General features: G+C 36.7%; 1 protein-coding gene across 1 annotated transcript; it reads left to right on the forward strand.

The window, feature by feature from the left end:
- Positions 1-9126: 9126 nt before the first annotated feature.
- On the forward strand, positions 9127-56677 carry CAND1 (cullin associated and neddylation dissociated 1). The gene is made up of 15 exons (XM_019640534.1): positions 9127-9569; positions 18631-18774; positions 29820-29974; positions 31717-31840; positions 33414-33670; positions 33757-33862; positions 36789-36934; positions 41863-42155; positions 44194-44335; positions 44669-46162; positions 46957-47052; positions 49446-49615; positions 49697-49861; positions 51407-51514; positions 52267-56677. The coding sequence occupies exons 1-15, from the start codon at positions 9502-9504 to the stop codon at positions 52489-52491; spliced, it is 3693 nt and encodes a 1230-aa protein (XP_019496079.1). The 5' UTR covers positions 9127-9501; the 3' UTR covers positions 52492-56677.
- The last annotated feature ends 15412 nt before the right edge of the window (positions 56678-72089 follow it).

Here is a 72089-nt window from a genome sequence, read left to right on the forward strand (position 1 = left end):
ATTGAATTTTTAAGAACCAAGAAAGGAAATGTGTGATCAGGAAGAGAATAGGTTTACTGAAAAAACCACGCCAGATAAACCTCATATTTTTTGATAGGATTATAATATATATCTTGATTTTAGAAACTCCTTTGACATTTTTCATAATATCTTCTGTAGAAGATTTAGGAGGTATGATGCTGGAAATTAAGAAGCATCATCAGTGCAGTTATGTGGATTTGTAATTAGACTACTTAATTAATGATATTCTCCAAAGGGCTGATTAATGAGTTAATGCTAAGTCATGAAGAATTCTCCAGGGGTATGTTACTGTCTTATTCTCTATTTTGTACAAATGATTTCATTAACGATATTGCTGACATGACGCCTAATTTTGCAGAAACTCAGTAGCGGTAAGGGGTAGCTACCATTTCTCATAGCAAAATCAAGATTGAAAAATATCTTCAGAAATGGAAGCAAAAGTCTACAATTAGATCCCAATTAAAACAAAGCAAAACATGACCAACAAAGCCAAAACCAAACCAAACAAAATTGTGGTTTTCAATGCCAGTTGCACATTAAAATTACCTGAGGAGATTTTCATTTGATTGGTCTGGGGTGCAGGCTAAAATCAGTATTTTTTAGAGGCATTCCAGGTGATTCTAAATTAAGCCAGAGCTGAGGATCCCTTGCAATACACTAACTACGAATGCAGCAGAGGGGGTGGTTTAAGTGGAATAACCAGGCCCAGTCCATGTATGGAAATGTTTAGGGGATTCCGTGGACCATAAGATCAAAAAAGCAACAGTGAGATGCGACAACTGAAAAAGCTAAAATGACCTTACATTGTGAATATTGAATAGAGAATTAGAAAATGGTAAAAGTAACTCCTGTTTGTCAGGCAATTGCTCTTGCATCAGAAACAGTAACAAAGATTTTTTTCTGCATTATATAGTTTAATCCTCACATTAACTCTATGAAGTAGACATTCTCATCCCCAATTTGTAGTGGAGAAGACTGAGGCTCAGTGAGGTTAACGAATTTGCCTAAATCACCCAGCTAGTATATTGTGTGGTTAGGGTTTACTGAATTGCTGTATATGAACTGAAGAGGGCTTAGAGAGGCTAATTGTACTCTGAATTTACTAGAAAGGAAAAATCTAAGTGATATTTTAATGAAGAATTGGTGTTGAAGTGACTATAGATAATGAAAGACATACAAAATTCAAATATTTCCCCAAGATTTCTAGTCTAGGAGACTGGCATATTTGTGAGACCTATGGAAAGAAATGTGATAGGGGACAGGGTTAGTTTTTTTGGAGAAAAAAAATAAATTTTGGTTTTTAATAATAGGAAGTAATATTTCTAAAGAACTTACCTAGTACTAAGCACTTTATATTCATCTCATTTAAACCTCATACCACCATAGGTATTATTAGTATTATTCTCATTTTAGAGAAGTTGCCCAAGATTACAGAATAAGTGGTATGGCCGGGATTTGAATTTAGGTCTCTGTGAGGTAGAGTGTGCATTCTGAATCACCTAGCTACACAATATCACATACTGAATTTAAGATGACCGTGCAATATCTAACCAGAAACATGCCAGCATAGATGGAAATATGAGAGAGTACAGCACAGACAAAATGATTGTATTATATGTTAAAGTAATTCATAGTTTATAAATATACCTACTAAGTAATTTTTTTTTAAAGATTTTATTGGGGAATTGGAACAGCATTGGGGAATCGGGGAAGGGGAACAGACAAGTTGCTGTACTTTCGTTCTTCAGTCTAGTTGTGGAGGACATCGCTTCACTGGCCCATGTTGGTGTTATCATTGTGCTCTTCCCGGGTGAGGCAGTTGCTCGCCGGCCATTAGATGACCACTTACGGAAGCTCATAGCAGCTCAGGAAAGCTCACACCCGCTGCTGGCCAGCCCCACTGCAGCCTACGCCATCGCAGGTGACTCATGGCAGCCCAGCTCCAGGTTGAGCTGTTGTTCACCATCTTAGCTGTAGAGGGCACAACATCACTGGCCCTCATGCGGGATCTGAACTGGGGTCCTGCTGCTCAGAGCTGGTGTCCCAAGCCAACTCCTAACCAACGCACCACTCGGCTGGCCCCACCTACTAAGTAATTTTAAATTGACACATAAACGTGTATGTGTCATAAACACAGCATCACTAGTTTCTAAAAATTGTTATCCAGACCATAGATGTATGTAGGAAATATACACTCTCTTTAATACAATTACTGGTTCTTCTGTTGTGGTAAATATCTCTTGCTCTCCAGTGGTGATAATAATGTTATTCTTCTTATGTCTTAGATCAAATACTCTCTAATGGAGAAAATCTATGAAAGAAAACTAAAGTTACTTTGACTCTTGTATCCTCAATAAGTTTGTTTGTTTTTAACTAACTTGGCTTCCAATTTTATCATTATTTTGGCCTCTTTATTGACATGGAATTGACATCTGATAAATAGCACATTTAAAGTGCACACATTGATAAGTTGTGACACATGTATGCACCTGTAAAATTATTACCACAATTAAAATAACAAACAATTCCATCAGTTCCCAAACTGCCCTGGAGACCCTCTCTCCACCCTCATCCCTAGACAGCCACTGACGTGCTGTGTTTCCCTACAGATTCGCTTACAATTTCTAAAATCAAATGCCAATAGACTCATAGATTTTATACTCTTTCTTTTCTCTGACTTCTTTCACTCGGAATGATGATTTTGAGATTTGTCATGCTGGGGTGTGTATCAATGCTCTTCTCTTCTCTATCGCTAAGAGGTATTCCATCGTAGGGATAGATTACAATTTGTCTGTTCACCTGTGGGTGGACATTTGGGATGTTTCCAGTTTGACACTGCTACAAATAAATATGACATGAACATTCATGTTCTCTGTCTTAGTATAGACATATGCTTTCATTTCTTTTGGGTAGATATCTAGTAAGGGAATGGCTGGGCTGTATGGCAGATGTATGTTCAGCTTTTGAAGAAGCAGCCACACTGCTTTCACCAGCAGTGTATGAGGGGTTCAGTTGTTCCATAGCCTCACCAACACTTACTATGATCAGCCTTTTTAATTTTAACTATTCTAATAAATATGTAGTAGTGTCTCATCATAGCTTCAGTTTGCCTTTCCCTGATACTAATGACATGGAGCCTCTTTTCATGTTTTTATTTGCCATCCTGTAGCCTCTTTCATGAAGTGTTTTGTCAAATATTTTGCTCATTTTAAAATAGGAATTTCTGTCTTATTATTATTGAGTTGTATGAATTCTGAATGCGAGTCCTTTGTCTAATATATGTTCAGCAAATATTTCCTCCTGTGTTAAGCCTTGGTTGTACTGGTAAAAGTAATAGTTTGCCCCAATCCATAAACATTTTCTTTCAAACCAATTCTTGATTGTGACATATCTTAAGTATTAATAACTACATCTACTATAACAAAGCTCTCTCACACTTGTTAGGAATTGATGCAAAATTTTATTGTCTTCCCCATAAAAGACAAAGAGAGTTTGCTTGAATTTTTTTTTTACTTAGATCATATAGAAAAGATTGTGTTTTCCAAAATGATATAACTACAGTAAAACCCATATTTCATATAATCAGCAATTTTTTTCTAGAATGTGATATTTTTACCATTGCACCTATTACTATAAATAATAATGATGGGCTGATTTCATTGTATAGATATCTATTGATGAAAGAATCTCAGCACCATTTCATTAAATTTATTTTCATTAAAATGACTATCTTTCCCTGCCTTATTTTACTGTAGTCCCCAACACTGTGGGCTCATTTCTCTTTAAATACTCTTTCACACCTTTTTTTCAAAAATAAAGATACCTTTTTAAGCAATGGGACAAAACATTATGAGCACATCTATATTTAAAGCAAAATGCAGCATTTGCTGAATTCTAGCACTTTCTTCTGCATCCTTGTGCCAAAACTGATAACCAGGTTTACATTTATAAAGTTATATTTTTAGTTGCCTTAAAATTCTGGACAGTGCTCTTATAAGTTTTTATCAGAAAATGCTATGATTTTTAAATGCCAGGTGATGGTTAATATTATCATAAAAGTCAAAAGTAACAACGAAATGGGAACTATTCCAAAGGAAACACCTTTGTGACATAAATAATCTTTGTAATTTTTCTCTCATATGTTGCAAATATATTTCTAACTCTAAAAGAATAATCCCTTCATAGAATTACCATAAAGTTTGATTTAGAGTGCCACTAAAAATTAACAAAGAGCTTCTAGCAGTTGTTTAGAAGAGAGTAGATCATAGGAAAAACTGTAGCTGTTGGGTTGTTTCCAATCAATTGGAAATAAATCTTTTTAGGATTAGTCTTCTGTAACATTTGCTTCTTTTTGCATCTCAGTTGAATTCAGTATTGACAAATGATCTGTAACAGGAAGCATTTTGTGCAAAGCTGTCTACATGGAAACACAAATACGAACTGCCTTTTTCCTCCTCTATTAACATATCAGCTTTGACATTCAACAAAGAATTATAGTTCAGAAATTAATAGCTGGTTGAATAAATATAGCTCTATTTTCTTAATTTCCTTTAACTCAGTTTATAACAAATGTATGAATTAAGCACAGTCCACATTTACTTGGCGGAGACTGTTTTAAAATGAATGTCAAATAAACGTATTTTCTACCAAGACTCTCTTTCTTCTCATCACCCATTTGGCATTTAATTCAGAAAAAAAAATTAGCAATGGAACAATGATTTCCAAATTATGTTTCATGGTACTCTCATCCCTCGAGATGGTAATAGGTAGAACTTTAAAAAAAATTCTATGCATAAATGTGTCAAATAGTGGCATACATATACATTAGTCAGCTTGAGCTGCCATAACAAAATACCATAGACTGGGGTGGCTTATTTATCACAGTTCTGGAGGCTTTCGGTCTGAGATTAGGGTGCCAGGATGATTAGGTTCTGGTGAGAGCTCTCTTCCTAGCCTGCAGATGGCTGCTTTCTTTCTGTGTCCTCACATGGGAGGGAAATAAAGGGCGGCAGGGAGACAGAGAGGGAGAGACAGAGGGAGAAGGAGAGAGAGAGAGGTAGTGCTCTGGTGTTTCTTCTTATAAGGGCACTAATGCCATCGTGAGGGCCCCACCCTCATGACCTTATCTAAACCTAAATCTCCCAAAGGCCCTATTTCCAAAACCATCACATTGGAGGTTAGGCCTTCAACATATGAATTTGTCACCATTAGGGGAAGGGGAGAGAAAGGAAATATTATACAATTCAGTCCATAAGGATTCTATATATTCCTCTTAGGGGTTCATAATATATTAACATATGAGATGTTCTGAGATGTTCTTCAGTTAACAAAACTGTTTTCTAAACTTTTTTTTTTTTTAACTACAACTCTACCCTCCGTCACTCTCCCCATAAGAGTATCTGCTTCTATTACAATGTACGGAACTGGTGTTTGGGACTAGTACACAGTCTGGCAAATGCTACAGTGGAGACTCCTTGTAATTATAGGGGAGAAGGATTGAAACTGATATAAAACCCTCAAGCATATTTTGGGAAAATCACCTGAACTCAGTAACATTCCTCTCAAATCACTGGGAAATTGTATGTTAACCTGTTTAGGCTTCAACAGCCCAAACAGTAATATGACAAAGAAAATGTCATTCTTTGTCACATCGCTCCAGATAATTCATTCCGCTCTATAAGAGTCATTGTCATTCTCAACTTGCCCTTCTTTATTGCTCTCCCACATTCTTAGAGGTCTCTTTCCTCACATCCCTTCCACATAAAACGAGACATTTCCTATTGTCTTAGAAGTCCCCGACTTGAAAATATTTGGCATAAGATATCCCATTTTTAAAGAAAACTACCAAAGGGGGCCAGTCACACCTTCTAGAAATCACTGTTACCATAATTCTACCAACACCCTCCAGTTTATATAAGATGACAATCATGGGAAGAGACGATTCTAAGAAAAGTGTGGTACTTATTAGTTAGCAGACAGTGCTGGGTTTGAAGTCTTTCCTCCCCTTCCCATTCTAAAACAAACAAACAAACAAACAAACAAGCAAGCAAACAAACAAAAACCCCACTCTTCAGAGAAAATGAGAATCCCTAGGGAGCTCTGAAGTCTGTCCAAGATGTTATTAAGGGTGAAGGAAATTATTTGACAGAGTGTGTTTGAAAGCAGTGATTGAAAAAGCAAAGCAATAAAGAAACATTTCACACTGGCACTCCCAATATTCAGATTATGTGTCCCTTGCTTGGCCACCTACGGATCTGTGCCCATTGGAGGAGGGAAGGAGAGAAATGGAGAGAAGTGGCAGGATAGAGAGAGGAATTGCAGTGTGGCAGCCTGTGCTTCCTCCATGTAGTATGGCGAGGATGCACGCGTTTCCAGCTGGCCAAGTACACATCTTCCTCTGAAGTCAGTTGGGCTTGAGCCTTGCCTCATCTATGAGAACTATCTGCCACTTGGAGGGTTAAGGGTACTCAGACGTGCCAGATCATGGAAGTGTGCACATGGAAGACCCCTGAAAGATACCTGAAAGAAGTCATGACCTTGATCCGCAACAAAAACAACTGATGGGCGCAATTCCTATATTAGAATAGTAGGAGGAAGGTGAAAAAGAAAGGGATAGGGACAGATGAAGGAGGCCACTGATTGCCAAAACATTTGGATTTTATTCGGTAAGAGAGTCACTGAACATTTTAAATTGGTGAGTTGCACTATAAAAACAATGTTTCGGAAAGCTCTAAACTGGCTATGTATAATGCAGATAGGGACAAGCAAAAGACCAAGGAAATAATAATAATAGCCAACTTTCATTAGATGCTTTCTATGACCTTTGTAAGTATGCAAGAAATATTAGTTATAAACATTATTATTATGCTCCAGGCAATGTTCTGAGTACTTAGTAATGAGATATCTGTTATGGGCTGAATTGTGTCGTCCCCCTCCACCCCTGAATTCATTTGTTGAAGTCTTTACTTCCAATATGACAGTATTTGGAGATAGGGCCTTTAAAGAGGTAATTGAGGTTAAATGAAGACACGACTAAGGTTAAATGAGGTTGAAAGGGTGGGGCCCTAATCCAATAGGTCTGGTGTTCCTTATAAGAAGAGAAAGGGATACCATGGGTACAGGCATACAGCAAAAAGGCTATGTGAGGACACAGCGAGGAGGTGTTTGTCTGTAAGCTAAGTGCTTAGCAGAAACCAACCTTGCTGTCTGTCTTCTTGATTTTAGACTTCCAGTCCCTAGAACTATGAAAAAATAAATTTCTGTTGTTTAAGCCACCTAGTCCGTGGTATTTTGTTATGGCAGTCCAGTCAGACTAACTCATATGGCTCTTAAAACAGCCTCATGGGGTAATACTCTGACGATCATCTGTTACCCAAGAAGAAAACCATGCTCAGAGAGCTAAATGTGAATTGCCTGCGGCAGCTAATAAGTGCCAGTAAACAGGACTGACACCCAAGTTGTCTGACTACAAATACTATAGTTCAGTTGTAAACTGATAAATGAAGGGATTTACACACACTCTGGATTTAGGCTAAAAGGGTTATCACCAGATGACCCTTGGGGTCCACAAAAGATAAATGACTGTATTATGTATGTGTGTAGTTTATATTTACTGTGGAAAGTTTGTTCAGAGCAGAAGGGAATTAATTGTGGCTGAAGCTCTGGGGAACCTAATGATGGCTGATGGGTAAAATGAGAGAAGATCTGTACTACTGCGGAGAAAAAAAGTTCTAAAATAAAAGGACACATGGGGGTAAACTAGAGTAATGAGGGGAAGCTGAGGTGTAGATTAAGAGACCAGATCAAGTTTCATCTGTTTTGACTATTATTGCCTATAACAGCACCTGGCTTTTAGAAGACAGTAACATTTGGTGGATATAGGAAAGAACAGCAGAGAAAGTCAGATTTAATACTTAGAAGAAAAGGAGTATTTATAGTTGTGGGTTTTTTTCTTTTTCTTTTTTAACAGGAGCAGTAACAGACTGAGACCGAATTTTCCTTTTCTCTTGACTGGGCTTTCTCTTTTTTCTTTTAGAAAGTCCTGTAGCTAGCGCCAGTTAAGCAGATACAAAAAACATGGACACCAAAACAAATGACTTGTTATCTATGATTGCTGAGCGTGTATGTCTCTGGGCACGATAAAATTCACAGCCGCAGGGTTATTAAATCCATAAAAGCTGACTACAGAGGGTAGTCACTTAGCTATTCTGAATTAAATAAGTAGGTCCCGAATACAATCATCCGTCGCTGGCCCATTAATCTTATGATGGCCCTTCTTGCTCTTTAGGTAGCTGGCTCCTCAATGCCGGGAAAGAGCGTGCCCCCCAGCAGAGGCTCAGCTGCCTTTAGAGGAGGCTACCATCAAGTTCAAGGGTTAGTGCTAGGAAATCGCCGCAAGGCCTCTCCCAAGCACACCGACTGATCTGCAACGCGCCTGCACAAACCGTAGCAGCCTAGCTCCGCAGAAATCCCTTCGCAGCAAAATCAGAGAAAACCCAAATACGGGTCCGAAACCGAGTGCGCGCGATAATCTAAAGATTTTCTCCACCACAGCAGCCTCGTCGGACAGCAAATCCCAGCATTCACTCCTTCCATGGGAGCCAATAAAGAAGCCTCAAGCCCCTTCAGCCAATCACATCCTGATTTAGTGTACCCACCCCCCTCAACTGAATTCTGGGATTTGTGGTTTTCACGTGGCAACACTCTATCATCGTGGTTAAGGCAATGTAGGCCACGCTTTCGATTCCAAACGAAAGCTCCTTTTAGTAATTCTGCTGGTCCCCAGGCTAACCCTTTAATTAGCATTACTTCCAAGCTTTATAGTCTTTAAAACCGTAAGCTTTTTTCTTATTGTCATACAGAAAAAGAAATGAAGCTATCTTCAGATTACTGCACACTTGTCCCGCTCGCCCCCCATCCTTTAACCGTCGCTTTTAAGTCTCGCGAGAACAGCCCCATTTGGTCGTTGTCATGCCTCCTGAAAGGCGGTCCATGCGAAGACGGACACAAGCCTCAGCCAACAGGATTGTTCTTTAACTAGTGTCTCTCCAGCGTGCGTGAGGAGACCTCCGTGAACCCTAACCTCAGCTTCCGTAGCGTCCCGCGTCTACCGCCTCCGCCCCCGGAGCGAAGGAGGCGGGTTTTGGCCTCTTGCCCTAGGGAGCGAGTGCAGAGGGAGTGGGAGCGAGACGGGCCCGAGTGGAAGTGTCTGGCTCCCGGGAGAGGCCGTGCTGTACTCCTTGCTTCCCATGAGCTCGTTCTGCAGCGAGCAGCGCCGTCGTTAGGTCGGCCCCGTAGCCTCTGCTTCCCCCGGGATAGGCCCACGCCTCGCCGGGGAGGGAGCAGCCTGTCGAGGCGCCTCCCTAGTCTGCGTCGGTGTCGCGCTGCGACCCTGGAAGCGGGAGCCGCCGCGAGCGAGAGGAGGAGCGGCCGCGGGCCCCAGCATCAACAGCACCAGCGGGCGGGATCGAGGCCGTCAACATGGCGAGCGCCTCATACCACATTTCCAATCTGCTGGAAAAAATGACATCCAGCGACAAGGACTTCAGGTGAGAGCGAAATCTGACCCGAAACCCACCTCGGGGTCCCCCATCCGCGGCCCTGGCCCTCATAAAGGCCTTGCCCCACCCCTTTGGCCTTAGCCGGTTCCTCCGCTTTCCCGAGGTCCCCAGCCCACCACTGTGTTCTCACACCCAGGCAGGCCCCTCTCCTTCTAACCCCCTCCCCCCATTCTTTTCTCTAGGCCGTTGCCCGCCGCCGGTCCTCGGCCCCTTCTGCGTCCGCAATCGTCCCCACCGCATTCCCTGTCCCCTCCTCAGACCTGATTTCCATATTATCAGGTGGCGAAAAGGGGCGAAATCACCCACCATTGTGGGGAAGGGAGTTGCTCTAGGCTTGCAGATCGGGAAGCCGGGCCTATTTGCCGGCCTGCCGCAGGCGCTAGGCCGCCCCGCACGCTGGAGCCCGAGCAGCTGCCCACTCGGACCCAGCTGCCGCCTCCTTTCCCTCAGATGTAAGTGGGCCTAGGTGCAATCAGCTTGAACGACTTGCTTTTTTGAGCTCTTCGCGGATTAGGTTATAAACTTTTTCTTTGGATTTTTTCATTCGTGAAGGTGGGAAGAAGGGGGAGGGCAGCCAGGATAGAGGAAACTTGACTCGTAGGGTTTTCCCGCCAGCATCTCTGTCATTTACCCTTGTCAGGTAAAACCCAAGCAGGAACTCGGGGTTTCAGTCTTATTTTTTTATATCCAGAATTTACTGCCAAGAAAGGTGAATTGCTGAACCTTAAAACAGAAAAGTAAACCAAGCAAAGGGGTCATATTGGAAGAAAGAGTTTTGTAATATGGGGATGGTGAATATGATAGCAGTTGTGTTGCAGGAGACTTGTACTGTAGGTTCCAAACCTTGGTAACGTGCATATGGAAGATTTATGTTTTCACGGATTATCTTGGTTTCTCACTCTTTTTTTTTTGCACTATAGTAATTGTTACATTCCTTCTTTTCCCCTATCCCACCCACCAAAGAAAAAGCTGCTAAATAAAAAAGAGCTCTTTATTTCTTTAATGCTCATTTTGTTCTCTAAGGCTTAGTGGTTGTATTTTGTGTGCATTTGAAAGGAAAGAACATAGAGTCTTCAATTTAAATTGTGGCTGCAGGACTTACTTATTTATATATTGTATGAACAGTACGTTTTAACATCTGAAAACATGCCCAAAGCTTATCTACCAAGAAGTTTTCCGATTTGTGAAATGAAAACCATAAAAAATGTAAAGATCATGTTCCTAATTAAATTGATGTGCTGGCATATTAAAATGGCCAATGAAATACAGTTTTGGTTCTGTGACTTCAAAAGCCAGGAATGATTTTTTAAAAGTTTTGCTAAAAAGGGAACTTTTTAGTATTGCAATTGATAATTTTAAAAGCCCATTTGCTAATACTAAAGATTTTAGTGTTGTGGCTTTTTGGAGGAGACACGTTTGTTTTGGGTATTTTGATATTTTAGATTTATGTAGTTTAGGGCCAAAATCAAGATTTTTGAAAGTTTTTTTTGGTTGTGTTTTTAAAGAGTTAGAATGCTTTCCCAATTGGAGCTTTGCTTCCTGCGGTGCAAGCAACTGAAATTTAAATAAACATTTGAATGGCACATATATATATATATATATATATATATATATATATATATATATATATAACTTTCAGCTATGTAGAGTGTGTAGTATAATTTTTTTTTTTTTACCCTTCCCATTTCTCTCAATTTAGCTTATTTTGTCACAGTACTAAATTTCATTTTGATTATATTCAGTTTCAATCTGAAGAGAGCATTTTCCCTGTAATAGTACAATTTTATTAAACTAATCAGACTTGTGTATGGGAAGGGTAATATGATTAAAGAAATCAAATCGTGATAATTTTCATATGTGATTATTGACTGAAGCTTTCTTAAATTTCTTGTAAAGGAAAAATATACACGTGCTTGCATTTTTAATTATTAGAAAGAAATAATGTTCTGATGTTCAGCTATAGTCAGTGTTGACCTTGATAAGGGTTATCTTATCAGTTTGGGCTGGAATAAATCAAAACATTATGTGGAGTAGTTATTCTCCTAACTGTAATATTGAAATATTTCTAATGGTGAGTAGTATAGAAGATATATTTAGGTAGAAGATATATTTAGAAACAGTGACTTCTAGTAATTTGGCATCATTAAGTGTTTTTATTAACTGTTTTAAAGACTTGTGATATGCTCAAGCCATCCAGTTAATAGACAAACCTTTGGAACTAAAATATTATGTGTATTACATTTAAGAGGTCAATTTAAAAAGTGAGCATTTGAAGTCAAGTAGTTTGAAGATTTTTCTGTACACTTTCAGTACAGGCATTTATTTGAATACATGTGTTTTATTTTAAAATGCTTTCTGATTTCTCACTAGAAATTTTTTTACTTGTTTATTGTGTAAATAATATATAATTGGTGTAATTGTATGTAAATTGGTATAAATCAGTTTGTCTCCATGTTTTAAAATACCTAGTGCCAGAAGGATGTGGACAAGGCTGATGAACATAGAATATCTACCATGTGCAGACCACTGTACCTTGTGCTAAGGGGAGAAGAAAACAATACATCTAAGAGGAAGAAACAAATTTTATTCTTCTCAGAGAATGGTAGCCTCCAAAGAGAAAACCTACTGGTCACAAGATATGGGCTCTAGTCATGTAGGATTCTTTGTTATAAACTATCTGTGAGATCTTGGGCAGGCTACTTAATTTGGGATTAAATTTTCACTTGAGAGACTTGTACATGGGTGATTACAAAAGGTCCCTTATAGGCCTGGAATTGCAGGTGTCTGGATAACCACATCGTCCATTAATGCAAAGAAGGCAAAGAAATGCGTGCAGGCTTCAAAATTTTGAAATGTCAGCATTTTTAAAGAATCCTTTTGTAGGTATTATATCATAGGCTCAAGTTATTGAAGGAAAAAAAAACTAATGCCCTTTTTTATTTTGTGTTTAATATTCTATATCTTTTAAAGTGGGCTATATATTAAGGTTTAGTGCCAGTAGGTAGATGATTCCGTAGATACCAGAATGAAAACTTGAATGTACATGAACCATGTGAGTGCTCCATTTATGAATATTAATATTGAATATTCGTGGATTGAGGTAACAGAGTTTTGCTTTCATTTTTGTATACTTCATCAACTGAATTAAAGTTTTCCAAACAATCAAGAGCTAAAGAAAAAATTTACCGCTCTTTTATCTCTCTGTACATAATAGTTAATATTAATGCCCAGTATGGACTTTATATACTTGATGCTATTTATGCTTACAATTCTATTAAAGTGGACACTAACAGTCTCTGTTATAGCTGAGGAAACTGAAATGGTGATGTTAAATACTTGCCCAAGATGAGTTAGATAGTAGTAGATGTGGGCTTTCCAGATAGCCCAGAACATGAACTGTTAACTACCATATATGCTACTTCTCCAGGGTTTTGACTAGGGGACATGAAGAGTAAGACCTTAAAGTTCAGTTCCTTCTAAGTTAGGCTGATGAAATACCTTGTGCTAACAGACGCTTTTAATAATTCCCTAAGAGGGACTTCAGAAAATTGATTTAGTGCTTCCCCTCAGTAATACCTACATGCTTGTTGGATGGTTAAGACACTGTTGTAAAAAGATAAATAACCCAGGGCAATATGGGGTTTTCAGGCTTAAGCGGCAGAAAAGATGAAAGCAAGAAGATTCATGTTTGTGGAGTGATCTGAGGTCTTTAAATTCTAGGTAGAGAAAATGAATGAAAGCATACTATACAGAATTCTGTTAGGGGTGAGGGAGTAGATAATCTTGCCTGGAGCTGGGGGCAAGTATTGGTCAGGAAACTCTTTGAGGGTAGGGATCTTGGCTTACTAAACTGAATCCTCCAGTCTGTTTAGTGTTGCCCATGTGGGTTCTCAATAGATGCTTGTTTTAGTTGAATTGGATTTTAGTTCCAGAGTAAAGAAAAAAAAAAGCATGTAAGGATTTTGGGAAGTTTCCTCAAGAAGCCGGTGTAAAATCTACCAGTCTATTTTTTTTAAATACCATTTGGTACAACCTTAAAATAATTCATTGCATTGTAGAATTTCCTAACTTGATAATGGTTTATGTTACCAAACTTATTTGTATGTTTTGGATATTGGAAGTTATTTTTTCTTGGAAGCTGTTTAAAATGCTAATAAAAATCTCAGCCCTATTAAGTGGAATTCATGGGCTTTCAGAGCTGGAAGGGACCTTAGAGAGCCTGTAACATAGCTGACAATACTGTTGGGGTATTTACAATAATGTAACAGGAAATACTAAGTGAATTTTTTGGACTGCTTGTGCTTCATGAAAAGTAGGTTTAGTCCAAAGAAACAGGTTTGTAAAGATGAAGAAGGTGATTTGGGGGCACTTTTAGGTACTTTGCAGGTTGATGGCAGTAAGTTACTTGATTTCACTTATGTGATTTTTCTTGATACAGGTATACTGGTAACAGTGATTATCAGCAATGATTACGGCTCCCCACTGAAAAAGAGGAAAAAGGGACCTAATTGAGGAAACTGGGGAGAAGAAAGATGACTAGAAATTAGTTTTTGTTTATATGAACAGTATGAAGACTGTCCTAAGTTAATTCATAACTCTCAGGGAATAAAAGAGAAAAAGTGAGATAGCAATTGGTGCGTGTACAAGATCTTTGGCAGATAATTGGTTCACTGGATGATGCACTTGGCCCATATTTAGATTTCTGTTGGAAACAAGGGTAAAATTATGTTTATATATGAGGGGAGGGTTGTGGTGAGAGCTACTCATTTTGTAGTACAAGGTATCTATTTCTACCATATATGCTTCTCTACATTGGATTTATTAAAGATGAATAAGTTTTCCCCTCATGGAACTTCCACACCAGTAGGTTTAAGCCAGGCGTGTAAGTTCCAGACTATAACTACCTTGTTCATAATGTGTTTGCAGAACCTGGCACAGTTCCTGATCATGGTACCCCCCAAATATTTGTTGAATAAATGAATGAGATGGTACTGCCTCTAAGTTATATCCACCTGGGACTCTCACAGGAGTCCGAAAGTTAGTTTCTTACTTCCCCCCTACCACCTTAAGCCTCTTTTATTCTTATTTTGTCTTGTTACATTACCATCCACCAAATATCCCAATTGGAAAACCTGATGTTCCTCTTCTACCTTTCTTCTCTCCTTTGGCCCTCTGATGAGTATTTCTCAAATTAGTCTCCCTGTCTTGGGCCTCTTTTTTTATCTAATCTGTTGATAGCTTTTCCATTAGAGTTTTCTGCCTACATAGCACAGCTGATCATTGTCTTCCCTACATGATAAACTCTAAACTTCTTAGCTGTTGCCCACCTAAGCTTACTGAAACTACCCTTTCCCAAATCCCTAAAAGTCTCGGTGTAACTAATTTAGTGGATATTTTCTTTACTCATCTATTTGATATGTAAGCACTATTTACCACTTTTTCCTTTAGAGGTATCCATGACACAGCTTGGGTTTATTACCATTATAGTGAGGGAGAACACACGCTCTGGGATGTCTCAGTAAGAGGACCAGGATCTGTTTATTTGGATAATTTTGAGAAAGGTCAAAGGAAGTGGAGATTGGAAGTTGTCTGAAGGGGTGGGGGTGGGGGGCGCAATTCTATCATTTGACATCTTACTGTTACATGTAGCGCAGACTAAAGCAAAGGAAAAGCTGTAATTAGTGAAGAAGTGGCTTTTGCTCAGGGAGGATATTTTGTGTTGCTAAGTGAACTTGTCTGAAATGGATGTTCTGTAAGGTTATGTCTAGGAAACAATATGCTTTAGCTGTAAACATCAGATCTGTTTGGAATAACATTGAGGTTTAGGTATGAGCCTCAGATCAGTTCCTGGACTATAGAGGCTGCTGTTTGTTTCTTTCTCAGGCCTCGCTTTTAGGCCAAGGGCAGATGAAGTTGGGCTTCAGGACATTAATTCATGATGTTCACATCTTCACTATTGCTGATACTTTGTTGAGTAAGATCAGAGGAGTGGCCATTCAGTGTAATCTGTAGTCAAAGCAGGCTTATTATTATTAATCTTTTCTCCTTCTGTTGTAAGATGAGTGGTTGAACCATCTGATGTCACAGTGACTGTCAAAGAACATTAAGACTGGACAGGATATGTACTTGACTGTAACACCCAAGTTTTATGGTTTTCTTCCTCCTTTGTCCATTTCCTAACTTATTTCTTACCACCCCCATTTCCATTTCAAAGACCTGTCTTAACTATATATAACTCATGCGACTTACCACCCCCATATCCATTTCAAAGACCTGTCTTAACTATATATAACTCATGCCGAACAAATCTTATCTAATACATGTATTTTTTCCTGGAAGACACATCACAGCCTTCTTGTACATAAGAACACGAGACAGCACTTTAGCATTGCACTTCGGAGTCATTCTAAACAACAAAATTAGCAAAAAAAAAAAGCACAATCACGCAAAAAAAAAACGGCACTAGGTAGACTGAGGATACAGTAGTCCCCCTTTATCTACAGTTTTGCTTTTTGTGGTGTCAGTTATCCACAGTCCACTGTGGTCCAAAAATATTAAGTGGAAAATTCCAGAAATAATCAGTTTTAAATTGAGTACTGTTTTGAGTAGTTTGATGAACTCTCAGGCCATCCCGCTCTGTCCCATCTGGTACGTGAATCATCTCTGTCCAGTGAATCTACACTGCTTATGCTACCTGCCTGTGGCCCTCTTGGTTTCAGATCAACTTTCCACACGGAACTACTCTTTAGTCCTTCACTCTGAGGTCCTATGCCCCTCACCACCACCACACACACAAAGACAAAAAATTAAAAATTCCAGTGGGCCGGCTGAGTGGCTCAGTTGGTTAAGAGCTCGCTCAAGAGTTTGAGCTCTGAGCAACAGCGGTTCGAGTCCAGCCCAAGCTGAGCAGCCGCTGAGCTGCCAACAGGTAGCAGGATGGCTCAGCTAAAAAATAAAAAAAAATAAAAATTCCAAACCAGCTTTCCTCATGCGAACCCCTATTAATCCTTTGGGACCCAAACTAACCATCAGTTCTTTGGGTGATCATTGCCAAATGCCCCTGAGTATTGTTTTAAAATTTTTGTAAGATTGAAATTTGTCCATTTACTTGTCTGTCTGCCATAATGAAAAAGTTAAGAGGAAAGACTGAGTCTGTATTTATCATCTCAGCCCTTAAACAATAAATGCTTAAGAGATGCTACCAATTGGCTTTTGAATCTTCCATGGATAGCTTTCAAACTGGTCAATTTCCTTGTAAAATTTATAGTGCAATTTTTATTTCAAGTTAACAGAAGGAAGAAATCATTCTTGGAATTTTCTGGTTTTCAGGGTCATTAAAAATTAACTTAATTATAACCTCATACTATATCAACCCCATTTTTCTAAATTTAAAAAATATCTATTGCTAATTTTGCTGGTGCTCATTTTAACTTCAAAAAAGTGTTTAATTATTAATTACAGGTTTTTGAAAACCGATAGACTTTTTTATTAGACTATAACTGAGGTCAGGAGTCAAAGTGTATTTATCTTATCTGTCCTTTGCTCATAGGCATATGAGCATAATCGGCAGTGAGTACATAAAGGAAACTGTACTAGTAGAATCCCTTCAGAACCATAAAACAATTTTTTACATTGGGATTGTCTGGTTTTTTTTACTGATACTGATGCTCACTAAGCTTCTCTTTAACCAGATGATTAGATTTCAAGGATTCTTAAAGGTGCCAACTTCAGTGGTTATTTAATGGATTTTATCTAAGTAAAATGGGTATGATACTTTAATGTTTTATGTGTAGAAGTGCCTGCATTCAGTTTTTTGGGTTTTTGGTTGTTTTTTTTTTAATTCCCAGAATATTAATGGGGTTTTAATTTACTTCCATTATATAAAATGGGGAGGGGCCTACCAATTAGGAGAACTATGTCCATTTTTAAAAAGTGCATGCTTAATTTACCTTGGATTATCTCAGTATAAACATAAGCTCTTCTTTATAAGCAGTTTACAAAATTCGGTAAGAACTGTGCTTGCATGTAGTTTAAAACTTTTATCAAATCAGCATTAAATAAACATACTAATTACTGGAATTATCCCTGAAATTCCCTTATAAGTAATGAATTGCTAAATTAATAAGTTGTTTTGCCAATCCATACCACATAGTTTATTGCCTACATTGTGAGACTATCTGCTATAGCTGTTTATCATTTCAGCTCTAAGAGTCATGTTTTTTAATAGATTTAAACATGATTTCTGACATTTCTGTGTGTCACAAAATATTAAGTTTTTACTCTTTACTGGATCTGGTTCAAATAAAAGAAAAAGGCATTAAACAGTTGATACTTCAGTTAGATTATTTTGATGGGTGGAAGGGAGCCAGGAGTTACGGGGAAAATTCACTTGACCTTTAAACAGATTTGGGGTCTTTATTTCAATGTGATTATCTAATCTGAGAAATTTTAAAACATTGAATTGTCTGGTGAAATATAACAAAATCTGAGAGTCTATTTACCTTATTTTTGTCTTCAACTCTTTCATTTAAAACTGAGATTAGACACTCTGGGTTTTTTGTTGGGCTGTTGAGTAGTAAACCTTCCTTTGGCAGTGGTTCTTAAGGGGCGGGGGCTGTATGTCAGGTAGAACAACTTTCTAGAATCACCTCATCATTTTGACAAGACACCAGGTGGGAGTTGGGATGGAGGTGAGAATTTGTATTTTGGAAATTTCCCAATAATTTGATATGTGACCTCAATTTAACATATGCATTATTACTTAGGAAGGTATTCATAGTGTTTGTAGTTAAAGTCTTCCTAGGTAAAATTCAAATCACATGCAAAGAAAAAGTTAAGAGGAGCTTTTCTTCCCCTAAAAGTATTTAATTAATTAGCAATTAATTAGAAAGTGCAGTCAGTAAATTTGAACTCAAAATTAATCTGGGGAAAGTAATTTTTTAAAAAAGTATATCAATTGATAGATATGAATGATAGCATTGGATTTGAAAATCGTCTAATTGATACTTAAAAAATTTTAATTATCAACAAATTTTAATTTTTTAACTAGGTTTATGGCTACAAATGACTTGATGACAGAACTGCAGAAAGATTCCATCAAGTTGGATGATGATAGTGAAAGGAAAGTAGTGAAAATGATTTTGAAGTTACTGGAAGATAAAAATGGAGAGGTACAAAATTTAGCTGTCAAATGGTAAGTTACCCCTTCAACCCCCATTAAAATACTGTAATTGGTAAATTGTCTTAGTTTGTACTGTGTCTTTCTGGAGTAGGTAACTGGTGAATGTTTAGTGTTTGTACTTGGTATATATGATACATTTCCTTATAGTTTCTATACTAACTAAATGCAGCCTTTCGTGGTGTTTTACTTAAGAAGTACATGTAGGAAACTCCAAAAGGAATGGTTCTTGCACTTATTTGACCTGATTTTTTAGCTGGATTAAAAGGCCTATCTCTATATTGCAGTGTGGGGGAAATTTAAGAACCAGTGATCAAAGGAAGTAAAAAAGAAAAGATTTAAAGAACAATAGCACTTAAAACCATAGTTAAAACAAATCAACACTGATGATAAAATAGTTACAAAGACTCTTCTAAAAATTGTGGGAATTCTGATTGTCTCTGTATGTACAGTGCAGTAGGAGCATCATGTTAGGCATGTTGCTAACACGAAAATTTGAAAACTCATTCTTAGTAATAGGGTACAAAATTTTAGTTCTCAATAAATTCTATTAATGCATCTATTTAATTTATACATACCAAATATTAGAAACCCATAACAAGTTACGTAGTAAGTTATTAGTATAACCTTTAGTTTCATATAAAAATTAAATTATGGAATTTTATGCCATTTTTGTATGTCATGTAATATTTGATATTGATTTAAATAAATCATTGTCTTATTGCTCCTTTATTGTGTTTTCTTATAAAGGTTTTAAATTTGCTTTAGGCTAATCTCTTAGATACTTGCATAAAAGCAGGCAAAAACGTGAGAAATCATTGGTCAGCACAGAATTTCTAGACATGCAGTACAACTTTCTTGAATATGGTTCTTTAACTTGAGACTTTTGCAAGTTTAAAATAAAATAGGTCTTCAAAAATGATAATTTGCAGAATAATGCAGATGAGTCTATAATTTTACTTTGATCATTATTTTCATCTTTTAATTCTCTTGCCACATGCTTAATAAAGAGTTAAGTTTTGTTCAAAATAATATGCTGAAAATCTACGAGCCTTTAAAAATAATAATAAAAGGTAGTCTGTCCCAGAGGTATGTAGGTCTTAATCACTTTAGTATGAATCTTCATTCATAGGAATCTGAGCTTTGGATCTTTTGATGATGATCTTTTATACTTAAAATTAACAGGTTGGGGGGAGAAATGACACATTCAAGAAAATAAGAGAAGTATTAAGATATAAGCAAAAGTAAATTAGGAGATAAAACCTAAGATCTGATTCTTGAAGGAGGGAAAATCCCAATAGATAAATTACTAAGTAGCCTTATGAAGAAATTGGGAAAATTTTCGAAGAGTTATCCAAAAGAAACTCAGGCCCCTAAATTTTCACACAACTCTTTGAAACCTCAAAGAATAGATAATTCCATTACACACAGTTCTAGTACTATTTCAGAACATAAAGTATGAAAACCTTCCAGTCTTTTATTTAATTCAAATACTGATAACAAATCCTGACTAAAGATACCACTAAAAAAGAAAACTAGAGACCATTTTCACTTGTGTTCAAAATAAAATTCAACAGTATATTAAATGTAATGTATAATGTACTATGATCAAGTGAGGTTCCTCTCTAAAATATAAGGATAGTTAATATGTGCTTTATTAATATATTTATTTCATCATGTTCATAGATCAGAAGAAGAAAAAACTATCTGGTTAGTTATCATGGCACTGATAAGATTCAATATTCTTAATTTAAAACAAAAAAAACACGCCAAGATTTAGGCTACTTCAGATAATTAGAGGAGTGAAGTACCTTCCAAAAACCAGCATCAGACTTAATGTATCATTTGGGGAAGAACAGGTCAGGGATGTTGTATCTCACCAGAAACAATTCATCCCATTTCCAGTATAACATTCAATAACATGGAATTGATAGTACCTTTCCATAGAACATTAAAAGTTCACAGACACACACATTCATACCTCAACCTAAAAGCCAATAAATTACCAGATCCCTTCACACTAAAGGCTGAAACTAGGCAAAGGTGTGTCTCTATCTCTGTTACATTTCTTTGGTATTAGGCACTATAAGACAAGGGGGGGGGGAATTAAACACATAAGAATTGAAAAGGAAAGTGGGAAGAATCAAATCAAGAAAAAAAAATTAATGTAAACAATAAGAATTCAGTGAAGTAAGAAGATGTAAAGTTAATGAACAAAAATCAGAAGTTTTCATATAAGCAAATAACCAGTTGGAAGATACCGTGGAAGCAAATGTCCGTTTATTACAGCAAGGGAAAAGCAAAATGCCTAGGAATAAATGTAACAAATGTTACAGTGGTGACCCAGAGTAAGGGTATTGTATGGTATAAAGGAAGGTTACAGTTTTATCTTTCTCAAAACTTACAAGAAGGAAAACTTAAATACTCCTAACGGATAAAAAAAAAATGTACTTGGAACAAATGGAAGGACATCCCATGTCCTTAGATTAGGATAACTCAACAAAGTTGTCAGTGTTATCCAGGCTAATTTAATACTAACTTAATTGTAAAAATTCCCCCCACACGCTAGACAAGTTGATTCTAAAGTATATTTTGGTGGGAAGGAGAAAGGGGGAAGGGTGTTTGCTCAAGATAACTCTTCGTTCAAGAAAACTGAAAAACTGTAACAGTTGCTGGAGTTGGAATTGCTTACTAGATAGGAAAACATACTGTTATGTTTCTCTAATCAAAGCAGTGAGATAAGCAGTAACAGACCAATGGAGTAAAATAGAATGGAAAGTGGCAAAATAGAATGAAGGTGGCATTACTGGTGAAAAGTTGTACCTTTTTTTCAAAAGACTGAATAACCACTTGAAAAAGATAAAATTGTATTCTTACCTTGTATACAGCTTCCCTACTTAAAGATTACTACTGTTTTGTTCACCTTAGTTTTGCCTATTGTAGAGCTTCATATAAATGGAATCATACAGCATGTGCTCTTTTGTGTCTGGCTTATTTCACTCATAACACCTTTATGATTTATCCACGTTGGGTGTATTAGTATTTCATGACTTTATTACCTATTAGTCCATTGATACCACAGTCTGTTGACACATTTGGTTTCTTTCTAGCGTTTGGTATTGTGAATAAAGATAAAATGAACATTCTCTTTCAAGTCCTTTTAGTACATGTGTCTATTTCTTATAGATAAATACCTAAACATGAAATTTCTTTTGTTTATTTAGATTTCTTTAAGACCTGCCAAATTGTTCCCCAAAGTATTTGTACCATTTTACATGAAAGTACCAGTTGCTCCACATTCTCACCACCACTTGGTTGTGTCACTCTTTAATTTTAGCCAGTCCCGTAGGTGTGTAGGTATAGTTTTAATTTACATTTCCCTGACGACTAATGATGTCCGATGCTACTTTGTGTGTTTATTGGCCCTTCGTTTATTTTTCTGTAGACTTTTCCCCATTTTTAAAATTGAGGTTGTCTTTATCAAATTGTAAGAGTTCTTCATATATTCTGGATACAGATCCTTTGACACATGTTTTGTCAATACTTTCTACCAGTTTGATGAGTTTTAAGTTTTAAATTTTAGTTTTAAATTTTGTTTAGTTTAATTTAAAAATTAATTTCAACTTTGCTTTTATGGTTATTACTCTCTGTGTCCAAAGAAATCTTTGTTTACTTTAAGTTACAAATATTTCTCTTGTGTTTTCTTTTAAAAGCCTTACAGTTTTCAGCTTTTACTTTTAGTTCTGTGACCTATCTTGAATTAAGTTTTGTGACGTAGGAAATGAGGTCATTTTTTTTCCTGCATAGATTTCCATTTGTTGAAGAACCATTTATTGAAATACCTTTCTTTCCCCACTGAATTGCGTTGGCATCGTTGTCAGAAATCAATTAACCATAAAGATGTGGGTCTATTTCTAGACTCTCTTCTGCTCAGTTGATCTGTCTATTCTGATGCCAGTACAACACTTTCATTAACGTAGTAGCGCAGGCTTTTTCACCCTCGGCATTGTTGACTTTTGAGCCAGATAATTGTGAGGAGTTAACCTTATGTATTCTGTGTACTTTAGGATGTTTAGCAGCATCTTGGCCTTTACTCACTATTTGCCAATAGCATTCATTGTTCTCTCAGTAATTAGTGACCACCAAAAATGTCTCCATTGCCAGATGTCTGCTAGAGAGTAAAAATCGCCCTTGGTTGAGAAATGCAGAAGTAGATCTATAGCAGTTTGAAGCAAGGTGGTATAAGTTTCCTAGCTTCATTCTTTCTCTCCCAAGAGTACTTTGATTTTTTAGGTTTGTATTTCTATCTAAATTTTTGAATCAGTTTGTCAATATCTATTTTTAAAAATAAGCTTGCTCAAATTTTGATTGGGATTGTGTTGAAGCTATAGAAATTGTTGAAGGGAATCAACATCTTAACAGTACTGAATCTTTTAACCATGAACCACAGTATTTCATACTTTCCTGTTGAGTCCTCAGGATTTTCTACCTAAATAATTGTCACCAGTGAATATCTCCCCTTTTAATCCCAACTTTGGTTTTGTTTTCTGTTTCTTTTTTACTCCCTCAATTCCTCTAATTAGGGATTTACCAACTTTACTAATATTAAAGAACTGATTGTAGTGTTTGATAATTTTTTCTATTGTTTGTTGCCTATTTCATCGATTTCTTCTCTTTATTAGTACTTTCCTTCTACTCTCTTTCTAATTCATAAACATTTAAAGGCATATATTTTCCTCTTAAGTACTTGAACTACATACTACAAATTTTGGTATTTTTATTATCACTCAATTTGAAATATTTTTACTCTCCACTGATTTTTCTTTGATCCATTCGTTATTTAGAAGCAATTTTCAAATGTTTGAACGTTACCTAGATGTAATGTTCTATGTTTACTGGTTTCTCATTTAATTCCATTATGGTGAGAGAACCATCCATACTATTCAAGCTTTCAGGGTGGTTTTGTTTGTTTTGTCTATTCACTGAGATTTACTTTATGGTTCAGCATATGGTAGGTCTTGGTGAATGTTTCATATACAATTAAAAGAAAGTATATTCTGCAGTAGTTGGGTACAGTGTTTTATAAATGTAATTAGGGCAGGGTAGTTGATAGTGTTGTTCACATTTATATCCTTAAGCGATTTTTTTCTTTTCTTTATATTAAATACTGAAAGAGGGATGTTAAAATTTCCAACTATGATTGTCAATTTATCTTTCTTTAATACTGTCAGTTTTGTTTCATGTACTTTAAAGCTGTATGACTGTATGCACATTTATATACACATTTATAATTGTCTTCCTGATGTTTGATCTTTTTGTGAGTATAAAATGTTTCTCTTCAAAAGATACACCTTATCTTGAAATATATTTTCTCTTATGTTAATACAGCCACTGCAACTTTTTTAAGACTAGTGTTTGTATACTAGTCTTTCTGTTACTTCATTTTAATCTGTTTTTATTTTCAAATTATGTATCTTGTAGACAGCAGATAGTCCATTGACGTTTAGTGTAAATATTGACATGGTTGGATATAAATGTGCCATTTTGCTTCTTGTTTCCTTTTTGTTGTTCTTATGGAAGGGGAAGGAGGAGGGGGTGGTGGTGGTGTGTGTGTGTGTGTTCTTGCCTTCTTTTGGGTTAATGAAGTATTTTACAGCAACAATTCTCAAAGTTTGATTTGGGAGTTCCCTGGGACATCTCATGACCTTGAAAGAACAAAACCTGTTACATGAATAATACTAAGATGTTACTTTTCTTTTGACTCTCCTATTCTCATAAGTGCACAGAATAGTTTTCCAGGGTCCACATGATATGTGATATTATAACAGATTTAATGCAAAAGCAGATAGGAGATTTCAGTTGTTTTCTTTTAAGATCAAACATTAATTTGCAAAAACTGTACAATTTTCTCACTTTTTTTTTTGGATAATATAATTATTTTTCTTAAAAATGATATGTTAACATGCAATGGGTTTATTGTTACTTTTAATGGTAAATATTGACAGATACAATTCATGTAAAGAAAAGTTCTTTGGAGTCTTCATTGATTTTGGAAGTGTTAAAAGGGTTTCTGAAACCAAAAAGTTGGGAATCACTGTTTTACAATATTTATCTTTGATTTGCTCTGTTGACTTTTTTAGATAAATATCTTTGCTTTTTTTTTTTTCACTCTAGGGAAAAATTGTATTTTAAATTTATCACAATCTATTAAAAGTTAATATTGTACCACATGATATAAATTACAAAAACCTTGCAGTAACATTTTTTCATTTACCTTCTCCTTTGTGCTACTATTTTATATTTTTGTGTGTGTGTGTGTTTATGTCCATAGGGCAAAAATATATAATTTTTAAAATATAGCCTTTTATGTATATACACATTTACCATTTCAGGTGATTTTTATTGTTTCCTGCAAATCTGAGTTACCATCTGGCTTTATTTTCCTTTACCCTAGAGAACTTTTGGCAATTCTTGTAATATAGGTCTAGTGGTATTATATTCTCAGCTTTTATCTGAAATTGTCTTAATTAATCTTCATTTGAAAGGGTGATTTCACTGGATATGTAAATCTAGGTAGACAGTTTTTCTCTGGTTTTAATTCTTTCACTATCTGGCATTCAAATTGTTTTCTAAAACAATAGTTTTAGAGGTTTTACAGTTGTTAGCTACAAGAGGGTTAGTCCAACAAAACTATTTTATCATTAATGGAAGCTAGAACTCTTTAAATTTGTTTTTGCAATTCTTTTTATTGTCACTCCCAATTTTTATTCTTTCTTATTAGATTCCCTACATATATACCATGTCTCTGTTGTCACTGCCATCATTTTGGATTGGGCTGTTCTTGGATTTCTCCAACCTCTCTGTTTATTTTTCTTCCTTTCTCTTCTTAATTCCCCAATTTATTTCCCTAATATAATACTTCTCTAGTAAAGCAATCAGTCAGCATTTATTTATTGAACATATACAGAGGGTGCCAAACAAATGTATACACATTTTAAGAAAGGAATAAACTATTAAAATTGTAATACTCAATATATACCAATAACAAAAGGTGAATACAAGTCATGTTTGACTTCTGCAATTACAAGAGGTGCTCAAAGTGGTTACCATCAGCATCCACACACATCTGATTAAGGCGAACTACTGCTTGAACAACGTTGACCAAAGTGTCCACTTGTATACATTTTTTTGGCACCCTGGTATATGTGAAACATTGATCTGAATATTTATCAAATTAAACTATTTTCATTCTGTTACGCTTGAGAAAGTACATTGGCTTTTAATTTTACCACATTTAAATTCAGTGGCCTAACTTAAAAGGTTCTCCATAATGCCCCAGGGGCCTAAGTTTCCTGTTGTGTTTTTCATCTGCCTTTTGTATCAAACAGTTCTTTTCACTCCTCATTTTTTTTTTCAGTATGCATTCCACTCATTCTAGTGTCTGATTTTTTTTTTTAATTTGAAATGCTTTTCTGTTTTTACTATATCCCATCAAAACCCAGTAACTAAAAATCTCTTAGGTGCAATCTCCTGTAAATACTAACATTGAGTTTAAAAGTTTTTTTTTTAATTGTGCAGAGTAGTGAATATCTTCAATTAATTTCTAAAGTAGTTAATGTGAATTCATTACCTCACCAACCAGATGGTAATTTTTTGGAGATAGGGGCCATACTTTTTTTCTTCACTACATTCTTGAATAAAATGGCTTCTCATTGAATATTCATACACAAGCATTACTTACTCTGCAAAATTCTTTGGGAAGAGCACAAAAGGATTTTTCTCTCTCCTCGGCCAGTGGACCTACATGCAAACCTATAATAACGGTATAAAAATCCTAATATTAAAGGCAAATTATATACAAGGTCCTTTGAGAGCACAAAGTAGTATTGCCTTATGTTTCATGATACTATGATGGAAATCAATGGGGAAAAAATTGGAAACCAACAGCAAGAAGTTTATCCATCAAGAATCTCTTGAGTTCTGGTCAAGATGGCAGAGTAGGTAAACACTGCTCTGGTCTCCTTCCACAACCGCATCAAAATTATATCTAAACTGCAGAACCATCATTGAGAATCTCCTAAAGTCTAGCTGAACATAACTAAGGATATACAGAAGAAGCCACGTGGAGACTCATAGAATGGATGGAGACGCAGAGCTGGGCTGGTTGCACTCATGTGTGGTTAAAAATCAGAAGAGATATTTCGGACTGGGGGGGTTCCTCCTTGAGGAGTGAGGAGTCAAGATTCACATCAGGCTCCCCAGCCCAGGGTTCCAGTGCCAGGAAGAAAAATCCCCATAACTTTTGGTTGCGAAAACCAGCAGAGATTGTGGCTGAGTGAGACAGAGGGCTGCTGGACTCCCAGGCATTCCTTTTAAAGAGCTCACACGGAGACTTACTTGCTGACATACTCACTTGCTCTGAGCTCCAGCTCTGGGAGAGCAACTCAGAAGGTGCCAGGGATATACGGGGAGAAAATAAATTGTCTGGTTTTAGAACAAGGGATGGAGGGGCAGTTTTCTCCCAGACAGAAGTACTGGCAGAAGCCATTGTTCCTTCGTTGAACCCTCCGTCCTCCACCCAGTCTGCAGATGGAGGCAGGCGCCCTGTCTGAGTCTCCATCAACCTGGGTCACACCATTTGCCCCACCCTGGTGGTTCCCTGAGACCTCACCCCACCCAACTTGTGGGCTCACCCAAGCCACTTTCAGTGGCTTTTCCATACAATCGGTCTATCTTGGCTCATGCTGCAGACTTTCCTAAATCTCTCAAAGGTTCACAAATCCCAAACAAGCAGCATCTGGCCTTAACATGTACCATACCTCTTGCTAAGCAGCCCTAAGCCCAGCACTAGCAGCAACCGGCCTTAGTTTGCAGCTTTCCCTCTCCCAGGCACCTCCAAGCCTAGCATAAGTGGCGTCCATCTGCAGATCATTTTTAGCTTATACCAAGTAGCCCCAGGCAGGGCACAGGCAGTGGTTGACCTTGGCCTGCACCAAAGCACATTTCAAGAAGCCCAGAACCTACATATCTGGTGGCCAGCTTCAGACTACATCAGAGCACCACCCAACTACCTCCACAAAGGACAGACTTGGAAGGCACGAGAGTCCCGCTAAAGCGAATCCTGCTCTCTAGGGTCAGCCCCTGTGCAAAAGATCTTCCACTGTAGTCATGGCCAGCCCTCAGAACCAATCCGCCTGAGGGTCAATCCCTCCCATTGATGTGCCAGCAGCAATCAAAATTCAACTACAACAAGAAGTCATATACAACCCACAAAAGGAACACACCTGGAGCACCTGGCTCAGGTGACAGGGAGACTGCATCACTGGGCTCCACAGGACACCTACTACACAAGGCCATTCTACCAAGACCAGGAGACATAGCAGCTCTACCTAATATATAGAAAGAAATACAAGAAGGCAGCCAAAATGGGAGACAAACATTTCCCAAATGAATGAACAGAGCAAAGCTCCAGAAAAATAACTATAATAAACAAAATGGAGACAAGCAATCTATCACATACAGAGTTCAAAACACTGATTATAAGGATGCTCAGTGATCTCAGTGAGAACTTTAACAAAGAGATAGAAAACATAAAAAAGAACCAGTCAGAAATGAATAAGTGAAATGAAGAATACATTAGAGGGATTCAACAGTAGATTACACGAAACAGAGAATCGAATCAGTGGTTTGGGAGATGAGTAGCAGGAAACACCCAGTCAGAAGAGCAAAAAAAAAGAGGATGATTTAAGGGGCCTGTGGGACAACATCAAGCGTACCAGTATTTGAATCATAGGGAGAAGGAGGGGAGAGAGAGAGCAAGGAATTGAAAACCTATTTGAAGAAATAATAATGGAAAACTTTCCTACATTGAAAAGGAAATTGACATACAAGCCCAGGAAGTTCAGAGAGTCCCAAACAAGATGAATCTAGAGCGGTCCACACCAGGACATCATAATTAAAATGCCAAAGGTTAAAGACAAAGAATTTTAAGAGCACCAAGAGAAAAGAAGTTAGATATCTACCAGGGAGCTCCCATAGCTCTGTCAGCTGATTTCTCAACAGAAACTTTGCAGGCCAGAAGGGATTAACATGAAACAGCCAAAGAGATGAAAAGCAAGAACCTACAACCAAGACTACTCTACCCAGCAAAGCTAGCTATCATTTGAATCAAAGGACAGATAAAGAGCTTGCCAGATAAGATAAGCTAAAGGAGTTCATCACTACTAAACCAGTATTACAAGAAATGTTAAAGGGACTTCTTTAAGAATAAGAAAGGGAAAAAATAAAAAGTATGAATAATAAAATAACATATCTATCAGCAATTACTTTAAATGGATTATCAAACAAAAGACATAAGCTGGCTGAATGGATAAGAAAACAAGACCCTTATATATGCTGCCTACAAGAGATTGACTTCAGATCAAAAGACACACAGAGATTGAAAGTAAAGGGTTGGAAAAAGATATTTCATGAAAATGGAAACCAAAAAAATGGGGTAGCAATACTTAGAACAGACTTTAAAACAAAAGGTTTAACAAGAGACAAAGAAGGACCCAGTAATCCCACTTCTGGGTATTTATCCGAAGAAACCCAAAACGCTACTTCGAAGGGACGAGTGCATCCATATGTTCACTGCAGCATTATTTACAGCAACCAAGATAAGGAGGCAACCTGAGTGTCCATCAGTGGATGAATAGATAAAAAAGAGCTGGTACATGTGTACAATGAAATATTGAGCCATAAAAGAATAAAATTGTAATAACTATACAGTATCAGATGGGTAGTAGATTTATCTGGGTGACCACTTTGTTATATAAATGTTTAATCACTATGTTGTAAACCTGAAACTAAGATAATATTGTATGTCAACTGTAATTGAAAAATGAAAAATTATTTTAAAAAAGAATTTCTTTTATACTCTTGTGTGCTATTTATGATATAAGCATAGTCTATTTACTTGTGTTGACAGTTGCTCTGCAGAAAAGTTAATGTTTCTATTTGTCTATTTTTCAGTTTTTGTATTTATCTAGATTAATTTTTTTTTCTTTTTTATGTTACAGTCTTGGCCCTTTAGTGAGCAAAGTGAAAGAATACCAAGTAGAAACAATTGTAGATACCCTCTGTACTAACATGCTTTCCGATAAAGAACAACTTCGAGATATTTCAAGTATTGGCCTTAAAACAGTAATTGGGGAACTTCCTCCAGCTTCCAGTGGTAAGTAAGCAAGATCACATTTTTCTTCCTATTTCCGTTTTCCATGGAGGTATTTCTCATCTACTCTTTTTTTTTTTTTTTTTTTTTGCTCTCTCTCTCAGCCAGGGAGAGAGCGAGGTATCTGTCTATATCCTAAATGATCTAAGAAAAAAAAAGTCCAGAGTTTATTTTTGCTTAAAAATAAATTCATTTTTAAATGAGTATATTTTGATTGAATTTATGTATCTCATAGGAACACCAATTCTGAAGGATTTTTATGTTGGAGCAAGATTTAATATTGTTTTACGTACCGTAACTACAGAGTAATGTCAACTTATACAATGTGGGAAAAGATAACCAGAATCATGAGTTATCTCTGATTAGCTCTTATTTTTAATAACAGTTTTGCTTTGCATTAGAATTTATGATGTCAAACTTTTAACACTGTTAAGACAGCTGTAAAATAGTTCAGTTTACTAGTATCTTTATTTAAGGTTGAGCCTCTTGTAGCTACTTGGTAATTTAAAAAATTCTTAAACTAAAATTAATGAAATTGTCAATTAATTAGCTTTTGGCCTCTGACAGAAATGTTTATATAATGTAAGTTTTAGAATTGGTCTTAACTGCTAACCTGTTGGCCAGAATTATCAGATTAAAAGTTTTGGTCTTATCTGCAAATGGAGTGAAATTATCTCCCTATTTTGTTGAAAGATGTAGATTGGTAATAATATAGCCTGGGGGTATAGTTTTCACTCATTTACTTAATAAATATTAATCATTCACTATGTTAGCCATCAAGTTAGATGATATATGTGTATTATTTCACTTAGTTTAAACATCAGCCATATGAAAGGTTTTAATAGTCCTAGTTTGTTGATGAGTGAACTGAAACTCCAAGAGAACATTATTAATTAACCCAAAGTTTTGGTTCCCTGGCTGGCTGAGAATTCAAATACGTTATCTTTTAATCCAGAGTTGATGCTTCTAAGGTATCATACCAATGTTACTTTACCCTTATTAATTAATTCCAATAAAACATTTCAGCAACTCTGAAGTATATTATTTATAGTTGTATTAGCTATCGTTTATTTTCCTCATTTCTTTCCCCATTAAACATGTTTGTTTTTAACTGATTTCTAGTTGTTAACCATTCAGATTCTTCCTTTCAAAATTTCTTATTTCTTTTTTTCCTCACACTTTAATATCAACACAAATTTACTTTAAAATAGTAATAACTTGGTTTACGAGTCCTTTGGAACAACATTTTTACTTTGTAATGAAGTTATGGAATCTTTGGATTGGAAAGGATTTTATTAGAGGTTACAGCTATTTTTTTTTTTTGAAGAAACTATGTTAATCATTGGTTTTTAATTCACTGAAATTTAAAAGTCTAGGTTACCAGTAAAGAGGACTGCAGTAGAGAAAAATCTCATTGCTGCTTTCCAAGCACTTAGAGCTACTACTGGCTCCATAGTTAGCATTCATTACAGTGCATGGAAATAGTTGTCCAATAGAACCTATTGAATTAGTATTGTTTTCCCTAGGTCATGTACTCCTTCTGCAGTTGTCTCTAATTTTTGTTTATGTCTAATTATTTTATTGAAAAACAACCTGTTTTGGAATGCATGTTTTTCTGACATAAATCTCTTGAGTGAGTCTCATAATCAAGTTTAAAGTCATTGAATATTTGCCAACTTCCATGAATATAAGGTGGAACTCAACATACGTTCCTTGCAGTTGTTACTGGTTTCTTATTCATGCAGGCTCTGCACTAGCTGCTAATGTGTGTAAAAAGATTACTGGACGTCTTACCAGTGCAATAGCAAAGCAGGAAGATGTCTCTGTTCAGCTAGAAGCCTTGGATATTATGGCTGATATGTTGAGCAGGTAAATATATCTATTGTCTGTATTATAAATATGTGCATTTATTAAAAACCCCTTCTAATATGTATAATAAAACTTGGTCTAAAATTACTCATGTTTACATTGTGACTGTTTTATAAATATGTGTGTTTAGGAGTGAGGGGAAAAATAAACTATATTATGTAATATTGTATAGCAAGCATCATTTATATAGTTTTAAGAAGTAATGAATAAAATTTATGATTTAAATATTTCAGCACAGTGTTTGTTTTGTTTTATTCTTATATTCTTGAATACAGTGATCTACATACTAAGGAGATGTGTCTGTAGACTTGGCAGATTTTTCCAGTTAAAATAATGCTGTTTGTCAACTTCAGCAACAGTGTTTATACTGCATGTTTTTGGGAAGGAAGGAACTTGGCTTTATACATTTGTTGCTTTTCTACTTTCCTCTGAAAGTCAAACTTGGAGAAATAGAAACATCTAAGTAACTTTTCGGCAAAATGCCTTAAAAAGACCTGTCAATTTCAGTTTATCCCTGATTCTCATACTCAATATATGTCATCATTATTTGTCTATGTGTTATTTGTAGCTAATTTACTTTAACTTCAAAATAATCCAATGCCTTCGTGTGGTACATATGTATAGTAGAAATGAAGAGCCATCATCCTGATTCACAGAGTTGTACTTTACTATAGTTGATTAGAACACAAGTGGCTATAAGATAAGGTAATACCAACTGGGAATATAGTGTGTTTTGGGGTTTAAAATGGAAGGATCCAAGAAAGTTTGTATGGAGAGAATAGCATTTGAATTTAGATTTGAAGAATGTATATGCCCAGATACAGGATATGTGAGCATACATAGTCTTGGAGTTGGAAACATTGTATTCTAGTTTCCCAGAATATAGAATGAATAGAAATATAGTAGGAAGTGATTATGATAGATTGGAGGCATGTTGAGAAGGGTGAGGAATTGATAATTAATTTGGTAAGTAGTGAAATTCAGTTAGAATTTTTGTCCTTTGTGTGCCTTGATTACTAGCGTTGTCCTGGCACATAGGTATTTGACTGCTGTGGTCTCACTGAACTGCACATATGAAATGATTTGGAAGAGGGTTGGACCAACAGGAGAAGTGAAATTCAGTATATAGATGTGTAGAGGAAAGACAATAGGGAGAGGGGGTGGATAAGAGATGCTGAGATTTTGAATGTTGTGAACCCCCAAAAAGCTGTAATAGAGAAAAAGCTATCAATAGAGCAAATTAATTTAGAGATCTGGGAAGGGGAAAAGTAACAAATTTGTTTGTTTTATGTTCTCCCAAGCCTGTTGGTTGGATATCCTATAAATGAGAATATAGGTCTAGATTCCAGATGGAAATTTAGGGATACAAATTTCAAAACTACATTCACATAACTCAGATTTTCAGTTGAGTTGGTAGAGATAGTAAGAGTTTAGTTTTCCTTTAATTCTGAATTTGGAATATGTTAAGTAAATTTTTACTCTCTGACTACATTGTTTTCAGAGACCAGGCATTTCAGTAATATTCAGACATCTTGAATTTATTTGTCGTTTTCTTTTTTTATTTTATTTTAAGGCAAGGAGGACTTCTTGTTAACTTCCATCCTTCAATTCTGACCTGTCTACTCCCCCAGTTGACCAGCCCTAGACTTGCAGTGAGGAAGAGAACCATTATTGCTCTTGGCCATCTGGTTATGAGCTGTGGAAATATAGTTTTTGTAGATCTTATTGAACATCTGTTGTCAGAGTTGTCCAAAAATGATTCCATGTCAACAACAAGAACCTACATACAATGCATTGCTGCTATTAGTAGGCAAGCTGGTCATAGAATAGGTAAGAAATGTTTCAGTATTTTCAAGTTTTCTTCAATATAAAAAAGTATTAATGAATGTTTTTAAGAACCAATATGCTTTTCTTAGGTGAATACCTTGAGAAGATAATTCCTTTGGTGGTAAAATTTTGTAATATTGATGACGATGAGTTAAGAGAGTACTGCATTCAAGCCTTTGAATCATTTGTGAGAAGGTAAGTTTTTAATCTCTATTTTCCAAATAAAAATTTTCCTTAAGAATAGAATAATAATTAAGATCTAGATTAGGTGAGTGAGGAGAAATGGGTTATTTTACAAACAGCAAAGATTTGGATTTTTGATGTGTTTTAATTAAATTTTCACTAAACAGTAACTGATAACTAATATGATATTTGAATATAATTTTATATTTTAAAATACAGCCCTTACGTTTATTTTTAAATGTTTCCTTGTCATTGTTAGCACTTTATTGAAAGAACTTAGGAAAAGTATTTGTAATTGTCTTTTGGTTTAATTTAATAATGTAATCTATCATGAGAGAGCACTGGGGTAAATTAGTTATCTGGTCAGAAATATATAGTGAATTTCATATCTTTTCAACAGATTTTGGGTTTGTCATATCCATTTTGCAAGGGCAGTGGTTCTCAATTCAGAAAACTTGGTTCTAGTAATAAAAGCTGCATATTTATGTACTAGAAGGGGCCATACTGGCTAAGTAACAGATTTTTTCTTTCTTTCTTTTTTTTTTCTTTTTGTTTTTGGCTAGAATTGACTGTAGTAGCACGGTTTCTTGAGACTTCGCTGGTTGTTACCTTAATACCTGTAGCAGTCCCTTCCTGCTCATGGTTTTAAAGCTTTATAGTCATGTCAGATTGTTACAGTCAGAAATTGTGTGATTCACTTTTGTCCTTTTAATTGAGAAACACAAATTATTCCTTTATTTGGGGGCATTTATATGTTCTGTAGTCTCAACATAGAGCTAGAAGACCAAACCTAGATGCCTGTGCACACATGATGCTAGCTGCTGTGGGCTTCGTCTTCCAGTCATGTTGAGAAGATACAGCATACAGTGGTCTCCCCTTATCCGTGGTTTCTCTTTTTGCGGTTTCAGTTACCTGCTGTCAGCCATGGTCCGAAAATATTAAATGGTAAATTCCAGAAATAATTCATGTTTTTGAGTAGCCTAATGGAACCTCTTCCCATCCTGTAGGACGTGACTCATCCTTTTGTTCAGTGTATCGATGCCTCATATGCTACCAGACCTTTAGTTACTAGTCTTGGTTATCAGATCCACTGTTGCATGTTGCATACCACAGTGCTTATGTTCAAGTAACCCTTATTTTACTTACTACAGTCATGTGCCGCTTAACGATGAGGATATGTTCTGAGATACTCCTTGTCAGGTGATTTCATCCTTGTGCAAATGTCATAGAGTATACTTACACACCCCTCGATGGTATAGCCTACTGTACACCTACGCTATGTGGTATATAGCCTGTTGTGTAGGGGAGGAAAAGGAATTTTCTCTCTACCCTTCCGGGTTCTTGATTGAGAAACCCCTAATAAAGGGCAGATTAACAAGAGAAAAACAAAAGTTTAATAACATGTATACCTCCTGTCTACATGGGAGCGACCCACGAAAACTGAGTAACCTGCCAAAATGGCTGAAGCCACCCCTTAAATACCACCTTTAGCTGACAGAGAAAATGATGTTAGGGGTGGGGGAGTCAGTTAAGGGAGGTTAATGGGAAAAGCACAAATAAACAAGGATGTGGTTGTTATGCAGATTTGAGTCCTTACTGTCTGCATTGGTAGGAGTTTCTAGAGATAAGGTCTTCCTCTTCTGGTATATAGCCGGAGAGAAAACCTTACAAATGTAAATGTCTTTTACAAAGGGTAACTTCTAACTGGTTTTCAGAGCTTCTCCCATGTCTGCTGTTTCTTAATCAGCCAAAAATAATCCTTACCAAAGATACATATGTGGGGCTACAGATTCTGTTCCTCTACAGCTCCTAGGCTACAAACCTGTACAGCATCTTACTGTACTGAATACTGTAGGCAATTGTACCACAAGGGTAAGTGTTTCTGTAATGCTTTGCATTAAGACTCTACATCACTAGGACGATAGGAATTTTTAAGCTTCATTATAATCATTTTTCTTTAAGATTTTATTGGGGAATTGGGGGAGGGGAACAGACAAGCCACTGTCCTTCTGTTCTTCAGTCTAGTTGTGGAGGACGTTGCTTCACTGGCCCATGTTGGTATTATTGCGCTCTTCCCAGGTGAGGCAGTCACTTGCCGGCCATTGGTCTCTTGGTAGCTCATGCCACCTGCCAGCCACTCAACAGTAGCTCATGGCAGCCCACTGCAGCAGGGGCTGCAGCCTACGCCACCACTGGCGACTCACAGCAGCCCAACTCCAGGTCAAGCTGTTGTTCACCATTAACTGTTGAGGGCGCAGTGTCACTGGCCCTAATGTGGGATCCAAACTGGGGCCCTGCTGCTCAGAGCTGGTGTCCCAAGCCAACCCCTAACCAACGCGCCACTTGGCCGGCCCTCCATTATAATCTTATGGGACCACTATCATATGTGAGGTCTGTTATTGACAGAAAATTTTCTCTGCGGTGCATGACTATAATGGCCCCCAAATGCAAGTGTAATGATGCTGGCGTTTCTGATGTGCCAAAGAAAAGCCATAAAAGTGAATGTATAAATAGGAAAACACAATGTATGTAGGGTTCAGTACTACCCACAGTTTCAGGTATCCACTTGAAACATACAAGCCACGGATAAGCAGGGGACCACTGTATGGACCACTGTATACAATTTCTCTCTATACTTCCCCACATTAACCCTGATACACCCTTTATTATAAAAATCATCCCAGCTTCAGAGATGTTAAAATGTGAAGGTCAAAGTTAATCTTAAACAATTGATTTACATAAATATAATTTGAAAAGTAAACCTTTTAAAACAAAGCCAGTGTGAGAGAATGATGTAGGGTCATTGGTGTTGAGAAGGCTGGGAACTACTTTCTATTAAAGAGGAGGAAAAAATTCTGGTAATAAAGCAAAATGTGGCAGGTATTTAATCAAGGAGAAAAGTACAGTTACTCGAGGCAGCTTTTGTTTCTTTCTTCAGATGCCCTAAGGAAGTATATCCTCATGTTTCTACCATTATAAATATTTGTCTTAAATATCTTACCTATGATCCAAATTATAATTATGATGATGAAGATGAAGATGAAAATGCCATGGATGCAGATGGTGGTGATGATGATGACCAAGGTATTTCAAATTAAATAGAAGCCATTTGTTAAATTTTCATGAAAGACCCAGTGTTATAGATGGAGATGATTTTTACCCCAAATTATACTATTTGTTTATTTGTAATGAAATGACCTCAATGTTCAACAATAGCAAATTGATTAAATAAATTATGGGGCATCCATGTACCGTATTTGCCGGCGTATAAGACGACTGGGCGTATAAGACGACCCCCTAACATTTCCACTCAAAATACAGAGTTTGTTATATACTCGCCGTATAAGACTACCCCCTCTTCCGCACACCTTCCACACACCAAATAAAAGGTAAAACAATATCAGATTTGATTTGGCCCACTGAAGTGCAAACAAGCGTATTGTATTTCGTGTCACCACATAACCGTTTTGGCAATGTTGAGCCACCATGTCTGCTACATGTTTTTCGAGTTCTGGCCAGTGTGGGGTGCCTCTTCTTAATGCACACTTACCCCTTGGCATACTCTTTAATGCTTTCTCATTTGATTTCCAGTCCCGAACCATCTTTTCTGTTACTCCATATTGTCTTGCAGCAGCACAATTATTATTTTCCTTAGCAAAGTTTATAACTTTCAGTTTAAAATTTGCATCATACTTCTTTCTTTTGGCTGGTGCCATGATAGGGATGATAGGCTGGTCGACATTTGACTGGTCGACATTTTCTATGCTGTACTGTACAATGGTGCAGTATTGTGGTTGGCTGTTGGCTGTATACAAAGCCTGATTTGATTGGTCCCTGCTCCCTGTTTGCCCGCCCTGTCACTATAGCAGTCTGGTCCACCCTTGCATCAGCATCTCCCTGGGACCTCACTAGTGCGCAAGTGCGAGCTCTTCAACATTCTAACAGGCACCATGATAGCGCAAAATCGCGAATCTTCAATGCATATGTAAAGAAATATACGGTAACCCGAATTTACCACACTCGCAAAATCGCACACAGCCGACCATACACCCAGTATGGTATCGCGATTCGCGATTTTGCGCTATCATACTGGGTGTATGGTCGGCTGTGTGCGATTTTGCCAGTGTGGTAAAATCGCATAACAGCAAAATCGCATAACAGCCGAGCATACACCCAGCAGCGCTGCTGATGCCTGAACGGTATGTGGAATGAAGTGGGTGGGCATCGGGAGACCACTATGGCACGGGGCAAGCACTATGGGCAGTCTATCTGAAGTGTACCTGGCGTATAAGACGACCCCCCACTTGGAGGCATATTTTTCAGGGCCAAAAAATCGTCTTATACGCCGGCAAATACGGTATTGAACTGCTATGCAGCATTTTCAAAATCATGTTCTAGAAAAATATTTATTAAAGCAGTTAATAAGTTTTAGTGAAAAAGTAGGTAACAAAAATTACTGTGTCCGATTTGTTAAAAAACAAAATTCAGCTGGGTAAATTTGAAGATCTAATTGGCTATAGTTAAGTAATTTATGTATCAGTCAGTATCCCATCTGCAACAGCTAGGGTGCTGTAAGGGTTGTAAAAAATGGAAGGATTTTATAGGAAGAAGAGTTGGGAAAGGGAGCTGGGGGGAAGGGGTTGGGGAAGGATTGTTTTGGCTCTGGGACATCTTTTCTTGGGGGAAGGCCAGGGGATTTGTGAAGATTGCCTCGTCTTTCAATGGAGGATGGAGAAGGGCCTGTGTGACAGATTACCTCACTGGTACTTGACCAGAATACCATACTGGTTGATTCTGTTTCTGGGAGATGTTGAAACTGCAGTTAGATCAGGTATTCCATCTAGGTTTGGTATCATGGGCTTTTAGCCCTAGTGATGCCATTTGGGGCCTGTGATTATTTCTTTTTTTTTTTTTTTAACTTTTTTAAATATACAGAAAAAATGTACTTAGTATTTTTCTTTTGGCTAGCAATTATAAATGATTTTTGTGCTTTATTGTTCAGATTCCCTACAAAGTGTTTTTTAAGGAGGGAAACGAATGTTATTTTTATAACTATACCTATAGATATAGATATACATACTCAGAGCAGAGTGGTTGGTTTTATACATAGTTACTCTCATGAAAAATCCTAAATATTGTTGGAGACTCCATTTAACATTAATGAGTAACCTAAACATTTCTGGGGCTCTTAAGGTTCATGTCATGCTATAATTTGTGTGGTATTTACCCCAGAAGGAGTAGCACTTCCAGAAGGACATAGGGGCTGCTCCCTTTTTGTTGTTTGCTGGTATTAAAAGAATCATAATAGAGATGTTTAAATGGGTAAGTTAGTTTGTATCTGGGTTGGTGGATTTCCTGTTGTTTTTTTGTAAGACTTTCTAGTTTCATTTTTTGAGTGAATTTGAATAATGACTTTTTCTCTAAATCTATAATTTCATCAGTCTTTTTAAAACAAAACAAAAACAACTATAAAAAACTTCTCTTAACCCCATCTGATTGGCTTTAGTTAAGTAATTTATGTATCAGTCAGTATCCCATCTAGCAACAGCTAAGGTGCTCTGAAGGTTGTAAAAAATGGAAGGATTTTATAGGAAAAAGAGTTGGGAAAGGGAGCTGGGGGGAAGGGGTTGGGGGAAGGATTATTTTCTAGTCGCTACTGCCCAGTTTCTTTCCTTTACAACAGAACTCCTCAGAAGAATGCTATCTGGTTCCTTTCTTCCCCTTCTCTCTTGAATCCAATATTCAGTGATGGACAAGATTGCCAGTGACCTCAAGTGTTTGACTCTGCCTATTACTCAGTTCCAGCAGCATTGATTTAATTTTCAGGATACCACAGTCTCCTGGTTTTATCCTTTTCAGTGTTCATGCTGGTTTCTCTTCATCACTAAACTTTGGAGTATTCCAGTGTTTGGTCCTTGGACTTCTCCATTTTATTCTTATGTTCGTGTTGATCTCATCTAGTCTCCTGGATTTTTATATCATTATGCTGAAAATCTAAATTTAGTCGTTGCCCCAGATCTTGCCTCTGAATTCCAGGTTTATACATAAATGAGATGGAATTGTTAATACCTATGGCTGAAATATGGTTTTATGGTTTTAGGGAGCTTGGAGAAGATGGTGCTCTGTTGTTCCATGGGGAGAATTTTCTTGTTATAATTGAGAAAGTGTACTTAAACTACATTAAGACAGTATCTTGAAAGCCTGAGAATATGCATGCATATTTGTTCCTAATAACCCATCAACAAATTTAGTGAAAAGTCTTGTAGTCACAAAGAAAGCTGATGTCAGGATTCTTTTTCTCTCCAGAAAATTAGGTCTATAGAATGTCTAGGATTGGTGACTTTTTTTTTTTTTAATTTATTGGGGGGTGACATTGGTTAGTAAAAGTACATAGGTTTCAAGTGTGCAGTTCTATAATACATCATCTATATATCGCATTGTGTGTTTACCACCCAGAGTCAGTTCTCCTTCCCTCACCATATATTTGACCCCCTTCCCCTCTGGTAACCACTAAACTGATGTCTGTGTCTATTAGTTTCTGTTTGTCACCTTGTTCATTTGTTGCTTTCCATTCTATTTTCCACATATGGTTCTCAACCTTCCTGCCTGACTTATTTCACTTAGCATGATAACCTCAAGATCCATTCATGTTGCCGTAAATGGCAGTATTTCATCTTTTCTTAGGCCAAGTAATACTCCATTGTGTATATGTACCACATTTTTATCCAGGCATCTAAGGACACTTTGGTGTTTCCATATCTGGGCCACTGTGAATAATGCTGCAGTGAACATAAGGGTACATGTATCTTTACAGATAAATGTTTTCAGATATTTTGGGTAGATACCCATAAGAGGGATTGATGGGTCATCATGGTAGCTCTATTCTTAATTTTTTGAGGAACCTCCATACTGTTTTCCATAGTGCCGGTACCAATTTAAACTCCCACCAGCAGTGTATGAGGGTTCCTTCTTTTTCACAGCCACTCCAGCACTTGTTATTACTTGTCTTGTTGATAGTAGGCATTCTAACAGGTGTGAGGTGGTATCTCATTGTGGTGGTGATGTGCATTTCCCTAATAGCTAATGAAGTTGAACATCTTTTCATGTATCTGTTGGCCATTTGTATGTCTTGGGAGAAATGTCTGTTTAGGTCCTTTGCCCATTTTTTAATTGGATTGTTTGGAGGGTTTTTTGTTGAATTGTATGAGTTCTTTATATATTAGCCCCTTATCAGAGGTATCATTTGCAAATATCTTCTTCCATTTGGTTTGTTGCCTCTTTGTTTTGTTGATGGTTTCTTTTGCTGTGCAGAAGCTTTTAGTTTGATATAGTCACATTAATTTATATTTGTTTTTACTTCCCTTGCCTTTGAGGTCAAATTCATAAAATCCTCTCTGAACCCAAGGTCTGTAAGTTTAGTTAGTACCTGTGCTTTCTTCTGTGCAATTTATTGTTTCAGGTCTTATATTTAGGTCTTTGATCCATTTTGAGTTAATTTTTGTAACCACTCTTTTTATCACATCATCATCATCTATAGCTAAAGTCTATTTCATGGTTTATCTTGTAAACTCCCTGATTGTTTGTTTGATTTTCCTATAGTGTCAAGTGATTTCTATGAATTAAACTTTTACTCATATTGTTTAAAAGACTGGGACATTGGCGATTTTACAAATATTTATGTTCTAAAGAAGTTTAATGTATTCATGATTTTAAAGGGTTTAATAAGCAGCTCATTACCCATGATAAATAAGAAAATGTTTCGGGTTTTTTTGAGAAAATGTTTAACAAATTAAAAACACAATCATCATCATTTTTCTTTAGAGATTTATTTGTAAATTTATATAAATTAACTGCATCTGTTTAAGTTCTAGTTCTTTATAAAACGTATCTGCTGCTACATATGTTAGTGAAAAGTTAGAAAACTGTATTAGTTATGAATATCAATTCACTTTTTGTATTAAACAACAAACTTTTCCTATGACTAATAACCTAACATTAAAACTTCTCTTTAGGGAGTGATGATGAATACAGTGATGATGATGACATGAGCTGGAAAGTGAGACGTGCCGCTGCGAAGTGCTTGGATGCTGTAGTTAGCACAAGGCACGAAATGCTTCCAGAATTCTACAAGACCGTCTCTCCTGCACTGATATCCAGATTTAAAGAGCGTGAAGAGAATGTAAAGGCAGATGTTTTTCATGCATACCTTTCTCTTTTGAAGCAAACTCGTCCTGTGCAAAGTTGGCTGTGTGACCCTGATGCAATGGAACAGGGAGAAACACCTTTAACAATGCTTCAGAGTCAGGTAGGTTTAAAAGTATGGTTTTGAAAGTCACACTAGTAAATGTGATCTTTTAAATTGTGTTTTTAATATGGAAATGAGAGTTCTAGAACATCTTTAGAGAAGCATACTTCTGAGATATGTTTGTATCATAATTATGTATGCGCGTATTACATTACTTGTCAATAGTTTATTCTGATTGAAGTATTCTTTATTTTACTGGATAAATAATATGACAATAATTTTAAGATTCAGTAATTTTTATTTTTGATATTAGTGGAGGTGTCTCAGAGCTGTGGAGTCAGACTGCTTATATTCATAACTGGCTTTACTCTTAATTAAGCTGTGTGATCTTGGAGAAACTGGTCATTTTATTACACCTCGCTTTTCTCATTTGTAATAAGGGTTCACTTAGAACTGTCTACCCAAGATAGTGAGAGATGAGATGATCTATGTAAACACTTAATGTAGTGCCTACTATATAGTAAGTACTTATAAATGCCAGTTCTTATTAATAAAATACGTACTTTTCACTCTCGGACCACTTTTCTAAGATCTAAATGTTAACAGCAAAATAGCTCCCATTTGTTGAATATTTAGTACATGCTAGGCATTTTCCTACCTTATATGTAATCTCTGTGGCAGCTCATTTGGCGTCATATTTGTCTTTTTTTTTATGTTTACTTTTAACTTATCATTCATTGAATTAATTTTTGCATAAGGTGTGAGGCATGGGTCAAGTTCTCCTTTTTTCATATGTATATGCGATGGTTCCAACACCATTTGTTGGAAAGGCTATCTTTTTTTTTAAAGATTTTATTGGGGAATTGGGGAGGGGAACAGTGTTGGGGAAGGGGACTAGCCAAGTTGTTTTTCAGTCTTTGTTGTGGAGGGCGCTAGTTGCCATCTGGCTGCTCGTCAGCATGGCCTCTAAGCTCAAGGTGCTGTGTTCAATCTTAGTTGCGGGTGGGCATAGCCCACCATCAAACAGGCTATCTTGTTGTTATACCAGCTGAGCCATCCTGCCACCTGTTGGCAGCTCAGCAACAGTCCAGCTCAGCTCAGGCGCAGCGTCACTGGCCCATGTGGGAATTGAACCGGCGGCCCTATTGCTCAGAGCTCACACTCTTAAGCCAACTCTTAACCAACTGAGCCACTCAGCCAGCCCTTTGTCCATTTTTATAGATTATAAAACTTGAGTCAGAGTAAACAACTAAACCAGGGAAGGGGATGTACGTACTATATCTAGTTTTCAAGTAGTACAAATTGAAAAAAATTATAGTGAACTTAAAGGTGAACACTGAAGATTAACTGTAGAAAGAAATGAGATAAAGTATGTGAATGACAAGCAATTAAATGTATAGAAGTTAGGTGAAATGGGAAATTCTGATGATGAATTAGATAGGTGTTTTCTTTTATTTCTAGTTCTCAGACCATTGTTCAGTATGATATGTGGCTGTATCCTGGCACCCATAAGATTTTATTAGTAAATACCCGTTTAGGTTTTACTGACTAACAAAGACATTAGAAAGTTTAGAAGCAAATATCTGTGAATCTTGTCCCTCCTGCTTGCTTGTAGTTACATTTGAAGTGAGGTTGATTTCACTGTAACAGCAAACTAAAAGTAAAAATTAGGGCCCATTTAATGGTTTCTTTTTTATAATTTGTCTTTTTTACCTTCAATGCTTGTCTGTACTATTTATATTCAGAAAAAAACATTTCTAAATTATGTTTCAAAAATTTTGGTTGAAAATTTTATTTCGTTAGATTTTTGTTTAGTCTTGTGTATTTCATAATTAGAAATTAAGCAAGGAAGACAGTTTTGTTGCTCTGTAGAAAGTTAATGATATCGTTTCTCTATTTTCTTATTTATCAGTGTCAAGCAAATACAGTTACAAGAGAATGTAATTGATACAACAAAGTTTGTATCTAACAGTCTTGTTAGCAGTTAGTAGAATTAGGAATTTAACAAAGAAAGGTAAAGTCTCCCCTTTTTCCCCATCCCCTGTAATTTGTGTTATATTGATAGCTGAACCAGCTAATGAGTGTGTGATAATTACAGGTTCCCAACATTGTTAAAGCTCTGCACAAACAGATGAAAGAAAAAAGTGTGAAGACTCGACAGTGTTGTTTTAACATGTTAACTGAACTGGTAAATGTATTACCTGGGGCCCTAACGCAACACATTCCTGTTCTTGTACCAGGTATGAAAGAAATAGTAAATCACTTTCGGAAACTTCCTATAGACTTTATTAAGACTTAGATAAGCTTAAATGTTTCCTTCAAAAGGATAATTTGTGACAACTTAATTTGTACGTAGAACTTTTTTAAAGAACCATCTTGAACACCTAAAGTTATAAATTTGCAGGTAAAAAGGTTAAAATCTTTAAAAATTTTTGGCTCTAATATTCATCATAGATTGTGGAATTTATACTAATTTAGAAATAATATGATGAAGTGGAAACCAGCAATATTTTAGGGATTAGTTTTTTAATTTTTCCTTACATAAATATTGGATTTTTGTATTGGCTTTTTAGGAATCATTTTCTCACTGAATGATAAATCAAGCTCATCGAATTTGAAGATTGATGCTTTATCGTGTCTATATGTAATCCTCTGTAACCACTCTCCTCAAGTCTTCCATCCTCATGTTCAGGCTTTGGTCCCTCCAGTGGTAGCTTGTGTTGGAGACCCATTTTACAAGATTACATCTGAAGCACTTCTGGTTACTCAGCAACTTGTCAAAGTAATTCGTCCCTTAGATCAGCCTTCCTCGTTTGATGCAACTCCTTACATCAAAGATCTATTTACCTGTACCATTAAGAGGCTAAAAGCAGCTGACATTGATCAGGAAGTCAAGGAAAGGGCTATTTCCTGTATGGGACAAATTATTTGCAACCTTGGAGACAATTTGGGTTCTGACTTGCCTAATACACTTCAGATTTTCTTGGAGAGACTGAAGAATGAAATTACCCGGTTAACTACAGTGAAGGCGTTGACACTGATTGCTGGGTCACCATTGAAGATTGATTTGAGGCCTGTCTTGGGAGAAGGGGTTCCTATACTTGCTTCATTCCTCAGGAAAAACCAGAGAGCTTTGAAACTGGGTACCCTTTCTGCCCTAGATATTCTAATTAAAAACTACAGTGACAGCTTGACAGCTGCCATGATTGATGCAGTTCTAGATGAGCTCCCACCTCTTATCAGCGAAAGTGATATGCATGTTTCACAGATGGCTATCAGTTTTCTTACCACACTGGCAAAAGTGTATCCCTCTTCCCTTTCAAAGATAAGTGGATCCATTCTCAATGAACTTATTGGACTTGTGAGATCACCCTTATTGCAGGGGGGCGCTCTCAGTGCTATGCTAGACTTCTTCCAAGCTCTAGTTGTCACTGGAACAAGTAATCTAGGATACATGGATTTGTTGCGCATGCTGACTGGTCCAGTTTATTCTCAGAGCACAGCTCTTACTCACAAGCAGTCTTATTATTCCATTGCCAAATGTGTAGCTGCCCTTACTCGAGCATGTCCTAAAGAAGGACCAGCTGTAGTAGGTCAGTTTATTCAAGATGTCAAGAACTCAAGGTCTACAGATTCCATTCGTCTCTTAGCTCTCCTTTCTCTTGGAGAAGTTGGGCATCATATTGACTTAAGTGGGCAGCTGGAACTAAAATCTGTAATATTAGAAGCCTTCTCATCTCCTAGTGAAGAAGTCAAATCAGCTGCATCCTATGCGTTAGGCAGCATTAGTGTGGGCAACCTTCCTGAGTATCTACCGTTTGTCTTACAAGAAATAACCAGTCAACCCAAAAGGCAGTATCTCCTGCTTCATTCCTTGAAGGAAATTATTAGCTCTGCATCAGTGGTAGGCCTTAAACCATATGTGGAAAACATCTGGGCCTTATTGCTAAAGCACTGTGAGTGTGCAGAAGAAGGAACCAGAAATGTCGTTGCTGAATGTCTAGGCAAACTTACTCTAATTGATCCAGAAACTCTCCTTCCACGGCTTAAGGGGTACTTGATATCAGGTGGGTACCTAGATTTTTCTTACTTTAAAAGATTTTGTTAATTATTAGCTGTTGGTTTGCCTTAAAAGATGCCTAATGCCTAAGTTAAAACATTCCTATATCTTGTTACACGTAGAACCTATTGCCTTATGTTATAATATAAAACCATAATTGAATGACATTTTCTTGTTTAAAAGGATAAAGAGAGTGTAATTAGATAATGGTTAAATAAATCTGTTCTAGCATTCATTATATTTTAATGTTACACTTTTATCTTAAAATGTGGAAAGCACAGGTGTCTCTTGAATTAATATATCCCGAGGAGCTTGCTAGTAATAATTAATAATACTAAAATTGGTTCACTTACTCTTAGTTCAAATGAAAGATCCTAGAAGAGTTTTCGGATTTACCAGTGTCAATTCTTTCACAGCAAGTAGAAGGTAATAATAGCCATTTATTCTTAGAAATTGCGTTCTTTTTTAATAAAATACTTGAAGATAGTATAAGCTATTTATATGGATTTAACCACTTCGCTTTTGTGAGAGTTAGATCCTCCACTGCTGTTCTCCGAGGTCTCCTCCTTCCCAGAAGAAATTGTTTCTTTTGAAATCGAATGGGATTGTATTTCATAAGATGAGTAAATTTTGCTTGTTCTGTTAGTATTCAGATAGCAGTAAAAAATACCCCTCCTAACCAAAGAGAATTTTAAAGAATTGAAGACACTGGTGTTATTTGAAGTGGTTTGAAAATGATAAAGATGCCTATGGATTTTAGTGGACTTACATACCAATAGACTTAAATTTATTTTTAATTAGGCTCATCATATGCCCGAAGCTCAGTGGTTACAGCTGTGAAGTTTACTATTTCTGATCACCCACAACCTATTGATCCACTGTTAAAGAACTGTATAGGTAAGTGGAAACAAAGATAAACATACTGATTAACTATTTAGTAGTTAATTGTCAAAAAATGAATCTCATCAATAACTAAAAATAACACTAAGGAACTAAAATGCTTTTAAGGGTCTGGTAATTGTTTCATTAGAAAGATAATTGATAATGTATAATTTTATATATTTACATTCTACATTTTATCATCCCTTAGTTTGAAATTATAGCCAGATAATTTTGCAAATAACTGAAATTAGTAAATACACTAGGATGTCTTTAGAGTCAACTACACATTTGATAATTATATTTTGGGGATGACCTAAAATAACTAATGGATGAAGGAAAAGATATTTGATCTATCTGAATAGTTCTGAAGTTCCCTCCAGATGTGAATGAATTTTACTTGAGCTATTAGGGCCCCAATTTTCTGTTATTGTAACCCTCCAGTTCCCAAGGGGATCGTCTGACCCTTCCATATATAAGGTGGGAACAACCTTAGCATAAAAGGTAATTACCAGAAGAACTTGAGAGAAGATATCCTAGAAAGACTAGGGCTATCCCTATTTCTGTGAAGACAAGAATTCGCTTTTAGGATTATTTTCATGATTTTATAACTTCCCTGTGTTGTTTTTATCATCAGTTTTCCCAGAGTTGGTAGTAGTTAAACCCCTCAGAACTCAGTTTGGTGCTTCCTTGAGGACAGAAGAACGGGGATACCAGCAGAGAAGATAGAGGGATGTGGCAGAGAAGCTTTGCAGTGTCAGGCCATCTTCAGTGTGCCAGGAAGGGAAAAACAGTTTAAAACAGTACAGAAAGGGGTTACCAATTCAGAGTAAAGGGGAGCTATTGCTGGGACCTAGAAATAATTCAAAGAAATTCTCTATCAGAAGACTCTTGCTTTTGTTCCCTTCCCCTGTTTTTTGTTTTATGTATTTGGTACTGTATAAGGTAGGACAAAGGAAAAGACCCGTGCCACATTTCTAGAGACATCTTTCCAGGTTGACAACAGTCAAACGGTGTTCATCGTTGGTATAGTGATTCAGTCAGATGGTTATCATTCTAACTGAATTATGATCTAGTTCAGTATTATTTGTGACTAATATGAACATCACAACCACGTAGAAAGCTTTTTAAAAAGTAAAATTCCTAGACCAAGGAGAACCACTGATCCTAGTCCTTGTCACCATTATCCATAATAACAGCAATATTTTAGATGCTTTACTGAAATCATGTTTATTCTAATTAATATTCTAATTTACCGTCTTAGTAACTCTAAGCAAACAGGGGGTTGAGGAGATTTAGTCTGGTACGTTTAAATTATTTTTGAACCCAAGCTATCTCCTAAGCATTTTTTGTAATCAGGACTTTGCTGGTTGGTCAACTTTGAGTTTACCAACCTGTGGTATCTGAAGTATTTCTTTCCTCCCATTTTTTCAAATTGCCGTTGTGGTACATTTAAGTCTTCTGGCCCTTCTATTTTTACCCTGTGTATTCTGAAAGATTGCTAATGGTAAGGTTGAAATTGTGTAATGATGAATACCAGATGTGTACCAGACACTGTGTTCAACAATAAAATGGTATTTATTCTGCTCAGTAGCCCTAAAAGATTTATAATTCTCATTTTATAAACTGGGAAACTGAGGCTTTCGCCAAAAGTCATACAATTGACAAGTGAAGCTGTCTGGATCACCATCTGTATGACTCCAAAGATCTTTGCACTATAATTTCTTCCCTGCATTTGCAAGAACAATCAGACATTCCTGGTTTAAAGTGGCTAGATGTTTCCTTTAGCTTTTTGTCCTATGTTAGGTTTCTGTTTCCTCGTTTTGTACCCTTATCCTCTTACCAAGTCATATATTTCTTGTTAATAAAGATACAAATAAAAATAGGGCTTTGGAGGCATACTTCTCTCTATCATTTGATAAATTGTGTACTTGTTAACAGTATTCCATCTTTATCTAGCACTGGATCTGTCCTCACCCTGTTTATCTGAAGTTTGAACTCAGTTTTTAAAATTCTGTTTTGGTTGCTTTTGTAAGTACTAATCTTGAACTCTTAAGGACAATCATTTAAGTTTAATGACAAATCATTTAAATCATTTAGTTCTGTGCCTGCTGGCTCCATCACTTCTCTGTGGAACCCACCTTTTTATAAACTATAAAAGTAATCAGGGAACTTTTTGGACTTTACTCCATACCCCCTGTATTATAGGTGCTGTCAAATCCTCTCACACTGGGACATGACAGTTTACCTGCTACCAAAATGAAACTATAGTTCATTTAGTATTTCATCATGTTCTTCTGTGACATGCATTGAAGAAGTAACAATAATACCAACAATAATAATTGTCAATTCAGAAAAAAATACAATGCATATCTTATTTTAAGCTTGTTGCTTCTCTTATAATTTTTCAGGTGATTTCCTAAAAACGTTGGAAGATCCAGATTTGAATGTAAGAAGAGTAGCCTTGGTCACATTCAATTCAGCAGCACACAATAAGCCATCTTTAATAAGGGATCTTCTAGATACTGTTCTTCCACATCTTTACAATGAAACGAAAGTTAGAAAGGAGCTTATAAGAGAGGTAAGCTAGTTACATTACACTTTCTCTAAGCTCGTCTTTTGCTCTTAAATATATCCACACATTCTTTTTTTGTTTCAACAGGTAGAAATGGGTCCATTTAAGCATACAGTGGATGACGGCCTGGATATTAGAAAGGCAGCTTTTGAGTGTATGTACACACTTCTAGACAGTTGTCTTGATAGACTAGATATCTTTGAATTTCTAAATCATGTTGAAGATGGTTTGAAGGACCATTATGATATTAAGGTAAGATGATTGTGCCTGCTTATAGAATGTTTCAGAAGAATACTTAGCTACAGTGACTTACCCTTGTAATGTACTTTTGTGTATTAAGTGAGAAAAATTGGTTTGCTTGTCATGATTTTAATAAGTGTTATAAACTATAATTTGCAGAAGTAATAGTGATGCAGTTGTAACATCAGTTGACACACAGGAAAACTTCAGAAACCTTTTCATTGGAGGAGGAAGTCTAAGTGGGTGGAAAATTCTAAGAAATTCCCTGTGCCAGATTGATTAGTCCCTATATCCTTTCCCTCCAAAGAAGAATCCAGGCAGGTTCTGCTATGTAAAGTATAATCTGTAATCTTTTTGGCCTGTCTTAATAGTTGTACTGCAGTTACTGCCCATGGAGGATTTTTCAGTTTCCTATGATTGTCTTGGCTAATTCTCTTTGGCTGTCTGTAGGACTGTTCTGCATGATAACCATGTTACCCGAATGAGGGTTTGTTTTTTTCCAATCTAATATACTGGATTTAATATCAAGAGTTTTGTTAAAGGGTAACATGGAAGAACTGTTTTCAGATACTCAAAAGTAATCTGTTAGAAGCAAATAGAGAGAAACCATACCACTTTTTTGGTTTAAAGCATGAATTTTGCTCATAACTGCTCTTTGTTTTCCTATTTGCTCATGTCTGTTTTAAATGTGAACTATGAAAAGGTGATTTGAAAAATAAAAAATAAGTGCATTGTTTTTTTTTCTTTACGTTTGCATCCAAGGCCTTTGGTCAAGCAGGCAAAATGGCAGTAAAGCAGTAATTCAGATAGACTTTCAGAACGCCACCTCTTAGGTTTCTGTGTGTGGCAGTAGCCTGACTCCCCCCCCAGAACCCATTAAAAAGAGTCCTCAATTCTATAGTTTATAGCCCATGAGAAAAAAAGATTATGGGTTGCTAGGTTTTATATGGATTAATCTTAACCAGTCTTTGGGAATTTTGGTTTGTTTTTAGGAAAATCCTAAAACAATAGAAAAATGCTAAAACAGTAGAAACTTATAAAACTTTTTTCCAGCAATTATTTTCTTCAGTGGTTTTCCATTTTGCTGCACATGAGCTTTCTAAAAAATACTGTTGGGTTGTCGGAAAAGTCATGACGCATTTTTGCAATGAAAAACAGAAAAAAATACGTCATGACTTTTCCAACAACCCAATAAATCTATGGCCCTGTCCTGACAGGTTAAGAAAATCTCTGGGAACAGGGCAGAAGAATGGGTATATTTCTAAGCTCCCTAGTTCTAATGTATGACCAGGATTGAGAACCACTTTTCTAGTTCTATCTATATACTAGACCACATTATGAGTAAGGTCTTTCTTGTACTTGTAACTAAAATTCCTCAGATAAGGTTTGAGACGGCTCTGTGAGAGTCCAAATGGCAAATTACATTAAAATGAAACTTTATATGGTGTGTGCTAGTCATTTTCCTTTTAAAAGCTTTGTTAGAATTTGGATTTTGTCTTTAGGAAATAATGCAAAGTCTAAATTTTATCTTTCTTTAATCTTTTTTTGTTCGTATAGATGCTGACATTTTTAATGTTGGTGAGACTCTCCACCCTTTGTCCAAGTGCAGTACTGCAGAGGTTGGACCGACTTGTGGAGCCATTACGGGCCACATGTACAACTAAGGTAATCGTTGGTAGACATCAGCTTGGGCCAGACTTGGTGTGGTCAGGATTCCTAGTTAACTCTATATGTACTTTTCCTAATTTAACCATGGATAACACCATATAGACAGTTGGTTTTAAAAGTCAACCTGTTAAATGTGGATATTTTAGAAAACTTAGCACTATTAAATGCTATTCTTAAAAGTTTTTATTATAGCAATATGATAAATATCTTGAAGCACTAATATGGGATAAAGTGTGATAGGTCCACAAAAGGGGAATTGTTTAACTCTGGTGGAGGTCTGTGGGTGGGAATCAGAAGACTGCATCTGCAAGTGATGGCATTTAAAATGGATTGAAAAGTCAGAAATACTTTTAAATTCAGAAGGTGAAACAGGGCTTTTCATATAAAAATGATTACATGAATTAAGGCACAGAGGTGTCAGTCCATGATGTATTTAATAATAATGAATGAACTGCATTTTTAGAGGAACAGTTTTCTTTGTGGAGGCCAAAGTAGGACTTGCTAGGCAGATAAGCCCCACTCTTTTCATCCGTAATAGCTCTGGATTTTCTGTCTCTATAATGGGCTTTGTGTAAGATATTCCCTTAAAAGAGAAGGAGACAAACTACTGCTAAAAAGCTTAGAAACTACTATGCTTAAAATATAATGTAACTTTTGGACTATGAAAAAGTAGCTTTATTTACCAGAAATTTCTACGTGCTTAAATTTTGTTCATATAGCATATAATATAAATTTACTCAATGTTACAGGTAAAGGCAAACTCAGTAAAGCAGGAGTTTGAAAAGCAAGATGAACTAAAGCGATCTGCCATGAGAGCAGTTGCAGCACTGCTGACCATTCCAGAAGCAGAGAAGAGTCCACTGATGAGTGAATTCCAGTCACAGATCAGTTCTAACCCTGAGCTGGCAGCCATCTTTGAAAGTATCCAAAAAGATTCATCTTCCACTAACTTGGAATCAATGGACACTAGTTAGATGTTTGTTCACCATGGGGACCATTACATTGACCATATGATGCACTGAATTGACAGGTTAATCATCAGACATGGAAAGAGAAGTGTCTAAAAGCTTCAAAATGTTCCACTTTTTTTTCCTTCATGGAGACAGTTTGGCTTTCTTCCATTTTTGTTTTTGTAACATTTATTTCAGAAATATGTATTTCCATAATCCAGAGGTTGTAAAACCACTAATGTTTTAGTGGTTAGGGCAACATTTAAAATGGAAACTAAAAGTTAGGGTTTATGGAATGTGGAGATAGGGTCCAGGATCTATTTGCCCTGTAATGTTTAGGATTAAAATGTTAAAATTTTGTGACCATGAATTTCTTTCTTTTATAAAATTTCTCTTATTTAAAAATCAAAAATTCTGCAAGACAAAAACCATGTTTCTTTTTCTTGTATAACTTTTGGTTTCAGCAACATAACTTGATTTTTAGTTGGCAGATAATATCTGTAAGATTTGTTACACTTCAGAGGGTTTGGCAGTATAAAAAAGATAATAAGGTGTCATTATTTTAAAATATGGGGATTAACACTATCCCTGTTGCGCACACTAATTTTGCATGAGCAAGTTTACAAATATGTATTGTCTGTAAAGCAGCATGTGCAGATTATTCATAATACAAAAGTTAAAATAAGTATTGTATTAGTGCAATTTGCAGATATTTATTTTTGCACAGAAAACATGTGGAGAGAGAGAGTGAGAGAAGAGAAATTTTTGAAACTGGTTTTCTTAACTCCAGTGTGAATTTACAGAGGTTTTCAGCAAATCAAATCACAACAATTTGCCACGTTTTTCTATTATACATTTTCTTAGACATTTAAAATTTGAATATTTAAGTACTCAGTTTTTCTCAGTTACCCGTTTGGTGTGTTTGTGTGTGTGTGTGTGTGTGTGTGTGTGTGTGTGTGTGTGTGTGTGTGTTTCCACTTAGAAATTAAATTCTTACAGCCCACTTTTTCTTTCATTCCCTTTGGATCTCTACATCCCTTATCAAAGGATACAAATACTGTGTGTGTTTTAAAGTTTTATTTTTATGAACATTCTGAGGCCGGCTATCACAGGCTAATAGTATTTTCTTTTAGTTGAGTTAGAGTCCTACCCCTTTCTTGTAGATCTAATTTACATATTGTATTTGGTAAGCATTGACTGCTTTTCCTGATTTAAAGGGGTCTGTGCCGGGCAAAACGGCTTTGCAGTACCTTAATCGTACTTAAGACTTTATTTAACATAACCTTCAGTGAACTCATTTCACACTGTAGTCTCTTCCTTCAAATTTGTGGTGCTCCTGTAACAGTCAGAACTAATTTCTGAAATAAAGACATCTCCCAATGCTGTGCAAACATAGTTTACATGTATTGAAGGAGGCAGTTGTTACATGTAGTGACCAGTTTTAAGCAATCAGACATTTGAAAACTGCACACTTAATTTTTGAAACTGTGAATTAGAAATACTTTTCCTGCTGTATTACTTAACCTGCTTAAACATCCAAATATGCAGTGATTTCAATGGATAATATACTGTGGTTATTAGATTAACAGCTTGATTTTGAATGTTCAGATGATAATGCATAAGACATTACCAGTAAGGATTTTGACTAGTACATTGACACAGAACATTACATGAAGTTGGTGCCATTTCAAAATGTGGCAGGCAATAATATACCATAATTTGCATAAAACTAATAGAAATTTATTTTGAAATCTTAGTATATTATGTACTATACATTATACCGTGGTATACATGTTGTGGATATATTTTAAATATTTGGTTATATGGTTCCACAGTAATTAAGAATACTGCAGGTTATAGGACCAAATAGGAGACTGACATGCATATATTGTATGAATGTCTTAGTTAATTATCTGAAGTTATATTCAAATACTTTTCATGTATTGGATTGGTCTTTTTTTTTAATCTTCCAAGATGCCTTTTTTTTTGGTTTTGCAAAATGGCTATTTTATTTTAATACAGTTGAAATTCTGTCTTAATACAAAAAGACATAGTTTGCTCTTTCTAGTAGTAGATAATAGTTTTTATGTATATATACCTATATATAATGTATATTCAGATACATAAAATTACTAACAGAAGACTGAAGTTTTAAATGCTAAGTCATTCTGATGGACGCCATGCATCTAGTGGTGATGTCCTGATACTGGGGTGGAAGTTACAGGGTGTGAGGCAGTCACAGTCGGCCATTCCTGCTTACTGGTCTGTTGAGTAGCAGTAGGAAGTTCTGTTTAGCATTTCTACATATGTAGGTTCTTCAGAAGATCTAAAAGTTAATAGTAAGAAAACAGCTGTCTGCCGATTTTCTTGAGGATGTTTAAATTGTTTAGATCTACCTGACTTCTTTTTAAAGAAAGCTCAATATGGGGTTGTGGTTTTTTTGGTTTGTTTTGTTTTTTAATTTCAGGTGTACAAAACAATGTGTTTTGAGGTTAGATTCTTTTATGAAACTAAGGCAGAAAGGAAATTTGATAAAATGACAAGGTCTAAATATTTATTTATAAAATCAATAGCACTGAATAATTTTTTAAATGGTGGTCATATATTCATTAATGACATCTAAACTTCTTAATTCTTGGGAATTCAAAAAAAGGTTGGAGTATGATGACTTCCTCAAATGTTTGAATATATAATTTTTATGTAATCATAATTAAATAACCAAACCAGTAATTTTTTTTAACTTTTGTTGGGTAAATGATAAATAACATGGGCATATCTAATTTAACCAATTCTAAGGGATGTTCTGATACCTTCATATCCAGCTTAGTCTCAGACGTATGAATATGATTATATCGGTATGATTGTAGTTCAAAATAATGAAATATACAAAATCCTCAGCCATTGAAAAATTCAATTAAATGGTTAATAGGCCTTGTAAACTATATTTAGCACCTGACAAAGTGTGTAGTAATACAATTTAAAAAGTGAAACATTTCTCCCACATTAAATTTCACCAAAAATTTAAATGGTTAAAATTAACTGCCAGCATCTAGATAAATTTAATGTTCTGGTATTCAAGATCTTAAAAATGTCAGCAAATATTTGGATTCTAGCTCTATCTTAAATTGAATCCTCATTTTCAAACCACTGCCACCCAAGATTCCTATCTACCTTTGAAAGCTTATTTAATCTGTGGAATAGAAAATGGACAGTACAGTAACAGTTCATTTTACTGTTTGGAAAAAGGCTATTCTGGTTTTAACTGACTTCCAGTTAATTAAAGGAAACTCCTTTGATACCTTTAGTTGCAAAAATGGAACACCACGGAAGTATTTGCTGGCAAGCTGCCAGAAGCTCACCAGATAAGGCCATTAAGAAAGATGCACACTGAAATCACATGTTTTTTCTTTACAATACAGTAAGTTGCTTTATTTTCCTGTTAGTACTAGAAAGAACACTTGGAGTGTAATTTAGGGCAAGATCTATCAGCGATATGTTTTTACTCTAACTTAGAAAGTTAGCTCTAAATTCAAAAACAGGATTAGTTTTTCATTGGACATCATAAAAACCAACTTCAGTTAAAACTACTGAGGGGAATATTGCAGGTAATGTTATTTTGTTAGACCCTGTAATGTCAATGTGTATCAGGTTTCAGAATGATTTTTAGTAGAGGGAGTCTTAATACCCTGATCGCTTCATACCTTTTTGTTCTGATCTTAAATGATTATCAGTGGTGATTCTGTCAAATTGAATTGTTTCACTTAGGTCTTAGAAGAGAAAGAGCTTGTATTCTGTGAACTGTAATTCTTTCTGGATTAGGGAGTATTGGAATTAGTGTATTTAGCCATTATCAGTAACTTAATGGTTGATGCACATGGAGTGATTTTATTTGAGAATGCTCTCTCACACACAAAAAGTCAAGAATTGTATTCCAGAACTGGTTAATGTATAATACCATGATAACCTCATGTTTTAATATCCTGTAATAATCCTATTAACTCTGAAAAGCTGTTTTACATGTTTCACAGACATTTTACTTTTCATATAAGCCCACTGCTTACTTAGGTAAGGGCAGCTTAAATGTGTGTGATGGTAGCTTACTGTAATCTTTGAGTATTTTTAAAAGACAAATGTGCATCTTGCTTGGAATCGTTACCATCCATAAACTAAGTTAGCCTAAAAGGTCTGGAAATAAACTCCTGGTTCCTTATTCTAGAAGTAAAAATCAATGCTTTCCTCCAGAATTGATACTTTAATAGAAAAACCTATGTTCTTTTTAGATCAGGATCTCTCAACCTTGGCACTATTAACAGTTTGCACTGGATAATTTGGTCATGAGGTGCTGCCTTTTACACTGAGAGGTATTCGCTTCCCTGGCCTCTACCCACTTGGATACCGGCAGTGACACCACCAACCCCAATTTTGACACCAAAATTGTCTCCAGCTATTATTCCCAAATGTCCCAGGGGAGGGTGGGGTGGAGTACAGAATTTCCTCAATCGAAAACCACTGTCTTGGAGAAAAATTTTTCTTGTTTCTAGAAGCTGTAGACAACTGAGATGCACTTGTGCAGTAGAAGTTTTCAGACATTCTTAAGTGTCAGTTCTTTGTCTTCCTAACTAAATTTAAGTAGTGCTTCTAATCACCCTCTTTTCTTCCACCAATTAGAACTATCATGATTTGATGAAGAAAGGTTCATACTCTATATACTATTATATTACCTCCTGTGAATTAAATGAATGGTCCTTAAGAAATCCTTCAACATACTGTTTTATGGCTAAAAAGTGCTATCTGCATCCTTAATGGAAATACGAGTATGAAGGGACTGCTACTATACAGGGGCGTATGATGCATTTTGGGTGCTTTGGAATCAGTGTACTATATTAAAAAGTTTAGGAACAGTAGCCATGAGCAACTGGTTTGTTTTACTTGAATTCTTAGGAAAAGAGTAAATGGGTTTTCAAAATGATTCATTTACACTCCAAGAAAAGTTTGTCTTAACTTGCTTGAACTAGTACGGGTAATTTACTATTGAGCTATAATGTTTAAAGACATGCCAAATAGTGATGTTTTGTGTAATTCTTAAACAATATATATTTGAACTTCGAAGGCAACTATTAAAGTTAAGCTGACTCTAGCAGATTCATGCTACTTTTCTAGGGTTAGTTGATTTTTGAATAAAATAAAAGGCTGCTTTATGAATCTTGATGCCCACACATGGGATTTTAAAGACTGATGGTGGCAGGCACATGGCAGCGAAACTAGCACAGATTGCCTAGGCTTTGTAACAAGCGAGTGAGCCGTCTTTCAAGCTCCTAAACCATTTCAGTCCCATTTGGGAGAATTGGGATAAGCAAAAATAAGTTTTTTTCCTTTTACATGATGTTACTGAAATATTAATGACGCTGATTGGTCAGCAGTTTGAATAAGTCCAGAATGCTGAGTTTGGAAACCTTGAAAATCAGTCTTCAAAATCTACATTTAAAAGATTTAGAAATTTGCTTCTGCATTAACTGTCCTCTGAAGTACAATCAAGTGTTATCAGATAGATGACCACGTGTGGCTGCTCAGGTGAGGGTCCCCACTGATCTGTACTAGCACAGCAGGGGCTCAGCTCTACATGTCAAGGCTGACAATCAAACCTATCACCATGCCTCCATTCTTGGAAATGGATCATCAAACTCGAAGCTATTAATTACCTTTTTCCTTCCCTTGGTACCTCCTACTCTAGTACTATGTACTTGATATCATGGCCAGTGTTGGGAAAACGCACTAGATAAGTAGTGTAACAGGGAAATATATGATTCTGCGTGATTTGTGGCATGGATTCCTGGTCTGGGGAGCCAGTCAAGCCTGAGCAAAGGAGATCATGTACTCTGGAGTGAAAACAGAATTGGCAGAAGCACGGAGACAGGAAGTCACCTTGTACTCAGAAGCTGAGTATGGCCCTAGTTTGGAATATAAGGAGAGTAGTGAGAGGCGGGGAAGGGCAGATGATAGGGGGCCTTGTAAACAGGATTTAATTTCAGGGATGATGGCAAGCCATAGAAAGGCTTAAAGGCAGTCGTGATCAGATTTGTACTTTTGAAAGATTAGCTGCAGTTCAGGTAGGAAGGCAAGACGGGCTGATTAGGACATTACTAGGATAATACAGGTGAGGGAATGGTATGCTGAACAAGTGTAGTTTGGGAGTGGAAGTCAGGATGTTTGAGATAAAATTGACAGGACAGCAATTGATAATAGAATATTGGAATTCTATACTATTACATCCTGCAATACAAAGTCCCCAAAATAGGTCGTTTAGAACAACTTATTGCTATACATGTCTATTGTGAGTCGCGTGGGGGTCTGCTTCCCATTTCACGGACCCAGAATGACCAAGCTACCATTTGGAATGTTGTCAGTTGCTGTGACAGGGAAAGTGAGTAGAGACTGCCCTAGTGTTTTCTCCTGACAATGACATTGACCACTTCTGATCACATTTTGCTGGGCAAGAAACCATGTGGTCACACCTAACAGCTGAGCACTTGTTCACAAGGCACTGGTGAGAATAGTAAGCTCAGTTGAGCTGCGGAGTGATCCTTTGTTGGGGGGAGGGGGAAGTGGGCCAGGGAGTAGAGGCGTTAGGTCACATTGCACACTTCACAACTCAAAATCAGATATTCCTACTTATTTTGTTAACCAGCCTGTCACTGCGCTCCTCTTAAGCTCTCCCTCCACTCGCTGCCCGTGTCTGACTCCTCCCCCTCCTCCCTCTGTCTTTTCTTTCTTCCCTGCCCTCTACAGCCACCACCCCTCCCAGAGTAACAATCAGATGTTTTTACCCACTTTTTAAGCTGTGGCACCCAGGGCCATGAGACATGCATCATCTACCTCAATCATTTTTTCCCTTTCCCGTTCCAAGTGTATTTTTCCAAGCAAATACAGCAGTCTCCCTAAGAGTGCCAGCAATTTAGATCTTTTCTGACATGTACTTATATAGATAGCCTTATTTAATAACCCAACCCCATGATTCTTGCTTTCATCAGCTTTCATCCTTACTATTTCACCCAGCCACTCTGCAGGCTACAGCTTGGATATTTTCATCCAAAGCTGTTAGAACTTAAACTCCAATATCCTACTCTACCTACAATCTATCCATCAAGTTCTGTCCTCACTATTTGATCTTAGTCCTGCAACCTGTATTTTCCACCATTTTCTTTTGGTCCCTCCTAGCCTTCTGTCTTTATCTAACAATCTTGATCTGATTGATTTTATAAATGGCTTATTCATAACATTACTTGTCCTTTAATTGCATTTAGATATGCTCCCTCTCCCATTCCTAAGTCTTTTAAGTGTAACACATCCTTACCTATCTTACCCAGCAGACTCATTTCACCCATACAATTAAGGCCGTATTCCTGTCCTTGCACCTAAAAATCTCATACCCATTCTAATCCTCATCTCATAGATTGAGTTGTCCTTCAGCTCAAGACCAACTCTCAGGTTTTGGTTAAGTTGGTCCTCCATCTCTTTCATTTTGTTTTACCACCATTTCTACTGGTTCCATCTGCTGGACTCAAATACGCTGAAGTCTCATCTAAAAGATTTGAATTTTTTTTACTGCCTCTTCCACAAAATGCAATCTATAGAGAATTAGTTTTGCTTTCCCAATTTTTTGCCTTTTCACTTCTTAACCTATTCTACTCTGGCTTTCATCCCTCTATTGGTGATCATAGCAGATTTCAGTGAAGTCTGAGGTGGCAAAATGGTCTCTAGTCTTTTTGTTACTTGAACTCATTGATACCAATACTGTTGGTCACTCCCTCCATTAGCTACCTGTTGACTTGGCTTCTAGGACACTACTGTCTTCTGGGATTTCCTTATACGTGTGAGGCCATTGCGTCTTAGTTTCCCTGAAATAGTCTTCACTAGGGCCTTCAGTCCACGTCTTTTTATTATACACAGTCCTCTCTGGATCATCTCCTCCATTCTCATGGTTTACATGTTGTTGATTTCTAAATCTATACCTCGTCCACTCCATAACCTGTTTTTTCAGATGATTATATCAAACCACTTGCTGGATACCCCACAAAGGTATCTCAACCAGCATATCTAATGCTGAACGCAGCATCTTCCCCGGTTTTTCCTGCCTCCATGTCTTTGTGGATGGCACCCCGTTTACCCAGCCACTCAGGTTGGAAATCTTAGCACAAGTTTGGGGGCAGAATAACATAAACAACAAGGATTCTGCTGCCAGACTTTACCTGTGTTTAAATATTGGCTGAATATTAGCTGTTTGACTTGGGTAAACTACTTGGCCTCATCTTCTATAACACAGGGATAAAAATAGTAGCTACCTCAGGGGTTATTGTTAGGATTAAAGGAATACTTATAAAACACTTGAAACTGCCTGGTACATAGTAAGTGCTATATAATTACTAGCTCTTATTAGCATTCTACCCATTTTATTTCCTAGATATCTCTCAGGTCCCTTCCCACTACCCTTTTGGTTCAAGATCTCATTTCCTCTTTATCTATGATTGGACTACTACAAATGCCTCCTAATTGGTATTTTTGTGTTCATTCGCTCAGCAAACTAATTTATTAAGCATTCCAGCTAGGGCTACATGTACAGTTAAGCCACTTGAAGATTACTGATATTCTGCTTACCTTTTAATTACTTTTCCTATGTCTTATTTTGAATATTTTCCATTGCTATATCTTGACATTTACTTATGTTTTCTTCTGCATGGTTTAATTTGCTGTCAATCCAATTCAGTGTGGTTTTCAATCTCAGACATTGTAGTTTTAATCTCTAGAAGTTAATTTGGTGTCTTTTAAAAAATATCTCCCAAGAGAATGAAAATAACAAGCCATAGACTAGAAGGAAATATTTGTAAAACATGTATCTGATAGAAGACTGGTATCCAAAATATGCAAAGAGCTCTTAAGATTCAATTGAATAAGAAATCAATGCAATTAAAATGTGGGCAAAAGCTAAAAACATTGTCAAATTTGACAAAAGACATAAACATAGGATGTAAGAAGCTTAGCAAACCACAAAGAGAAAAAAAAACAAAAAATAAAAAACCAACACCTAGATACATCATGAATAAATGTCTTAACAGTAATGAAAATGAAAAAAAAAATCCTGAATGCAGACAATGAAATGGCATACTACCTATAGAGGAACCCCACCCAATTCTAATGACAGTAGATTCTCATCTGAAACCATGAAGATCAAAAGGAATTAGCAAATTTTTCAAGTGTTTTAAAAAAACCTGTCAACCAATTAATTCTATACCTGACGTAAAGGAAATGATCAAAGAAGGAATCTTATTGCATGAGGAAGAGGAAGGAAAAACAAAGGGAAGAGCAGAAGTATGTGTACATACCATAGAAAGGCTTTCTCCTCAGATGTTAGTTTAGGGCTTGGTATGGTTTGGATTGCCTCAAAAATAGGGCTCCTTTAACACTAATTGTCCCCTTATATAAGGATCACTGAGATCAAAATACGACACTCAGCATTCTGCACTCGGAATGTTCTGCAGAGATGCCTGTTAATTTTTATAATGCAGAGAGCTTCTTGGTAAGGTACCACTCAGATCCCAATGTTCATTTTGCTTTTTCACTAGGTCCTTCCCACTAGGGCTACAAAGGCAGGCGAGAGGGAGTAACTCATATAAAGAAGTGTTCTGGTTACCACGAGAAAACTGACATAAGGAAGCACCATAAAACTCTACTGTATGAGAAATACAAGGGACAGAGGGGGTGAAAATGGAGGATATGATCCATTCTACATGACTGGGGCAGGAAAGGTTCATAGAAGAGATGAAGTGTCGCGACATAAGGGGTATTCCTTAGAAGAGTGTTTTTTTAAATGAGTGTGCATCATAATCACCTGGAGGGCTTATTAAAACTGCTGGGCCTCACCTTCGGAGGTTGTGGTTCAGAAGGTTGGAGCGGGGCCCAATAATTTGTATTTCTCCTGAGTTCCCAGGTCCCGATGCTGCCTCCCCAGCCACGCGCTGGGAACCGCTGCGTCATGATACCCAGAGAGCATTCAGCCCCAAGTCCTCTCGCTACACAACTGCCAAACAATGACCTTCTTGCACTACATGCCCCATGGCTTCCTTTGCCTACAGGGAAAATACAAGCTCCAGATCTGGTTACTGTTGGCACCTCGGGCCTCAATGCCTGTCACACCTAGGACTGACCTTTACCCTCCGAGGCAATCAAATATTTCCCTCAGGCACCGTGCGGTTCCTTGCCTCCTTCATACCTTTGCTCAACTTAAAGTTACACCCTTTGCCTGGATTACCTTGCCTTGTCTTCCCTGCTGCCAACTGACAAAGACGACATAATCTAGGTGCCAGTTCCCATGTTTGGAGCCTGATCCCATGTCACGCATGCTTCACAGTCCAGTTTCTTTAAAAAGCACCCCTCTGTTCACATGTACAGGTACTGCGATTGGCACTCACCAATCGCTGCTGAGACGGGGAAACTAATGGTAAGAGCCACCTGGACCAACTGCCCACAGACATCCCTTTATGTAAAACTGAATTTTGTCAGCTACCCAGTCCCACTCTGTACCTAACGTCTCACAGCTTGGTGTCCTTTCTGGGGCTGGGCTGGTCTAAAGGACCCTGCTTGGTCTGTGACTTCCTGTACTCTGAGGTCCCCTGCTTCCTGTCTTCTAGATAGTTGTCAGAATTTCTGAAATACTTGGGCCTTACCGTCTGCTCTATATATTATTTTGGATTTCTTCCCTTTTACAAATGTTTACTGTCATGTCAGTAGAATTTTGAGACTAAATAAATAGTAATGAGATTTGTCTGCCATCCTGAAGCTTCTCTTCTTTCTGGGTCTTCTCTAATGCTCTCATGAGAAACATTGTAATATAGTTGTGAAGAGCTCAGGTTTAAATCTGATTCTACCACTACTTAGTTGTGGGACTTTAGGAAAAGCATGAATGTCTTTAGGTCTGTTTCCTCATCAGTAAAATGGAGTTGTATGTATCACCCACAAAGAATTAAGGAGGTTAACACGCACGCACACACACATTAGAACATAGAGTATGGTACGTAGTAAGCACGCAACAAATATATTTGAAAAAATATATTTATCCATAAATGACTAACGATAGGAACTTAATAGTCCACTCAGATTTTTCCTTATGTTACTCCCATTGCTTATTATTTAGGCTTTTTCAAGAGGGGAGAGAGGGATATTATGAAATGTGCTTCGAGTGAAATTTTTATCCAATATTTTGAGAATGCTCACATGGTCCAGTATTAGAAACCATATCAGCATAAACTATTATATCAGTAAACTAAAACAGTAAAAGTATAAAGGCTAGTTATCAGAAAACAATAGCAAATAGCATTCTAAATGGTGAAATATGAAAACAATCTGATGTACAGTCGGGTGCTAGGCTACTAGCATTATTATACAGCGTTGTCTTGGAGGTTTTCAAAGAATGAAGCACAGCAAGAAAATAAATGAATGATATGCATTAGAAAGGAGGGAGGGCAGTCCCAGACAGTGACCTAGGAAGAACCTGAGCTGGACGACTCCTACAGACATACTGCATCTACAGCTATCTATGGAACAATTTTCTCTGAAAAATCCCTGAAAACCAGCCAAGCAGCTAGCTCCTTCACATCAGCAAATGAGAAAAGGGCCACACCAAGGCGGAGCAGAGTCTGAGACACCGTCTTGCCATAAGCCCCATCCCCGCTGCAGAAGCCCACAATCCGGAGGAACCCTGAGGAGTGAAGGGTCCGTCCCCCCTCCCCACATCAGGCACTCCAGCTTTTAAGAGCTGAACCTGAGAGATGAGCCCCCAAAACATCTGGCTTTGAAAACCAATAGGGCTTATGTCCACAAGACGTAAATTGCTGTAACAAACTGATAAACACCTCTTAAAGGGCTCACACACACATTCACTCGCCCAAGGCCCAGCGCAGAAGCAGCTTTTGAAAACCACCCAGGCTTTATGTGAAAGAGATTCATTTGCTAATCTTAATGCATTGGCTGGAGGCTCAGGGCCTGATGGGATACTCTCTGGGGATGGAGACATTGCTGGGTGCCACTTTCACACACACTCTTCCTCTACTTTGCTAAAACTGCTGGGTGCCATCTTTTTGTGTTCCTTGGCAGATGTCATCTTTGCACTTTCCCTCTGCTACACTCCACAGCACCAGTATCTGTTGGAGGCAAGGTTTTACATATGTTTGGTGCCTTGGGTTTTGCAGTTTCAGTCTAGGGGATGCCTCATTATCACCAGGCTCAGGAGGCCAGGGATGCTTGCATTCCTGGATCCCAAGGGATAATAACAATCAGATAGACAGTTCTTGGGAGACTACAAACCCCAGGGCACTGCACAGACTGAAACACACCTCCGGTCCTTCTGAGAAAGAGGCCTACTCACTTGTGCAGGAGCTTTCGCCTGAGGCGCAGGCTTCTGGTCTGGCACACATCTAGAGGCCCATGACATGCTCTCAGGGAATGGAAAAGTCAGTGGACACAACGTTTGTGTTCTCCCTCTGTCTTGCTTCATTCACTGGTTATCTCCCAGGAGGGAGTTTATACCCCTGTCTGGCACCCTGCTTTTTGCAGCTGTTGCCAGGGGACACTTTACATTGTCTGGCTCTGGTGACCAGTGGGGTTTTACACTTGTGGGTCCAACAGGACTGTGTCCAATGGAGAAAGAGTTCTTAAACAGCTACCACCCCTAGTGAACAGCAAGAGGAAACAGTCCTAGGGGCTAAGTCTTCTTGTGAAAGAGGCCTATAAGATGATCATATCTGCAGCCTGAGTGTCAGGCTTCTAATTAAATGCACATCTAAAGGCTGACTGCAAACCTTTCCAAAGACCTCAGAAGGCAAGTCCTTCTTTCCCTCTGCCATGCATCAGAGCACAAGCTCCTCTTGGAAGGTGGCTCTTACACATGTCTGGTACCCCAGTTTTTATATCTGGTGTCCTGATTTCTGTGGCTGCTGACCAAGGACACTCCTTCAACTCCTGTCTCTGGTGGGTGGGGGTCCTTACATCCCTGGGTCCCAAGGGACTGTAACAATTGTAGAGATAGTTCTAGGCAGGCCACCGCCTCCAGGGCACTGCACTGACTGTAGACCGAAATACAACCCTAGCCTTTATTTCTCTGGAAGAGGCCTACTTGCTTGTACTGGGCCATCAGCCTCAGGAGCAAGTTAGCACACATCCAGAGGCCTACAAAGCTGCTCCTCAGGGAATAGAAGCTGGCAGATTCCATTTTTGCTCTCTTCTGTCTCACTACAGCTTGCTGGTATCCCCAAGAAAGGAGTTTACACACCTGGAGCCCTGATTTATGCAACTGTCACCGAGGGGACACCTCCATCTTGCCTGGTCCTGTGGCCAGGAGGTCTTACATTTGTGGACCCACAGGACTGTATATATTTGCCTACTGTAAAAGTTGCTACCTGGGAGTCTGGCTTCATATCAGCCTGAATCTAGGTGCTGACTGAGACACAGACAGGTCTTGGCACACTCTCAAAAACAGAGAGTGATTAAAAATAAAATAGTTGCTTGGACAATCAAAATGGTTTGAGAGACAACCAAGAGTTAGGGCAAGATTGAATGAGATTCAGATCCTGGAAGCCTAGAGAGTTCCAAACAAGAGGAACCCAAAGAGATCTACACTAAGACACATTATATATAAATGACAAAAGTTAAAGACAAAAAGAGAATCTTAAAAGTACCATAACAAAAATAACTTGTTACATAGCAGAGAACTCCCATAAAACTAACAGCAAATTTTTTGTCAGCAGAAACTTTGTAGGCCAGAAGGGAGTGACACAATATATTCAAAACGCTGAAAGCAAAATAACTTCCATCCAAAAGTACTATGTCCAGCAAAGTGATTACTCAAGTGAAAGACAGAGTTTTTCATACAAGCAAAAAGCTAGAGTTCAACACAACTAAACTAGCATTACAAGAAATGTTAAAGGTACTTCTTTCAATTGAAAAGAAAGGTGCTAGTTAGTAACAAGAACACATATGGAAGTATAAATCTCATTGGTAAAAGTAAATATGTAGTAAACATAGTGGATTAATCACTTATAAAGTTAGTATGGAGGCTAAAAGACAAAAGTATTAAAAATAACTACGACTACAATAATCAGTTATGGGATACACAAGATAAAAAGATGTAAAATGTGACATCAAAAACATAAAAAGTGTGTGTGTGGGGTAGTCAAGATGTGGAGGTTTACAGTCAGTCAGGCCAAACTTAAGTTATAAACTCAAAATAGGCTGTTATAAATACAGGTTGTTTTATGTAAGCCTTATGGTAACCTCAAAGCAAAAACCTATAGTAAACACACAAAAGATAAAGACAAGTAAATATAAGTATACCATTAAGGAAAGTCATCAAAGGAAGAGAGCAAGAGAAGAAGAAAGACAGGAACAATTATACAAACAGCTGAAACCCAATAATTGCATACCTATCAATAATTACTTTAACATAAATGGACTAAATTTTTTAATTAAGACATAGAATAACTAAATATATTTAAAAACACAAAACATACCCAAGATCCATGTATATGCTGCCTACAAGAGACTCACTTTAGATGTGAGAACATACACAGAAAGGATGTTCCATGCAAAGGGAAACCAAAAACAGCTGTACTAGCTATACATATATCAGGAAAAACGACTTCAAAACAGAAACTGTAATAAGAGACAAAGAAGGGCATCACATAATGATAAAGGGGTCAATCCAACAATATAACATTTGTACATATTTATGCACCCAACACAGGAGAACCTAAATATATAAAGAAAATATTACCAGATGTAAAGGGAAAAATAGACAGCAGTACTATAATAGTAAGGAACTTTAATACCTGACCTACATCAATGGATACATCATCCAGAGAAAATATCAATAAGAAAACATCAGACTTACATGACATGTTAGACCAGATTAAGTGAACAGATATTTATATTGGGTCGTCGGGAAAGTCATGATGCATTTTTGCATTGAAAAGCATAGAAAAATACGTCATGACTTTCCTGACGACCCAATAGAACATTCCATCCAGAAGCAACAGAAGACACATTCTTCTCAAATGCATATGGAACATTATCCAAGATAGATCATATGTTAGGCCACAAAACAAGTCTTAATGAATTTAAGGTTGAAATAATATCAAACATCTTTTCAGAAAACAATGGTATGAAAATAGAAATTAATTACATGAAGAAAACTGAAAAATTCACAAAATATGTGAAGATTAAATAACATGCTACTGAACAACCAATGGGCCAACAAAGAAATCAAAAGAGAAATACAAAGTATCTTGAGATGGAAAATGGAAACATAACATACCAAAATTTATGGGATACAGCAAAAGCAGTTCTAAGAGGGAAATTCATAGCAATAAATACCTACCTCAAGAAATAAGAAAAGCCAATTTCAACAATACATTAAAAAAGAATACACCATAATCAAGTGGGATTTTTACCAAGGATAAAAATGTGGTGCAATATCTGTAAAACAATTAATGTGATTCATCACATTAACACAACCAAGGATAAAAATCATATGATCACCTCAACAAATGCAGAAAAAGCATTTGACAAAATTCAACATCCATTTATGATTGAAAAACTAAATAAAGTTAATATAGAGGGAACGTACCTCAATATAATACAGCCATATTATGACAAACCCACAGCTAACATCATGCTCAAGAGTGAAAGCTGAAAGCTTTTCGTCTTAAATCAGGAACAAGAAAAAGATGCCTACCCTCACCACTTTTATTCAACGTAGTATTGAAAATCCTAGCCAGAGCAGTTAGGGATGAAATAACAGGCATTCAAATTGTAAAGGAAGAAGTAAAACTGTCACTATTTGCAGATGACATAATATTATAGAGAGAGAACCCTAAAGACTCTATCAAAAAGAGTTAGAACTAATAAACAATTTTAGTTAGGTTGCAGGATAAAAATCAATACACAAAATCCTGTTATATTTTTATACATGAATAATGAACTATCAGAAAGAGAATTTGAGAACACAATCCTCTTTACATGCACCAAAATAGATAAATAAATAGATAAATAAATAAATAAAATAGGAATAAATTTAACCAAGGATCTGAAAGATTCATGTATTGAAAACTATAAGACATTAATAAAAGAAGTTGGAGAAGATACAAATAAATGGAAAGATATTTTGTGGATAAGAAGAATTAATATTGTTAAAATGTCCCTTCTACTCAAAGCAATCTACATATTCAGTGTAATCCCTATCGAAATCCCAGTGGCAGTTTTTACAGAAATAGAACAATCTTAATAATTGTATGGAACAACAGAGACTTTGAATAGCCAAGGCAATATTGAGGAAGAACAAAGCTGGAGTGATTATGCTCCCTGATTTCAAACTATATTACAAAGCTATAGTAATCATGACAGTATGGTAGTGGCATAAAAAGAGATATATAGATCAATAGAACAGGATAGAGTGCACAGAAATAAACCCACACATATGTGATCAATAAATTTATGACAGTGGAACCAAGAATATACAATGGGGAAAGAGTAATCTATTCAATAAATGGTAATGGGAAAACTGGACAGCCACATGCAAAAGAATAAATCTTGACTACTATCTTACACCATACACAACAATTAACTCAAAATGAATTAAAGACTTAAATGTAAGACCTGGCACCATAAAACTTCTCTCATAAAATATAGGTGGTAAGCTCCCTGACACGGGTCTTGGCAATGAATTTTTGAAGCAGGCACCAAAGGAAAAACAACAAAAGCAAAAATAAACAAATGAGACTACATCAAACTAAAAAGTTTTTGCACAGCGAAGGATCATCACAAGGTTAAAAGACAACCTACTGAAGGGGAGAAGATATTTACAAATGATACATTCAATAAGAGGTTAGTATATATCCAAAATATATACATATGTATATAAAAAAAACTCATACAAATTAACACCCAAAATCCAAATAGTCCAATTGAAAAATGGGCAGAGGACCTGAATAGATATTCCTCCAAAGAGGACATACAAATGGCCAATAGACATATGAAAAGATGCTCAACATCACTAATCCTTAGGGAAATGCAAATCAAAACTACAATGAGATACCACCTCACTCTGGTCAGAATGGCTATCATCAATAAGTTAACAAATAACAAATGTTCGCGAGGATGTGGAGAAAAGGAAATCCTGGTGCAATGTTGGTGGGATTGCAGATTGGTGCAGCCACTAAGGAAAATGGGGATTCCTCAAAAAAATTGAAAATAGAACTAACATACAACCCATTAATTCCACTGCTGGATATTTATCTGAAGAAATCCAAAACATTAACTTGAAAAGATATATGTACTCCTATGTTCATTGCAGCATTGTTTACAATAGCTAAGATATGGAAGCAACCTAGGTGTCCATCGATAGATAAATGGATAAAGAAGTTGTGATCTACATATACAATGGAATATTACTGATGCATAAAAAAGAATAAAATCTTGTCATTTGTGACAACATGGTTGGACCTGAGCATATTAAGTGAAATAAGTTGGATAGAGAAAGACAAATGCCATATGATTTCACTTATATGTGGAATCTAAAAAACAAAACAAACACAACAAAACAGAAACAAATTCATAGATACAAGAAAGAAACTGATGGTTGCCAGAGGGGAGGCGGTATTAAGAAGTACACATTTCCAGTTATAAGTCAAAGGATGTAATGTACAGCATAAGGAATATAGTCAATAATATCGTAATAACTATCTACAGTGACAGATGGTTACTAGACTTATTGTGGTGATCACTTTGTAAAGTATATAAATGTTGAATCACTATGTTGTACACCTGAAACTAATATAATATTGTATATGAACCATAATAAATTTTAAAAATTATGGAATCATGAAATTGAAGATTAAATCATGTCAATAAACTATCTAGTACTTAAAAGAAGTTGTGATATATATATATAAATTTATTTATATATATATATAAATAAAATGAAATATTATTCAGTCAAAAAAATGAGGAAATCCTACCATTTGTGACAACATGGATGGACCTGGGGAGCATTATGCTAAGTGAAATAAGTCAGACAGAGAAAAACAAATACTGCATGATCTTACTTATATGTAGAATCTTAAAAAAACAAAAACAAAAATCACCAATCTCATGGTAAAGAGAGCAGATTTGAGGTTACTAAGGCAGGAGGTGGGGGAGGGGTAGTTGGAGGGAGGTGGTCAAAAGGTACAAACTTCCAGTTATAAGATAATAAGTACTAGGGATGTAATGTACAGCATTGTGATATAGTTAACACTACTGATATCTAGGAAACTTGTTGAGAGAGTAAAACCTAAGAGTTATCATCACAAGTAGAAATATGTATTCCTTTTGTTATTCAATCTATATGAGATGATGGATGTTAACTAAACCTGCTCTGGTAATCACTTCACAGTATATGTAAATCAAACCATCATGCTGTACTCCTTAAATTTATACAGTGATGTGTCAATTATTTCTCAATAATACTGGGGGAAAAGGGCAGTTATTGTCAGCTAACGCAGGATTAGAACTTGACCTTTCTGCTTCCCCCCCCTCACCTTCTCCATTGCACTGACTTGGTCTTATAGTTAGATTTCTCAAACTCCCTACTCCCATAGTGCTGTCCCGCGGGAAATTATAACTCTGTGCAGGTGAGTCTATGCCCAAACTCCTCTTTACAGGTTTCTAGAAGCATTAACGTATCTTTGTCCTCAGAGCCTTGGCAAGATAGTTAGGAATTTGGCGGAGACCCTGCCTAATTGTTTCGGACATAGCAAGGATTAAATTTTTTTTTTTTATTGAAAAAGCAAAGCAAAACACAGCACAGCAAAACAAAGAAGGAGAGACATATTTCAGAACGCTTTCTTTTTTCTCTGTTCCTTATCTTTGTTCCTGGCACTGCCATCTAGTTGGTTAGACCATTTGATAATCTACATTGGCTCCTGTGTCGATCTCAAAATGAACGTGATCACTATCAGTTCTTAATTTTACCTTCTAAAAAGACTTCTTTTTTTTATTTCCCTCATATTCTCTGGTCTGATTAGGTAACAGTATCCTGAGGGGGAGAAAAAACTGAGAAAACTTGGGCTCCCTAAAAGACTGAGATGTAATCACAGGGTTAGAGAGCACTGCCCTTCCCCCACCACAGTACTAAAGGCCTGTTGACAGCAGTTCAATTTCCCTGGTCTATCATGTCCAGCTATCAACAAAAAATTGCAAGGCATTCCAAAAGGCAAAAAAACCAAAAACCAACAACACAATTTGAAGAGACAACAAGCATCCAGAACCAGATGTGTTAGGGATGTTGGAATTATCAGACTGGGAATTTAAAATAACTTTGACTAATATGCTAGGAGCGCTAATGGATAAAGTAGATCACATGCAAAAAAAAGTTGGTCGGTGTAAGCAGAGAGATGGAAATCTTAAGAATGAACCGAAAAGAAATGCTAAAGATCAAAAACCCTGTTATAGAAATGAAGACTGCCTTTGATGGGCTTGTTTTAGTAGACCGGACGCAGCTGAGGGAAAAAAAACCTCTGCGCTTGAGGATATCCTGATAG

This window comes from Hipposideros armiger, unplaced genomic scaffold, assembly GCF_001890085.2.
Source record: "Hipposideros armiger isolate ML-2016 unplaced genomic scaffold, ASM189008v1 scaffold_51, whole genome shotgun sequence".
In the NCBI taxonomy this organism is placed as follows: domain Eukaryota; kingdom Metazoa; phylum Chordata; class Mammalia; order Chiroptera; family Hipposideridae; genus Hipposideros; species Hipposideros armiger.

Coding starts and splice junctions, on each gene's coding strand:
- CAND1 (XM_019640534.1), top strand. CDS start 9,502: ATGGCGAGCGCCTCATACCACATTTCCAATCTGCTGGAAAAAATGACA. Junction 47,053..49,445: donor ACTGTTAAAGAACTGTATAG/GTAAGTGGAAAC, acceptor ATAATTTTTCAG/GTGATTTCCTAAAAACGTTG. Junction 49,616..49,696: donor GAAAGGAGCTTATAAGAGAG/GTAAGCTAGTTA, acceptor TTGTTTCAACAG/GTAGAAATGGGTCCATTTAA.